Source organism: Lepisosteus platostomus, chromosome 13 (genome assembly GCF_059453375.1).
Source record: "Lepisosteus platostomus isolate fLepPlt1 chromosome 13, fLepPlt1.hap1, whole genome shotgun sequence".
In the NCBI taxonomy this organism is placed as follows: Eukaryota; Metazoa; Chordata; class Actinopteri; order Semionotiformes; family Lepisosteidae; genus Lepisosteus; species Lepisosteus platostomus.
In genome coordinates this window covers 29,287,756-29,359,844 of record NC_142623.1, presented here as the reverse complement: position 1 = coordinate 29,359,844, position 72,089 = coordinate 29,287,756, and the positions used below count along the sequence as shown (strand labels likewise).

Genomic DNA, 72,089 nt, shown 5'->3' with positions numbered 1-72,089 from the left:
CCTACCAATGCATTCTTTTGGGCATGTAATTGATCAGCTAACCTTTTATGTCATTCCTATGCCGAAGACACCCACCATTTTATGAAAATTACCACTGGAAATTACTCTCAAATTTCACAGCTCTCTGCTTGCTTGTAAGACATTGAGGGCTGGACGTCTGCCAGCTGTCCTCAATTAGACACTAATAAGACAAAGCTTCTACTAGTGGGATTTCACTCTCAATTTAAAAAAATCTCAGTCCCTTTTCTCTCACTTTTCAGACAAATTGTTGCCTGCTGTCTTTAGCTTATGTGTGTATTATTGGGTTCCCTTTGAAGGACTTCTGACTTACTTCCTAGACTTCGTTTGTGGTGAAATTACCCTTTTACCACTTTCAAAACATTACTAAAGTCTGTTCCTGTTTCTTGCTTATAGTGACATTCTCTGCCATGCTTTTATAATCTCTCTTTGATTGTTGCAATTCAGTCTGCATTGGCTGTTCATCACATTATCAGAACACTACAACTGTTTTAAAATATTAGTCTTGTTTAGAAGGAAAATCACATTACTTCTCACCTGTCCTTACTGCATGGAAATTAGATTTATGTTTTGCTCATGTATAAATTCCTTCCGAACTTTGGTCTGGATGTTGTCACATTATGTTCCTGTCTGCAAACTGAAGTTTTGTTCTGGCTGTCTTGTTACAGTATATGAGGTCAAAATACATCAGTCCTAGAAACTGAGAAATTTTCTTCTCACTTACGTGTATAATGTGGGAAAAAACCCACTTTATTATTGTCAGTCTTCTCAATATTTGTGTCAATGATAGGCTAATGTACTATTGTGGGATCTGCGGTTGTACAGTTCTTAGTAAATTTTGCATATAGTTCTTAAGACAGATGTTTTTAATATACTCATAACAGCCCTCTTTATGTGAGTACATATTAATTTATACAGTTTCTGTATTGTATATGAATTTATTTTAAAGTATAGCATCTTTTGAAGGGTGTTTTCCTTTGAACAGTGTTATACAAAGCAAACATTGATTGACCTCTTAAATAAAAAAAACACACTTAATAGGCTGAAATGAGCAGTGTCTGTAGCAGAGACTGACAGACCCATGAAGGTCAGGGGACAAAAATGTACTGTAGTACTTAAGGCCATATTTTATTGTCTTATAGTCAGATTTAACCATACTTTCTAAAAATTGCAAACAGTTATGAGTTGAAGGAAAAAGGGGTGAAAATAGCTTTAGTATGACAGCTTAACAATAAGAACATGACAGCAGGAACTGGGTGGCAGTTATTATCAGGTAATCATCTGGAGTCATTGTGACAGCTGTTCCAAATTCATTTTCATGGAAACCGCTTGCAAGCATATAAACACCAAAGCCTGATACTGTAAGTCCAAGGTAAGGATTACTTCTGGATAATAAAAAAAATATGTATGATTGGACAATTTATAATTATTGCAGGGTGCATGGTGGAGTAGTGTACATGTATAACATTTCTGCCTCGTGGCACTGGGGCCCTGGTTCAGTTCCTGGGGTGCTATCTGCATGGAGTTTGTATGTTCTCCCCATGTTTGTGCAGGATTCCTCTGAAAGCTCCAGTTTCCCCAAAGACACACTGGTGGGTAAATGAAATTCTGGGAAAATTGGCCCTGGTGTGAGTGTCTGAGCTTGTGTCTATCTGGCCCGTGAAGGACTAGGGTCCCGTAAGGGGTGTATCCTGCTGTGCGCCCATTGTTTGCTCCTGCGACCCTGAACTGGATGAAGCGTTTAGAAAATAGATGGATGGATGGTTATTGTAAATGTTTAAATGGTGCTTACATTAAATGAAGTAGCATAAGTGCTGGTCACCCTATTTTGAACTGCAATAAAATTATCAACCATTCTTTAACTAACAAATTCTGCCCAATAAAAGCATAGATTAAACAGGAGACAGGACAATGAGTGTTTGGGGCAGCTTCCTTCTGACCCATACTGTAAAAATAGTGTTTCAGAGATAGGACACTTGGATGATTGTATTTTAGATCAGTTTGTAATGACTGATTTGAAGAATTACGCAAGATTGGATTTCAGCCACTTATTTTTCATATCTGATCACAGACATTTTCAAGTCTGAAGGCACAAGGACATTCTTCCTCGGATAATATTTACTTGAGTGGGAAGAAAAATACATTAATGTGAAACATTACCAAGAATTCTCTGGGCAAAAACTCCAGCATCTGAAAGAAAAGGGAAGTTTGAAGCAGATTAAAATGGAAAAAACCTAAGGTTGTGCATTGTTTTCTCCTTTTATGTTAATCTTTCTCTTTAATGAATTTATCACATAATCAAGAAGGAGAGCCCTTTGAAAAGTGGCTGGGCTAAGCTTTTAGGGAGCAATATGTCTCTGTGAGCCTTAATGAGGATTCTGCAGTTGATGTTTGTGTGCTTCCAGGAGATGTCTTTTCACTGTGTCAGCACTTTCCAAGGAGTCTTGATTGCAGAAAAGCACATATACCATATCAAGATGTGGAGGATTCTAGCCTTCAGAAGGGTAACATTGATGTAAAATTTCTGTAGATATACAGCTGATATAGTGGAGGTTAATGGGGATTTTGCACCCCACACATTTTTATCCCGATTGATTTTACAAATATATACAGTAGTACCATTTTAATTAATGACAAATCCCAAGCCATAAACTATAGCCCTGAGCCAGCCTGTCACCAGAGTAAAAATGCTGGTTTGGGTGGTCTATCACTACTGGCTTTCAGAACCCCTCCAGGCCCCTATGAGGAACCAGGGGTCTCTTTTCAGAGACTCCAGCTCAGTCTTAAAAAAAACAGTTCATTACAGACAAATTAGTCAGCAACGGATCTTTCTGTCAAACTCAATTTTTATTCTTTAAAACATATTAACTCTTCCCTTTCCTTCCCTGGAACCACTGCACTCCCAATTGTGCCTTCCCTTCACTGGAAGAAACATGCTCCCTGGCTCTTCAGAGATCTACTGGCACACCTCACATGGCTTAGCCCTCAGTGCCCAGTTTCCAACTATAATCAGCACTGCTCAACAACTCCACAAAGACTATGGAGAATTCAAATTAAATCCAGCAATACATGGTAGAGACAAAATGCTAAATTCACTGTGGCTCTATAAATTATCAGCTAACTCCACTCCAAAACAAACTCTTGTAAATCCTTCAAACTTTAACTGGATTTAGTACTATAGGCCTGATGCAGATGTTAAAACACAGGAATAAAATATCTACTCTAAGCTCTATATATTCACCTTTTTCCTGACTCTCTCTACCTGAACTACAGGAGCTTAGCCGCAGCCCCTGTGTTCTGCACCTGACTGCTATTATATCTTAATTGCCGATCTTGTGGAATTTTCCATTATCCAAAGTGTCAAACAAATGAACCCATTTTCACCCACTTTATTCTAATCAGCCAATTAAGAAAGGTGTGGCATATTTCCTCTTGAAAGAGGAGGCTGCAATCAAGTGTCAGTTCGCTCCATCACAAATACATCTTCCAAAAGTCTTCAGGACTCTAATTGACTTAATCAATAGCATCAAAGTCCCTGTATCTCACCTGGAGTCAATAATGTTCTTACAATATCTGTAACACAGTAACAAAATGTCCTATTTCTATGAAAAAAAACTTAACAAATGCATTTTGCTCAAACTCTTCATTGCTGGTTCTCATTAGCCTCCTTCATGAATTTAATTACCTGTCATTTCAGTCATCCTTGAGTTCACCACTACTGTAGACATTAATGGAGAATGAATCCTGATTCATTGGCATCTTCAAATCTTCCCCAGATCACGGTTCAACAAATGTAAGAATTTGTTGCCTGGACATGCCTGAAAGTTAATTGCCATGCTACAGCCATGATGTAAAGGAGAGTAACCACTACTATGGATCATATCAAGAAAGAACAGATTGACCAAGAGAACTGGATTGAAAAAAGATTCCATGGAGGAAGCAAATCAGGCAAATGTAACTGAATATTTGTGGCTAGATTTTGGATTGTTCCATAATATAAAATAAAGAGTAGGAATCTTTAGAAAACAGAAGGCCATAAGATCATTCAAATAGAAAGTCTCAGCCAAGGCTACAGTCCGAAGCAAAGTTTTCCATCTCCATATGAATTTGTCACGCAGGATGGAGGTGTCCTCATAATCACACTCCAGGGGACATTGTATGAAATTAAATCTTATTCTGTATTTAAGTCTGCTTGGTTCCCATTTTAAGAAAGAAAAAAAAGGTACGTGGGTCAGAAATGTCACACCTTACTATTCATGGCACTGTTTTGGTGACTTCATTATAAACCTGTACAAATATATACAGGTGGGTTGCTGCGTCAGCGTGCATAGTCTGCAAAGGCACAAGTAATAGGTTGAATAGAGAAGAGAGAGAAAATAACGTTTCAGCTGTGAAGCCTTCTTCAGGGCAGGCAGCAAAGATTAAATAGCACAGAAGAACAAAAGCTGGGAGAGGGGAGAGGCTGAGAGACTACTCAGGAAGTGCAAAGTGCAGAGGGGTTAAGAAAGATGTGAAGTCAAAACCTGCATGAGAATATAGAAGATTACATTGAAATAAGTCAGTCATTGAGAGAAGGAGGAAGGTGTGAACCCAGTTTCAGGATGAGTTTAGTTTCTACAGTCTTTCTGCTATGGGAGTTGAGAAACCCTTCTTTGAGAACAGAGACAGAGAGATCAGTGTGATCATGGCCATCTGAGATTAAATGAGAAACTATGTGCTTGGAGAAATCTTTAATCTTCAAAGCCCTAACATGTTCTCTGAAGCGGTCTCCTAGCCTCCTTCTGGTTTCCCAAATGTAGATACAGTAGCTGGGCATTATTTGCAAGAGATACAGTAAATGAGGTTGCTCAAGGTACAGGGTGTCGTCTGGGTGATCCGGAATTGACCTGTGTTGTTAGATATGTATTGGCAGGTGATACAGCGAGTTCTGCTGCAGGGGAAGGTGCCTGGTGGGGATGATTGCCGAGTGGGTGGTCAGAAAAAAGTGAACCGATGGAGGGATCACCCTGTAAAATGGAGTAGTTGTTAATAATGGTCCTGGGGGTAGAAAATGTGTTAGTACTAGTAGGGAAGCACCAAAGGAATGCGGTTGTGAGACCGGGAGTTCCTGATTGAGTTGATGATCCGAGGGCTGTTTTTGGCCTGGATGAGGGCCCTATCGATAACATGGATGGGGTAACCTCTGTTGATGAAAAAAGAATGCTTTTTGAATGCTTGGCTCCAGAAATCCATGTCACCACTGCAAAAATATTGGCATAGCTAGGTCCCATCCTGGTGTCCATGGTGCCCAAATATATACATGTACAGGATCTACATCATTATTGAATGTCTGGATTTATATTTCTTTTTAGATAGAATAAGGAAAACGTAGTTCAAGTAAGTACTACGTCAGCATGCGTTGGCTGCAAAGGAACAACTGACACCCGAAGAAGGCTCCACAGCTGAAACACTGTGTATTCTTTCTTCGCTTTTCAACTTGGAATAAACCTTTACTTGATCCTAAGGAAAAAATAAATTGACAGTGGATTGATAGCACATAATCTGAGTAGTCTTAAGGCGGCTGCACACAATAATGCCTTAAGCAAAGAATCATCAAACTCCATCAATTAACACTGTTGTGTTGAGCTCTTGGATTTTCCATGAACCTGAAGCTGAGTTAATCAGGTTTTAAGAGAGAGAGATAAGATTGAGTTAATCAGGTTTTGTTAATGTGATCACAGAACATGCGATCTGTGATCACAGAACATGCAATTTGCTTTTACCATTCGACTATCGAAACTGTATTTGTAATTAAGACTTAATGATAGTAATACACATAATTGAAACATGAGGCATATACTGTATTTACAGGAATTATGTGGCTTTAATTACGTTTCCTGTTTGAAATCTTTTCACTTTCAAGCATTTTAGTTTTCTATTTTTGTCCCTATGTAATCTGTGGACTCTGTTGTGAATTGATTTTTCATAAAATAAAAGCAATTGTCTGTGACTATTATTATAGATTTTATTCAACAAAAGTATGGTTGACAAAGAAAAAAATCTATTACTCTATAAGACCCCTTTGTATTTTACTTTCCATTAGCTTCAGCTTTAAATTCTTCTGTGTAGCTTTTAATTTCCAACATATGTGTTTACATTTAAGGTTAAATTGTAACCTATTAAAATTGGTTTTGATAGAGAAAACAGACCACTTTAGGTTAAGGAACATAGGTATGCTGCTTCAAAGTAAATCTTACAGATTGCAATATCTGATAGTTTTAACCATTGTGGCTGCTAGTCAACATTAATGAGGAAATTCATTTTCATGTAATTGGCAAGGAATGCTTTGCTCTAATTAAAATCCCAGAAGTGTTATGAGTTAAAAATAACTTAAAACACTGACAAATGACCCCGTTTAGATCTGGAGTCTCATTCATAAGTTTCACAGCATGTCATCAGGCCTGAAAGAGAATATTTAATTATGGATTAATATAAGACTGATCAAGGCATTCGCTACATAAACATTGATAATGTACGTCTATGCTGAGATAAAATACATTAGTGCTTGCCAATTCATTTATTAACATTCATTTCAATGCATTTTTGTAAATATACAGTACAGTATGCATTTCTAATTGCAGTGAAATTAAACTCTACAAACATATCACATTTTCTTTGTGTTCTGCAAATGGAGAAGCTGTCTCTGACTGAGAACCGGTGGATTTATAGACAGGCCTTGACTAACAAGTGCCTAGAACCTGGAAAGAAAAGGTTAATTTGACACTTTTTTCTAAAAAATAAGGTGAAATGACAATTAGGAAACCCAAGAGACCTCAGAAACTGAAACTGCCCAACTCTGGAATAACTGTTAAAGTGAATTCAGATCTCAGCAATTATTCCCCAGCATACAGTATCATTTTCTTGACAAGGCACATATTCACAATAATACTGATGGATCCTTAGTACAAGCCAGCACCTTTAATTGTCTCTCAAGAAAAGTCACTGCAATGAAGCTATAACATTATGATGTTACACTGCTGACACTTTACCAATGATAACAATTTTACTTGTAAGTAAAGTCACATACTGTATACAGTAGGTAGAAGTGATTATACACACATGCAAACCGATGACATACTGGTGCTACTGGACTCTGCTACTGGACAGTGGACAGTCTTGCCTCATCTTTTTACTAAGAAAAAGCCAAATAAAATAAAACAGCTTAAGGAAGTCTTGAGGAAGCTAAACTTGTTATGATAGAAAAGTCATCACATGCTATAGACAGAAACCAGCAATGATCCAAGTCTATTGTGTTTTATAGACTTTTTTATAAAACAAATATGACTTTGAACACATATTATATAATATGACACACCAACTACATGCAGCACAAAATTTGAAGATAATTAATGTACTATAAACTTCTATTTTGTGATCCTACTTTACTGAAAGTTTCATACTGTACTTACAAAACCTATTTTTAGTGGTACTGTAGGTTATTATAGTTCCTGATTCTTCTTAGTGACTCTGTACCTTTTTCTATAGTTCTACAAGATCAATTAAATTCCCATTAGTAAGTGTCTAATGTTTTATGCATGCTTAATGGTTCATTCTGTGAATTGAGAGCTGCATTTGTTCACAAAATCCAGCCAGTATTGCCACAAGGAAAGCATGTTTTCACAAAATGCAAACATAACTACCTTAAAGCATACAGTATGAACATGTATTGGTATAAGAGACTTTGTTTTAAAGCTTTAAAAATTGAACAGTATTTGTGTCATTGAGCACCGGACTGTTATTCACACTAACATGATTAAAATACCTAATGCCATGGCAACACAGGTTTTACCAGCTGAACAGTGAGTATAAAATATTAGCACTATGTTTATGGGCTCAGTATCCCTAATGCATCTAGCCTTTTGATTCTGAAGCATATTTGGATAATAAGAGCACAGAGAAGTGAGTGGGGCTTGAATGATTGGTACTATTAACAATGCATGAAAGGCTAAGAACAATTCACATGACTCATAGTTAGAGCTGTAACATTATTTTCTGGTTTGAAACAAGGCTATCTGACATTTTAAGTAAAAGAGCCTCATTAAAAGCTGATCAACTTATTGATTCCTAAATATAAAGATTTTGTGTGCATTTAGTTATTTTCCAATTGAATAGAGAGCGTTTACAATGCTGGTAACTTTAACTGTGACTTTGTGCCAAGGGTTGAAGTAAAAAAAGGATAGCCACTGTATATAGAGCACTCAACATTTAATATAGGTTACAACAGTTACTATGTTTTTCAGAAACTAACACTGAATCAATTGTTGTGGCTGTGAAAAGACAGTTTTACCAAACATTCTCAAATTTTCAAAGCGTATAAAACATTTTTCAAAATGTTCAAATAAGCTTTTAATGACCAAGTGCTCACCAGAGAATATATTCCCTACACTTTCCTTCACCCCAAAAAGTGCATAACAATGCATCCCTAGAACCAGTAAGTAGAAATTCCTCAGTGGACAGCTCATTTTGAAGAGAAGCAAAGTCTATCTAACAATGCATCTCAAGATAGTCAATGGCACAGAACACTAACTCTAGAACACTAAGGTTGCTGCTGGAAGAGGTGTTAGTGGGGCCAGCAGGGGGCGCTCACCCTGTGGTCCACGTGGGTCCTAATGCCCCAGTATAGTGATGGGGACACTATACTGTAAACAGGCGCCGTCCTTCGGATGAGACGTAAAACCGAGGTCCTGACTCTCTGTGGTCATTAAAAATCCCAGGGCGCTTCTCGAAAAGAGTAGGGGTGTAACCCCGGTGTCCTGGCCAAATTTCCAATTGGCCCTTACCAATCATGGCCTCCTAATACTCCCCCTCTATGAATTGGCTACATTACTCTGCTCTCCTCCCCACTGATAGCTGATGTGTGGTGAGCGTTCTGGCGCACTATGGCTGCCGTCGCATCATCCAGGTGGATGCTACACATTGGTGGTGGTGGAGGAGAGTCCCCATTACCTGTAAAGCGCTTTGAGTGGAGTGTCCAGAAAAGCGCTATATAAGTGTAAGCAATTATTATTATTATTATTAATTAACACTAAATGGAGTACAGTACATTTTAGGGCCAGATTATTGCTCATCTGCAAGAAATCTTCTTGTTAATGATTTCTTGTTCAGATAACTCCAGCAAGGTACTATGTGTCTTTTAAGTCTTGTTTGCTACATTCAATTGTGATACACAGGCAAAACATAACAGGATTTATGCAAGGATTCATGACTGCAGGGGACAGAGCTTTCTTTCAGGTAGAAAAACAAACATATGCTCTGTGATAAACTGTGTCAGCATAGCAAGACAAATCGTGTTCCTGTGATAGACACTGATGATCTAGATCATTTTGTGTTGCATTGCTAAGACTGCTATAAAAAGATTCTGGGAACCATTTATGCTTCTATATTTTAAAGGACCACATCATATCATTCTATATTAAAATGTTGCACTGAGGGGAATAAATGTAACGGAAGTCTTATGTGCAAAAATCAAACGGTTAACATATTTCAAAGGCTTCGCTTGTCAGTTCCATTACGTTACTGTGTGGTTAATAGGGGAAAATAGGTAAAATAATAAAGTGCTTTAGCCTGTCAGCTGGACTCAGGTAAGCAGCTTAAGTCATATGCAAAATATAGTTACAGTATGTGGCTGTGTTCTATAAGTAATCCTCCAAGCATTACATGAAAAAAGCTAAAAGCTTAGATGGGTTCTGGAACCAGTATATGCAGTACCTAAAGAAATGTAACATAAAAGTTTTTTTTCTGCATGAACGCTGCACAAAATAATTTGATGGAGTACTCAGTTGCATTGTGAGAGCGTATATACAGTATACAGTGTCATTTCCCTGTAAATGCCCTGAAAGATCACAAACTCTTTACTTTCTGGACACACAAAAACCCTTTGACTCAATTTCATGTCAATAATGTTTGCATATCTTAAGCTAAAGATTGATGACACCATAAGCAGGCTGGACTGCAACTATGCTGATGAGGATGGGAACTAAAAATCTTGTCTCTGGGGTTTTCAGTAGAAGTTGGAAAGGAGGAGGAAGCAGTTTCTAACAGTCTTGCAAGAATTTGTTGAAGTAGAAGATATGATAGAAGAGGTTAGTGAAAAATTATACATAAAGAAGGTCAGCTCCAGGTAACCATGGAAACATGTAGGAATGTGCCAGAACAGCAATGATAACACATTGAATCTCAGGGAAAGTAAGGTTTAACATATTCTCTTTTCCATCTTTATTTCATTTATTTAACCCACTTTCCTTTTGGCAAATATAGACTTATACAATCACTGATTGTGCAGGGGTTCCTATTATAGTGTTTTATAACATCAGAAGGCTTGGCCTTACTGTCCCTAGTACCACATTTTAACATGGATGGAGTTCAGGATTATAATTAGTCTTTGCCCAATCTGTGTTTTGCAAATGTACCAGACAGGCACTGATCTACAAAAACGTATAATGCTAATACGAATGTTGTGGTTATGTAAAGGTATATTATACAGTATATTATAATACAATACCGTCCAATAAACTCTGTTGAAGCATGCAAACTATGATTTTACCTCACCTGGTGATCACACTGCACAAAGCACTTCACATATTTGATTGATTATTTAATCAACTTTATCAATATCAATTAGAATTATATCATAATCATATCATATATTATGATATCAATATCATAATTAAAAAATCATTTTACAAGACAGTATTAGTTGTTTTGACTTGACTCATTGGATGGGATTTTTTCAAAAGACAAACATCATTTATAACAGCAGAATAAAAATCACTGAATGTTTCACAGTTGCAGTCAGCTGTGATAAATGCCACTATTTAAAAAGGTACCCATAAAATATCTGAGGAGACACTGGATGATGTGAGTAGACAGTGCAGTTTCTACACGAGCATAGCCACAGATCATTCAAACAAATAATACTCCAAACTCAATGCACATGCCTAAAGACATAGCTTTTAAGATCAAACCAATTTTCTGACACCCATTTACCATGTAGTTCATTCCAACTGTAGTGAGCATTAGATATCTTAAAAAAGTTAAGTATTAAATGAGTTTAAACATTTCACAGAAACTCAGAAGTGTCACTGTAGATTGCTCTTGCCAGCTGCAAATAAGCAAATAAACTATCGGTATGTATTGAAGATTTGATAGGAAAAAAAACAATTGTTAAAAGAAAAAAACTTATTTAACTAGTATGTTATCATCTGTTCTCCCCCAGGCTTTCTAACCTGCCTTGTGAAATGTATTGGTGGGAAGGAATACACCCAGATATGAGAAAAAAAAGAAAATTAAAATTAATGATTGTTAATGAAAAAAGATTCCATCCAGGAAAGGGTAATTTCTTGAGTGAAGAAAGGGGCAAATGGGAGTGATTTAGGTACCTAGCCTGTTAGTATCCAGGGAATTAAAGTGCAGACTAAGGTTTTAAGAAAATGCAGTTTCATTTTGATAAGAATAAATGTATTTCAGCATGTGCTATAATTGTTGCATGCAACCTCATTTTCTTGCATTGGGGCATCAGTTTTATTGTAGAAACCAAGATTTCACTTGAAGGTGGAATACAATTGACGTTTAGCAAAGCTCTGTTGGCTTTTAAGGCCAAACAATTACATCTACACTGTTTTCAAGATAAATTTGTAGATGGTCATATTACCCAGAAAACCTTCAAAAGCAATTAAAATGAGAATTTTAGTACAAGCATTTTGAAGTACAGTACATGTGGCATTTGTGAATTTGTGATCAAAAATGAATATCTAAAAATGCATAAACACAGAAGACACACAATGCATGTTTGAACTTTTAACAAATAGCATAACACAATTTGTGGTCATAAATATCATGTACTGTATGACAAATTAAGAACCATCAACTCTACATTTATAGTGTACACATTATCAAAACTTAACCTAGAGTGCAACTGCAACCTAAAGTTATAGAAATAAGGAGGATTTTTACAAGCTTTCCATTAAAACAATATGGCACACCATTGTAATTAAAGTAACACCCACAAGGAGGACTTGGAGGACATAAAGAAATATATGCAAATCAGATATGCTCTACTGCTGTTTAACAGTTCCTGCAAGTACAGGATCTGCCAGTGGTGTTGATTGCAGAGAGAAATTAAGCAACTCATTTTGCCACTATAACTGTAAATTATATATCCGAAGAGATCATGACAACTATATGATGATATAAAATATGCCAGGTGATAAATGCCTAAGTGTCCTTGTCAGAAACTACTTCATCAAATGCAGAGAGACCACAGCAGATATTGATGTAGTATATATTTATACGGTATGTGTGTAACAAACTCTTTAAAGTATCTCAGTATTGAAAATCATCTGCACTGAAAATGGGCACGTACAGTAGACAGTACGGATCACTCCCACCTTGCCTTTCTGCCCAGCGCAAGAGCAATGCCTGCTTCAGGGCATGGCATTTTTGTAACTTCTTTCCCCCATTTACTGACAGAATGGCAAACTTCTCCTTATTTTTCAGGATACAAATACTGTGACTCTTAGTCTCCATTACTGCTGTCAGACTGTCAGACCAGCTAAGAATTTCATATTTTACTTACCTTGCAACTCTCTTTGAATTTGTTATTCATCTTCTTAAATAAAGTGGGGAGAACAATCTGCTATAAGAGGCAAACATATCAATGCAAAGAGATTTACAGTATGGAGTCAGATTGTACAACCTTTGAATCAGTATTCAGAGGCATAAGTGAAATGGCATATGACTGATATTGTAGTTTTAAGGGGAGTACGCATGTGAATGTGACAAGCTTGTGACACGTATGCAAAACATAAAGAAACACTAAAGATAAAAAAACTTTAAGTGAGATTTGAAATTTTTGCATGCTGCTCACATCTCTTATACATTTTTGCAATGATTGCTTTCCCTTTGAAAGACACTGGTAGAATATCAGTCCTTATAATGGACTGTGTCTGCTTGGTAGCCACTCTTCCGCTGGAAAAAAGAAAGCTTTCCTGTGAATTTATAATTATGCCACCCATGTGCTCTTAAAATGGCAACTTTGCACATCAAAAAGATGCATTTGCATCATGTGGAGTTGAGAATAATCAGCATATGCACTTTCCTTTTTCCTATAGAATGGGCTCACTTTATGAAGCTAAAATCAGGCACGCAATGTTTTCTTGATTAATAGAGAATTAATACATGGTGATAGCATACAGAAACCAGATGGCTTTGGAAGAACAATACCTATTGTATTGTTATCATCCATAATAATGGAGATTGACCTGGTTTTGGAACAACATGGTGGAAAAATGTCTCAATTAAAAAATGGATCCGAAAAAAAAATAGAACTATATAAATTCTAAAAATCTTTACTCTCACAAAGAGGTCAAAGACCTTATCTTAGAAAAGTTAATCAGCGCTTTAATTTAATTATGCCCATCTAAGTGTAGTCTTGTCTGGCTGATGAGCAGTACAGCATAAATTCAAAATGTGAACTTTAGTCTATGGAAAGTTATTACAGTAATGCACATACCACAAAAGATAATACAGCACCTAATAATGTGTTTTTTCTGGAAGTTTTCACCCATCATTCATCTACCATTTTAAAAAGATGGGATGCCATGGGAAGGTCATGTCAACCAAGAAATTAGCACGGACTATTTCGTTTTTTATTTAGTTTGTACATTAAAAAGAGAAATCACATGATCAAAGAAATCTGCATTTACAAAAAAGAATAAATTAAGAAACAGATGTTGAATTTATGAAATCTTGATATGGCAAATATGTTAATTTTAAAATACATTTGGTTCCAAATGTATTCTCTTTGGTAAAATATTATTTAAAAGCACTTTTATCATATAACAAGCAAGTGCATTCAGTATTTGTTGCATTAATAAATGAAAATGTGAATGATTGTACAACTATCAATACTGGATTGTGCAAAAAAAATCTCAAATTTCTATTAATATTAAATTTACAATATTATTCAACAAATCCTGAACGTGTACTTGTTTTTTTTGCAGTAAAGGATAGGAATAAGTGTAGTTATAGAACAAAATATCCAGTGAACTTATCAAATAAGTCTTCTACCTTATCTGGAGTTTCATTGATGGAGTATATTTATTGAAAAAAAAAACATTAGGAGGAGACAGAATATACATTTTTAAAATTCAGCAAAACAAAAAAGTGTACTATATTTTGATTAGGCTTTCTACTCTTTATTCACAGCTTTCACTTTCACAAACACATTTGTAAAAAAAGCTAAATTGTTGATTTTCTGCCCTGTGAAATTTCATAGTGTAGCTACTCCTTTTCTGTCTTTTGTATAGCTGTGGGGAAAAATGCTGTTAGTTTCGTTTCCATAAATGTTTGAGTTTTTCTGTCTTTTTAGAACTCTGTAAAGATATCAAGATTTATACTTATCTCCTTTGGGATTTGAGGTATGAAGAATAAACATGCAACCATACTTGTAAAATTACATATTTCTGGGGTACTATTCCCTTAATGGGATTTATTCTCTTGTAGACAGTAAAGGCATTTTTTAACTGATACTATTGTATTCAGGTTCAGGGAACAAAACAATGGAGTGTTTTTTACAGTCATTTTAAAAAATGGTAATTTAAACTAATAATAAAACCTACTAAATTTCAAAGCACACTTTATAACATATTCGATAGTTGTTGTCTATTGTTTTCAAAGGTGTTAAAAGGCAAAAATAAGGAAAAGAAATACTGATAAAATAAAAAATAATGAATTGTGTGACCTTCATTCAGGTTCCTGTTTAGAAAGTCTTAATAAGAAGGCTTAATGGAATTTAGTTAAAGAGAAATTCAGGTTGAGTTTAAATTCTAGTCCTGCACTTACACTTGTCTTTGCATAGAGGCTCCCAGCTGAAGACGGTGTTGTGCATATCTTTAATAGCAGTTGCATTTTGCTTGATTATAGATGGACATTTTGCACTCAGTATTGCTGGGATCTTATCTTCATTGCTTTCATCTCCTACAAGCCAGGACCAGAGTCACTTTCTTGCCTCTTCATCCTCAACCCTCCAACGAAAACAAGCAGCTCTGTTACTGCTTTGCCATCTGCTCTTTTCTTTTAGCTCTCCCAATGTCATCAAGTCTTCCAGAACCTATTGACAACCAGCTTTGTCTCTTCTTTTCCTTTCCCTTTTCTTTCTTCATAATCTAAAAAAAAAAATGCTCTGCTCTCCGTCCTTCCGACTATACTCTCTAGTTCTGGCCAAACATGAACCCTCCGCACCCACAGTCCCCTCTATATCTGATGTTCATCTCTCTCCTCTCCCCCATCCCTCTTTTTGCTATCCCTGCAGTAGCCCCCAGTTGCCTGTGAGTGCCCATGTTTGGTGTCAGTCTACACTAGATCCAGGCCTCCAACTTCACCAATGCCATCTCTGGGCCTGTGCTCCAAGCTGCTAGGGCAATGAAAACATATATTTCTATTTGTGTTGTAAATTTCATTTAAAAAACAAATGCAATACATTTAAATTTGTTTTTTTTTTAAATAGAAAATATCCAAAATATTATCTATATACTCTACCAGTTGATTAGACAGATGGGAATGTTGCACATTAAGACTGCTCTAATCAAACCATTTTGCAGGCTTGTATTCAGTTTTTAGGAAAACATGAATGAATGAAACTATTAAAAAAATTAGAGACAGCTTCTGATGATTCTCCATTGTGATATTGGCATAGCCCAGACACTCCCACATTTTTTTAATATTCACCGTTACATTTCAGGCTTCAGAGCTGCACATGCACTTGCAAAACCCTGAGACATGGGATTTGTTTGCCATTAAAGCCAAACACACTATCCCTAAATACCAAATATACAAAATCCAAGAGGCGGCTAATTGCCTTAGAGCAGTGGTTGTCAATCCTGGTTCCGGGAGACCAAGACTTTAATCACAGTCAAATTGATTTCACTTTTCTATCTGAATTTCTTCCTAAAAATTTTGAGCTCTTACCACAGAGTTTTTTACACGTAATGTCATCTGTTTGACTTAAGGATATACTTACTACCTTCTCTGCAATTAGCGATGTGTTTTGTGTTAAATATGTCCATTCACAAGGAGGCTGGTTGTTCTTTAGCTGCTGTTTGGAAGTCTCCCTAACAATATTTTATAATGTCATAACCTGTATTGTGAATGGATTGGGTTCTACATTACAAACGTACTTGATATTTAGTGAAAAGGCAGACCATAACATTTCCATAAGTTTTCACCTGTCTAGAATAACATTTTTTTGGTGTTAGGTTTTCAGTAGTTTTACCAGAATGGATCTAAAATAAAGGTTTATACTCTTGGCTACAACTTTGATGGCAGTCTCCTGCAAATATTTCAGGATCTGAGGAAGACTTATTCAATGGTACTCCCCAGGTTTTCCTTTTTTATGGATCTCAGTCTCTTTCAGTTCTTTGAGCCTACAGGGAGCAATGGGACAATGCTTTACTCTCACACCCAGAGGGCAATCAAATCATTTTAGCGGTCACGACAAGGCGTCTTCTCTCTTCTTTTTATGAATTTCTTCTCTTATCCAAAATCACTCCTACCCCAGTTACCTTAATGGACTTTAAAATAAAATTTGGAAGGAGATGAAAACCTATTCTCACCCACTTCCTCTTTCACCTATCTACATACAAAAATCACACTTGCGGACTTTTGTTTTTGTCTCCCTCTCCACACCCTTGCCTCTGTTCTGTGACTCATCACCCTCATTTATGGGCGAAAGGTGTACCAACAGCCCTGCTTTTGCAGGGTTGTCATTCTCCTCAGCCCAGGATGAGTTACCCCAATAAAGCTTTGTATTCAAATCATGTCTTTTCCTTGTCTTCATTGCAGTTTGATCGGACTCCTCAAATATGTGGTGGTGGCTTAGATCAGCTGGGCCATAATCCTGATTGGGATGTGGTCTGGTTCAATTTTTTTTAAAGTAGCATATCACATAACAGATTTAAACTTGCACATACAGTAGAAATCATACAATATAAAATCACCAGCTGCGGATGAAGATTTATTCCAACCCACTGTCACTGATGTGCTCAGGGTGTACCAGGTACAGTACATACAGTACTTACACATATTTGCATAGTGTCCTGTGACAGAGTACTTCTGGGTATACAGTATATGACTGACATGCTTTGGGATAAATGGTGTGCTGCTGAACCTCCATCTGCTCCATGTCAATGACAGCTCTCAAGTTACTATTCATCTTTCAGTATAAACTCTATTGCTACTGAGTCTAATGTCAGTCAGAAATCTATCTTACAAAGTTGAGTGAAAGCTGAGATACCCTTAGATCACACTTGGCTGCCTTCATTTGCAAACATTGTTCTTATGGAATGACAACTAGGTTGCATTTGGCTATTGCAAAATCTGAGACAGCATCTGTTGCCTTTTCTTTTCTTCTAAACTCGTTTAGTTTGACCCATCTATTTTAAGTGCTCTTGTCTTTGGTTTTATAAACATAAAATAAAACCAAACACTGTAGCCTTGGCAACCTTCATATTGCTGTAATATAATGTTTAGCATCTTCACAGATCTTTACTGTTCTTGGAGCCGTTTTCTCATTTCACTGCCAAGATAAAACATTGAACCATTGATTGTGACACTTTTTAAAACACCTTTCCAGTGTTTCATTAGTTAGTGACACCATTTGATATACATCTGCACTGTCAGCTATCAGGTTAAACTTTTCATTTTCCTCTCCTTCTTCTTGTAGAATAAGTAGTGGTTTATGCGTAATGAGAAAAGTGCTACAAAATAGAACAATTTTATGGAAAAAAATGTTTTTTTTAAATTAATTCAGATAGAATTAACTCCAAAAGTCAAAAGCCAAAAGTTTCATACTAAAATACAGTACTGTCACCTTCTGTGCTGCATGTAGAGAACAACAAGGGTGTCTGTGTCCTTAACCATAGTTAATTTGAAATAACGTGCATTCATTTGTGCACCTTGTGAGAGCAGAATTGGCTATTTTTAAATGACCTGCGATTCTATATAAATATAGAAGTAGAAATAGAAATATAGAAGGTTGACCCTAGTGATGTTGATGAACATTTGAGATTAATATTCAGAGCTTTGGTTACACTCTTCTTGATACCATCCTGTAAGATAAAAACATTTCCTGTTCACGGGTTTGCACACAATAAAGTAGAAACACCAATAGTTTGTTATTTACTGGCAAGTTAGAACTGCATATTGTTTCACTTTTGCAGCCTAATGGGTGTTGTTTGACAGTTTTCAGCAACTATCCTGTCAAATGTGCGTTGTAGAAAAGAAAATGCCTTCCTTGATGTGGTCAGCCATGCAATAAGCAGCTCTTCTCTCTAATTGGAATCAATATTGCATCATTCCTTATCAGAAAATTAAAAATATCATGAAACTAGCAGTTAAATTAATGTAAACTACTGAACATACTGCATGCGATTTAAACGAAGCTTTATTCCAAGAAAAGAGATTTAAGAGAAAGGGTGAGAACAAGCAGCAGAGCAGATGGTCACCAGTGTTTTAATACTCGAGCCAAACTGTTGCATATTCAGACTTCTCCAGGTCATAATCAGTGTTACGTAAACTGCAGCTTCAGAGCAATGTGCCGCCTCTCCCTGATCTCTTCACATCTAAGCAGAATAAGTGGATTTTTCACATTTGTAGACCCATGGCTTTACATTTTATTTTGAAAAAATATATACTGGATATCAAGAGTTTTCACAATGCTTACATCACTGTATTTTTATCATTACCATCATCCTATTTTATCATTGATGGTTTCTATTAATAATTTGGATGGGTGGATCACCCAGGTGACCTCCTGTACCACCAGCAACCTCACTTACTGTACTGTATCTCTTGCAGGAAATACCCAGCTATCTGCATTGGGGAAACCAGAAGGAGTCTAGGGGGAGTTCCATGCTGCTGATAAGGTAGATGGTGGATATCACTTGTTATGGTAGTCAGTGGAAGGATCCTGTTGGAGAGTGCATAGAGTATCTAACACAACACTCATTCAAGGCCCCTCAGGACAATTCTGGATCAAGATCTTGATCTCTCTTGATCTTGATCTCTTGCAGGAAATGCCCAGCTGTCTGTGTTGGGGACACCAGAAGGAGACTAGGAGACTGCTTCAGAGAACATTTTAGGGCTGTGAAGATTAAAGATTTCTCCAAGCCCATAGTTTCAGGTGTCGGGTTTGTGGATTTAGGGGAGGAGGTAAAATTGGGATACCTGGGGTTCAACGATGAGCCAGTTTGCCTCCCGGGGGAGTTACTTGCTGCTGATAAGAAGGTAGATGTCCACTTGTTATGGTAGTCAGTGGTAGGATCCTGTTGAATAGTGCATACAGTATCTAACACAACACTCATTCAAGGCTCCTAAGGACAATTCTGGATCACCCAGGTGACCTCTTGTACCTCCAGCAACCTCATTTACTGTATCTCTTGCAGGAAATGACCAGCTACAGTATCTACATTGGGGAAACTAGGAGATCATATCAGAGAACATGTTAGGGCTGTGAAGATTAAAGATTTCTCCAAGACCATAGTTTCTCATTTCCCCTCAGACTGATCAGACATGATCACACTGATCACTCCATTTGTGTTCTCAAAGAAGGGTTTCTTAACTCCCATAGCAGAAAGACATCAGAAAAATTTTTTATCCTGAAACTTGGTTCACACCTTCCCTCTTCTCTCAATGACAGACTTGTTTTCGTGGAATCTGCTCTATTCACATGCAAGTTTTGACTTCACACCTCTCTCCACTTCGCACCACCTGAGTGGCCTCTCTGCCTCTCCCCTGCTCCCACCTCCTCCACTCTCCCAGCTTTTGTCCTCCTTTGCTATTTAATCTTTGCTGTCTACCCTGTCTTTCTCACACCAGAAGAAGGCTCCACAGCCGAAATGTTGTGTTTTCTTTCTTCTCTTTTCAGCATGGAATAAACCTATTAAATGTTCTGATTTAGTTAGAAATGCAGTTAAACTAGGGAATAGTTCAATTCACATTATGGTTTCACAAAAAAGCTGGTTAGAATGATAACAGGATCATAATACTTTCTATTTTTCATAAAAAAGCAGGATTGTTTGCATTTACACAATTTTAGTTTAATTTTTGTAGCTAATATTTAGGTTTGATTATTCACATTTGCATATCTTTGCATTTAGGGTCATCATTGTAGTTAGGAATGTATAAAATACAAGTACAGATGTGCCTAAATTAAAATAATGTAAATGCAGATCAATGAACTGGAAACTTCCCTGTATGAACTGGATGAAGACAATCAGTATCTTAAACAAATACAGTCAAACATAATAAATTATTGAAGGCAGAATCTTCAATGTACTGTTAACTGTGTAGTGATCATATTAAAAATCTGTCTTCCTTCAGTCTCCATGCAAATAATCTGTTATTAATAACAGAATAAACTTAATTAACAGTTTACCACCATACACATCACTAAAAATCTTGCTTGCAATGAACTGAAAAAAAAAACACATAAACAAATAATCCACTGATTAAAGGTTAGCTGCTGTAATTTTCCCTATGATTCATTTTGGGTTTAAAACAATTCTGCAGTCTATTTTTATTGTATGTCTATTGGATCAGGTGTTAGTGTTCCATTTGTACATGTATGTACCTGTAATTCATTGATATCCATATAACTGAAGGATGCAATGAATCTATTTTGCAATCCCAAAGCTCCCCACTCCTCCTGAAAGATGCATAATTCAAAAGAGAATGCTGGATACAAGGGCTACTATGTAATTCCACACTGTTATATGGGAACACTTGCTATAAAAATAAGTAACTAATTGTATTAAAAGAAGTTATCTTTGGCAAATAGGGAAGAGGAAGATGTGCATGGTCGAACTGATTCACACAGGGAAGTGTGATAGATAGACAAATTGTAAGGACCATTCTAATTTTATCACTTTAAGAAAAAAACACTGAGCATCTGTGTTTCGCTCCCATGTGCAAGAAACAAAAACACTTTTTTAACTTCTGAGACGGACTTCTGACTGTCTTTTAAGGGGTAACAAAAACAATTCTGCAACACTGTGATCAATGGAAACTGAAATTCTGTGAAGTATTACCTATTAACTATCTGGCATGTCAGAAATCTTGTGGCAATTTCTTTGGGGCTAAAGTTCATGCATGAAGCAAGACTAACCAGCTTCTAACATTTAAAAGTTCATCATATTGAAACATTTGGAGGATTACCCTGATTTTCTCAATAGATGTGTTGATATCAAATACAAATGTTCACATACAGACCCTGGGTTTAGGGGAATTTGCACTAATTCCATTTTCTAGCAACATTATTCATAAACAAACCTACAGTACATTCATTGTGAAGATGAAAATGCTGAAATTGGTTCTATTATAGTTTTCAACATTCCCTTGTAAAGAACTCTACAGTTCTATAAATAGCTTAAAACATTGTCTCTTTGGAATGCTTTGCACATACAGTAACATCACATTGCACAGAATGTGCTGTATCAGAGGATGAATGAAATGTACCCAAAAAACATTCACAAACATGAATCATCTACTGTACATATTTGTTTTCCAAATCTGAATGAAAGAATTGATATCTTATTACCTTCTTACATTGCTACACACATTTGTGTCATGCTGAGGAATTTGTAGAAATGATATTTTAAACTGAAATTGTAATGGACATACATATTTTTTCAGGTTATTTCATGGGACTAACTTGAAAGTGAGTGAGTGTAAAAGATTATCCAAATGTGCAAGAATGTTTGGCAGAGATGTTGGTCCGCTGATTCACAATATTATGAGCACATACTGTAGAAAAAAATAATAGGATGCCAATTAATATGTTTACTCCAATGAATCAGAAATGAATGACAGAGAATAATTCCAAATTTAGTGTTTAACTAAGATATACAAGATGTAAAAGGAAGAAGAAATAAACAGTATAATATATATTATACAGTATGTATAACTTAAACTCTGAAATTCTGGAAAAAAACATCTAGTTCTATTTCAGTCAAAGTGCAGTTATTACCTCATTGTTGCACTTACCAATTGGACTCTGCCACATCATCAATCCTCACCGTTCTTTTCTCTCAATTCCATGCTAACATGTTAGCTCACTGCCATTCATTGCTGCTCTGACAGACATGGGAATATATGCTTGAGATGTCTGTCTTCTGGAAACTGTGCTCAGACCCTCCAGTTCACAGACATACCCTAATTGCAGTTGGCATGGGCATAAGGGACTGGTAGTGTATCATGTGTATGACTGGCTCGAACTATATGCAGAGGATGACATAAAAATGAGAAGCTGGTGGGAAGCCCAACATGGTCCAGTCCCACTAGACAGAGAAAGCTCCAGGGTCTTTTCTCATTCCTGGCCTTGATCTCTGCCCTGCTTCCCTAATAGATCTGTTTCTCTTTAACCTTGGTCACTACTGTTGTAGCCTTGTCATGGGGTTGTAGACCACTGACAGAAGGCCAGGAAGCACCAGAGCTCTTCACTATCATATCCTCAGATTCCTTTACCTCAGGGTCCACTTTCTTAAGGTCGGTTGCCTGACACAGAAACCAAATACAACCTCAATTACACTTGCTGCACTACCCAGCAATGCAATTTCTGCATGTAGTTATTGGACTTTACCCACCATACAGGTATCTAGGCAAAATGGGACTTCTCTGTCACCCTGGATGCACTGTCATAGCCTCTCATTCTGTCTCGTTAAAGAATCCCTTCCTCCTGGGCATTACATTAATCCAATGAATGGGAGAACCTCACCAGGCCAGTGGCTTGAGGGATCACTAGGCTAGGACCATGTCATCATTCTGGTCCTATATGACAGGACATCTGTCTCACTGTGGCAGTGACACAGGCTTCATTTCCAATGTTTCTGCAATTCTACAGGCCGAAATATTCATGTTCTGATAATGGCATGGTGCTGTGTGTTCTACCAGTCTTTGTGGTCTTCCTCATGAAAGTCCTTTCCTTTCCTGAACCTCCATCACTTTGACCTCTGGCTGCAAGGGATTGGTGGACCTGTTATGATCATTATTAAATAGCCTTATACTGTACATGAAGACCTGCTAAACAGATTTCATATAATAATGTATGATGCATAAGCCAATGGAAATAAGCCATGTATAAACTGCAAAAGAACAAGTTAAGGTTTATTCCATTAAGAAAAGAAACAGAACATTTCAGCTGTGGAGCCTTCTTCAGGTGTCCACAGCATGGAATAAACCTTTACTTGTTCCTTTGCAGTTTATGCATACTGACACAGCTACCTACTTGAATTTGTATAAACTGGAAGTGTAAAACGGAAGTGCTAATCTAACAAAGAATAAATAGCAATATTTAAATTGGTATGCAAATGTTTTGGATACCAAGCAATAATTAAAACTTTTAAGATTAAGATTAAGATTAATTAAGATTGTGTGAATTCCATATCTCTGTTTGTGAGAAATATTGCAGAGATTATGAAGATTTAAAGAATATCTTTATAATAACACTAGCAAGACATACCAAGCATCATATAATAAGATATTAAAAGTAATAGGTTTATTCCATGCTGAAAAAAATAAGAAAGAAAACACAACGTTTCAGCCGTGGGGCCTTCTTCACGGTCGAAACGTTGTGCTTTCTTTCGTCTTTTTTTCAGCATGGAATAAACCTATTACTTGTTCCTTTGCAGCCTACGCATGCTGACGCAGCTACCCACCTGAACTACTATAAGATATGTAGTTCAGGTGGGTAGCTGCGTCAGCATGCGTAGGCTGCAAAGGAACAAGTAATAGGTTTATTCCATGCTGAAAAAAAGGAGAAAGAGAACACAACGTTTCGGCCGTGGAGCCTTCTTCAGGTGTGAGAGAGACAGGGCAGTAGGCAAAGGTAAAGTAGCGGGAGAACAAAGGTTGGGAGGGAGGAGGAGTGAGAGGCGGGAGCAGGGGACAGAAAGAGAGGCCAATCAAGAGGTGTGAAGTCAGAATGGGTGCAGAGAGGTGTGAAATTAAACTTCCAATGAATGGAGAAAATTTAAAAGAACAGTAGTCTGTCGTAAAGGGAAGGGAGAATGTGTGATCCTAGCTGCAGAATAATTTTAGTTTCGGTGGTCTTTCTGATGTATGAGTTCGGAAAACCGTCTTTGAGAACACAGACGGAGAGATTAGAGTGGTCGTGGCCGTCAGAGGTGAAATGAGAAACAATAGGCTAGGAGAGATCTTTAATCTTCACAGCCCTGACGTGTTCTCTGAAGCGGTCTCCGAGTCTCCTTCCTGTTTCTCCAATGTAGATGGCTGGGCATTTACTGCAAGAGATACAGTAAATGAGGTTGCTGGAGGTACAAGATGCTGTCTGGGTGATCCGGAATTGTCCTGAGGGGCCGTGAATGAGTGTGGTGGTGGCTGTGTACTTGCAGGTGATACAGCGAGCTCTGTTGCAAGGGAACGTGCCTGGTGTGGATGGTTGTTGAGGGCGGTCAAGGGAGCTGTGAACAAGGAGGTTACGCAGATTAGGTGGTCGGCGATATGAGATGATAGGGCGATCAGAAAAGAGGGCCCCAATGGAGGGATCATCCTGTAGGATGGAAAAGGTCTGGTTAATGGTCCTGGGGATAGGAAGTGTGTTAGGGTGGTAAGGAAGCACCAAAGGAATGCGGTTGTTACGGCGGGAGTTCCTGATCGGGTTGATGGTCCGGGGGGTGTTTTTGGCTCGGGCAAGGGCCCTGTCAAGGGTGAAATGAGCTGTACAGGAGGTAGCTGTGTGAATCCGTGGGTTTGTAATAAAATAAAATAACTTTGAGTTATCAGCTTGAGTTCTTCCTGCACTATTTCACCAACTTCCACCCGTCCCTCAAATATACGGTTAACATATCTTCCACCACTCTTCCGTTTCTAGACATCCACTTGTCTATCAACTACCCCCGACTGTCCACTTCAGTTTATTACAAACCCACGGATTCACACAGCTACCTCCTGTACAGCTCATTTCACCCCAACCACACTAAAAACTCTCTTCCTTTTTCACAGTTCCTTAGGTTACGACGATTATGCAGCGACGACATCGACTTCGAGAACCAAGCCCTCGAAATGTACTCATTTTTCATCAACAGAGGATACCCCAGCAGTGTGATTGACAGGGCCCTTGCCCGAGCCAAAAACACCCCCCGGACCATCAACCCGATCAGGAACTCCCGCCGTAACAACCGCATTCCATTGGTGCTTCCTTACCACCCTAACACACTTCCTATCCCCAGGACCATTAACCAGACCTTTTCCATCCTATCGCTGTATCACCTGCAAGTACACAGCCACCACCACACTCATTCAAGGCCCCTCAGGACAATTCCGGATCACCCAGACAGCATCTTGTACCTCCAGCAACCTCATTTACTGTATCTCTTGCAGTAAATGCCCAGCCATCTACATTGGAGAAACAGGAAGGAGACTCGGAGACCGCTTCAGAGAACACGTCAGGGCTGTGAAGATTAAAGATCTCTCCTAGCCTATTGTTTCTCATTTCACCTCTGACGGCCACGACCACTCTAATCTCTCCGTCTGTGTTCTCAAAGACGGTTTTCCGAACTCATACATCAGAAAGACCACCGAAACTAAAATTATTCTGCAGCTAGGATCACACATTCTTCCTTCCCTTAACGACAGACTACTGTTCTTTTAAATTTTCTCCATTCATTGGAAGTTTAATTTCACACCTCTCTGCACCCATTCTGACTTCACACCTCTTGATTGGCCTCTCTTTCTGTCCCCTGCTCCCGCCTCTCACTCCTCCTCCCTCCCAACCTTTGTTCTCCCGCTACTTTACCTTTGCCTACTGCCCTGTCTCTCTCACACCTGAAGAAGGCTCCACGGCCGAAACGTTGTGTTCTCTTTCTCCTTTTTTTCAGCATGGAATAAACCTATTACTTGTTACTATAAGATATTATATGCACATTACCCTTTGAAATACAGCTAGGCACCTTACTTATGCCATTGCTGAACTATTTCTTTCTTAATCACACTAGTTTTCATTATTATAAGGCTAAGAAAGGCACACTGCTTAGTATCATTTCATTTACACTGACCACAGAGATGTACCATGATAACATGTTCATTATTTTTTCTTTATGGCTAAAATCATAATTCTATCTGTAATAACATCTAATAATGTATGAAGCCAGAAGTCAGACATATTTAAAATCACTGTGACTTATAATTAAAGACATTGCTAGAAACATGAAGTAAAGAGACAGTGAAAATGATGCAGCATAATAACAGAAGATGAAAATTGTGAATTACCTTTACCATTATGTGATGAAGAAAAAGAATACATTCAAATGTTACTGGGTAGAATTAAACCTTTCAACTCATACAATTACATAGGGGGTTCACTATGGACATTAGTGAACCATTTTGTTTCTATATAGAATACAGTGAGTTGTTGATTTGCATTTCTTCAAATTGTTTATGAATCATTATTATTCATATCTTATTCTTATGTAGTTGTCTTTACCTTTTGAAAAAAAAATAATATAAAAGCTCATTGACTGTGCTGGTAGTTCAGTGCTCAAAAGACACGCCTTGTTTCTGAGAGCACTAAAATCTAATGTCCTAAAAATCTTAAATAAATTATTTCTCATTTATTGACCAAAATGTTAGGCCAAAAATGGGTTGGACCTCTGTAAGTAGCGGGTACAGCTAAAATAAAAAATGGTGTGCAGTCTACAATGGTTTTAAATATTTGCAGCACAATTCCATCTCATTTGTCTAGCAGGATTGCTTTCACCTGAGATTGTGATGAGGGTAATGATGTGTGTGATTGAACTGCACATTTCACTGGATGAACCGGTTTTTAATAGGACTGAGGATTGTTCTGGTCAGTGAAGGTGATAGAAGTCTGTCTGAATGTCCTCAAGACAACCACTCATTGCCTTTCACTGGTGTACCTAGTCTTTTGTCTAGGTTCCTAATATTGAGACCATTGAATGTATTAGTCCTTATAATGGTTAACCTAAGAATTCTCTCTCATAAAAATAGAGATTCTTTTGGCTGTAGGCTGTGTGCTGAATTTCTGAATACTGTTTAAGCAACTGCTTTAAAAGAAAAGCAAGATTTTTATATGTATTTCTTTCTGATTTAAAAATTATCTTATGTTTTATTATTGCCAGGTATAGGTAAAGTGTTCAAGTGCTGTTTTTGCTGCTGTTTTTATAATTTTCATATTTTTATTTTGTTTGTACAGTATACAGTTTCTCACTCAAGACTAAGTCAATGGTTATAATTGCTACCACATTGATATGAAACAGACCTCTTTTTCCAGAGTGGAAGACAATGTACAGTACATTCTATCAACATACTGTATGTATTTGCAACAGAGCACAACAGCACTAGAACTTTTCTAGTCTCCTGAGAACTATTTTGGAACCATACAAAGCCACCTACTGTAGATGAAAAGTTTCAATGATGTGAACCCTTAACATAGATTTTGGATTCTATTGCAGAGTTTAGGAACAATATACAGTACTGTGTTGTTGCATGTTCCTTAATGTCTAATTTATAAAGCATTCCTGATTCTTGAGTGTGATTGTTCACACTCTGTCTTTTGAGAAGTACTGTATGATAATGTGCATCTCAAACAGACACAATAGTAGGATTGTATTTTCTATTTCTTCTTTATCTATTTGGCAGCTGAAGTCCTGGTAAAATAACTGGCTGTGCCATTTTTTGTTCAAATAAGCACAGTGTATACAGGAGTTCAAGTATAACAAAGAAGAATCTAAATAAGTAGTTGTATTGTTTGATGATAAGCATGTATATTTTTATAAAGTCTGTGTTAGATTAGGTGGTTTCATAAATATTACAAATATGTCCTGAACAAAAGAGGCACTGGATACATATTGAGATTATTATAACAAATAGTACTACCTTAGAATACAACACATTTCTTAAGCTTTTTTGTCAATGTCAGAAGCAAAAGTGAGTTATATTTCTAAAGAGCCTGCTTCTAGCTTTTTTTTTCTTTTTGGAAACTATAAATGCACATCTCCATGAGCAAGTAAAGCACAAACACATATTAGTTAACAAGATGAACTACTGTATATGTGTTTAAAGTAACTGAAACTTTGTATTTTGGGTTGTTTATCAACACAAACATCCATGAAACACTCATCATTGCGTGTCTTTTTGTAAAGATTTTATTACTGTGAAATACAGGCTTGAATTTAAAAAACACACATTTAAATCCTAAAAAAATAAAAACAAAATTACTATGTGCACATTAAAACATTCTTTGCATATAATATTGACAACTTTGTTGGGTAAACTGTGACACAAAAACTTTTTGGAGCACAATGATTTCCATTTAAGGTTGTCTCAAAATGGCTGTTTAATTCTAAATAATTTGCTATCTAGGTTATATTAATGAACCCCTATGATTTGATGTGAATGAAGTTGCTTAAAAGAGCTAAGGACTGTGACAGTACCCAGTCACAATGCAACTCTTCTTACATTAATATTGTTTTTTTTAACACCATTGTACAACAATTAAAATAGATTTGAAAGTGCATGATATTAGTCTGCCTATGAAGCAGTTTGTTAAACATTTCTTAGTGATGATAGTCCATTTTGAAACATGATGCTATGACAGAGCCCCTATGAATCTACAGTATCTCTGCTGGTTGACTACAGAATGTTCCAGCAATTATTTCACTTACAAATCTTAAAATTAATAAAGACAGTAAAATACATGTAGTTTTACTCATGAGCTGGCATTCAATACCCAAAGTACGTACAAGCCTTTTCTTCTAAAAAATACCCCAAGAGAAAGAATGCCTTAGGAATCCATTTCTTTCAAAGGCATAACTAGATTTGGCAGCAGTGAGTGCACTCTAGCTCACTTGAGATGTAAGAAAAGACAGCATTGTCTGAAACTGAGAACACATGTTAAAGCCTGGGTCTGGTCGTCAACAGATTTACCTAGACTTCATAATAAAGCACTTCCCAGACACCTTCCAGATAAACAGATTATATGTCCATTACCTACTTTCATTTTAAACCTAATTCACCACGTTAATACTGTATATCCTATAATATACCCTTACCCTTCCCTCACAATGCTTTTTTCAGTGAATCTAACAAGGAAGTACATTAATAATAATCATAATTACTTACACTTATATAGCGCTTTTCTGGACAATCCCCTCAAAGTGCTTTACTGGTAATGGGGACTCTCCACCACCACCAATGTGCAGCATCCACCTGGATGATGCGACAGCAGCCAAAGTACGCCAGAACACTCACCACACATCAGGAGGAGAGCAGAGTAATGAAGCCAGTTCATAGATGGGGATTATTAGTAGGCCATGATTGGTAAGGGCCAATGGGAAATTTGGCCAGGACACCGGGGTTACATCCCTATTCTTTTCGAGAAACACCCTGGGATTTTTAATTATCAGAGAGAGTCAGGACCTTGGTTTTACGTCTCATCCAAAGGACGGCATTTGATTACGGTATAGTGTCCCCGTCACTATACTGGGGCATTAGGACGCACATAGACCACAGGGTGAGTGCCCCCTGCTGGCCCCACTAACACCTCTTCCAGCAGCAACGTTAGTTTTTCCCAGGAGATCTCCCGTCCAGATACTGACCAGGCTCACACCTGCTTAGCTTCAGTGGGTTGCCAGTTGTGAGTTGCGGGATGATATAACTGCTGGTGCTATATGGCTGGTATATAAAATGTTAATGAAAAAAATAGTATTTACTTCAAGCTTTTGTTTACAAATGCCAGAACTTAAATGTATCTTGAATCTGTAATTGTTTTCAAATGCAAACCTTACTTTACAATAAGTTTCTTCCTATGATATTAATTCACAATCAATAGTGGATTAAAGGCTGAAGTTTGCAAAGTTATTTTGTCAGCTGAGGGCAATGGAGTTTGTTGGAGACTAAGGCTGCATTTCTGGTTAAATTGAGATTTTGAGAAACTAAGAATGAGTGATGAACTAACTCATTAGTGTAGCTAGTTTTTAGTTGCAATTCTGGCCATATTTGTTTCATTGTCTGTATTGAAACTCTTTTGACTGCTGTCTCAAAATAGAATAACTTCTTAATGGGTATCACTGTAATGAGACAGTCTGTTAGCACTGTCCATGGTGCTGAAGCATGTACAGTAGCTTTATACTGTATGTTCTTTCAATTTATGTTGTTCCAGACCTTGCAAAATGTCACATGCACAACATGGAAATATTTGTTGAAATGTAATGTCATGGAAGAGAGAAATAAGATCTAAAAATTAAATACCACTCCACTACAAAATTTACTTAAACGTCTGCACGTTGTGTTAATCTAACATCCACTCTGTCTTGTATTGTTTTGGTGAGATGTTTGTTATAGAATAGTAACATTCTTGTATTGCGTCACTGAGTTTACTTCAAGCCTTGTAAGAGTAATAGTTTGTGGACTACTATAGTTGTAAAAAAGCATCATGCGACGTTTACAGAATAGACGTTTGTTCTTCATACAGTACTTTTGTCTCTTTTTTGGCTGTTTGAAATTTCTGATTTTATTACCTGTATACGTGCAAACTAAACTACGCCTGAATATACACGTGTGAGTGGACAGATTGCATACTCTTTAAGTACTGTAATATTATAAGAACACGGATGTTTTTTTTTTCAATTGCAAACGAGATGCATAATGTAATAGATTTCGTGGGTTTCCTGTTTGAGGTCTCGTGTTTCAGCATGTTATATCCCACTAAATATGCACACCAAATCTCTAACGCATGGACCAAAATCTGTCTCCTCCCCTGTTTTTGAACCGCAGTGTACGCAGCATCAGGTCTAACCAGCGGGACATTCGGTGTTACTTTTTCTGTTTGAGCAGCTGTTAGACCAGGTGAAAGGTGAATGAGGCACCGACTGCGTTATTTATCATAATCTCATCAAATATACTGCATATGTGATGAAATTGTACGACCCCCCAAAACACAACACGAAACAAACCAATGCATGCACAGTTAACTGATAACACGAAGAAACCTTTCAGCCTGTTTGCCATGTGATGGGTTATGATTTGCCTGTGAAGGACGTGTGTATTTCAGTCGTCTGTGTCAAATGCATTTTGAAGCAATTATTGCGATCGGTGGGTGTTCTACCTCGTAAAAAGTTATTTAGATACGGAGTGATATTGCTCCAATTCCTTCAATATCGAAGCAATCGTTCGGAATGTAGTTTAACTTTAAAACCTAAACGACTATAATGCCACGCTGTTTCATCGAACCGTTCTGCAGAGGTACGGTATACAGTAGCTCAGTCTATAAAGGTCCTTGCTCAATCCTAGCCTACACAAAATACCAACACTTCATTTCAGTGTGGATACAGATGCAGTCTTGTTGCTTAGCTGAAAATAAATAAATAAAACCGTGGGTTCACAGCGTACAGTGAGCAATTTGGGATGATTTTCGGAGAGGTTCGTCACAACGTCTTCAGTGTGAAGAATATGGATTTCATAATGTTGGGAAGAATGTCTCCTTGAAAAAGATGCCGTTTCTTGAAATATGCATAAGGCATATTCATAAATATTTCTATGACTATTAAATATTTGATTAAAGATTTTATTTTAGTTTCAAAGGAAGCTCAGGGTTCTTAATATATTTATTTTATAAATGTAAAACAGTATTTTTTTCCGATTGCAAAACATCAAAGATCAGTCTAGTGCAGGGGAAAAAACGAGAGAAAAAAAAACAAGAGATCCGGTTGAAAATGTAAGAGGATTTCATTTTGCAGCCAGTGAAAAGAGATTAAGCCGACAGCAGTGGAAGTTAAATTGTGCTGCATATAAAAAATGGGCGGATTGGTCTTTAGATGAGAGATTGGTACCACCTTCCATTCTAAAATAAAATCTCCCTGGCATGAAGTCACAGCCTATTTCACATCCGGTTTACCCAGGGACATATTACTATTGTCTAGGTAAAGAAAATCTTTATTTAGCTGCAATCTCTGTATTTAGAGTAGATTTTGCAGTTAGATTACCAATTTACAGGGACCGGTAAGAGTTTAACTCCCCAGACCCAGGAATAGTGAGAGAGACCTGCGCAAGCTCACCATCATCAGCCGCCGCTTCACGAGCCTCAAGCTAAAATTCAGCAGATCTGAGATCTATAAGGATTTTTCACATCGAAACCGTGTAGAAAAGGTATCTATAAAAGTTTTAGGATACCATACAGTTGAGTATCTCTTGCACATTGCCGTAAGTGATTTCCTGTTTTATTTTCCATTTTCCTGTGCTTTTACCAGTTGCAAATACGAGAATGAATTGGAATACTAGCTATTCGAACTGCAGTGAGTTGGGTTTTGTGTAGAGAAAGGTTATCAAATTGGTTTTAAAGGAGTTTTCGTGGAAAGTAAAAATAATAAGTTGGTATTTTAAATGGTTGAGCTACTGTTCGAAAATGGTTATGTGCTAACTGTATTGTCATTTTGTGTAGGTTTATTGTACTTGGACTGCTGTTATCCTGCTATAGTATAATCAGTTGCTTAGTTACTTAACACGTTCGAATTAAAATACTAATAGTGTTTAGGAAGAACGATGAGTACATGCCAGTTGCATGCCTAATTTTGTCAAACAACTTTACATATTGTAAAACGGCGTTTGCCTTCAAAATTAGTTAGAAAGTCTGGCAGAATGTGATACAGTCGTAAACTGCATTATCCCCGAATTTTCCAAAACCTTGTCAAGTACAGGAATTTGAACCTATCGTTCCATATGGTTGTGTTAGCATTCTTTCTTTTCAGCATTACTGAGTTTTATCTTGCAAGGCAAAAAGCTAACTGCAGCCGCAGTTTGTTCAGTATATTTTTCATCAACATGTTAATCATATTTACTGCCAGTGCTCTGTGGCATAATGGTTTTTCTATTGATTAAACCGTCTTTCGGTGAGAAATTAATTGCTTTATATCCTTACGGCACCTTTACAGTGTTTTGTAAATATAAGGACCTAAGTGTGATTGAGCCAAATGGCATCTTTAGGAAACGGTTATTCGATACGCACCGTTGTCTTTGTTTAATGCATTAACGAGGTAGTTTTCAGCCTCGAAAATAAGATGGTAAAATTATATAATAATGGACGGAGATGCAAACGACAGCATTTAAGAAGCTGTGATTGCTATTTGCTGTCTCATTGTGTTTTCAACTCTATTCGTGGTATCTACGTATAAGTGCCATGGTAACAAACGATGTGACATTTTAAAACAGTTATTTATCAGATGTATAGGTGGTGGTGCGTGGTGTTTGGCAATGTGGTTCTGTTTATTTTTGGGGAGATCGTCCGCTAAAAATGTATTATTTACCATCAATTGCATGAAGCATTCGAAGGATGCATTATGAAAATGCTATTCCCTCCAATATATGCGTCTTAATGTCTTAGCTGAAAATCCTTTTATGTTCCTTGACAAACCAAAGTCCCCAATAGCTGCACAGGGTACAGTGTCACACACCACTATAGAACAGTATATTTACAGCAAACATTTCGAATGATGAATTCATTTATGACACCATTTACACTAAATGATAACAGATTTTGTGTCAGATGGTGTGTATGTAAGAGGCACATGGTTTGCTTATAAAGTGTGTCCTTTGGAATGCAACTGTGACACTGTTGTGAATCAAAGGAGCTTGTTAAAAGCCACATCAGCTATGCGTTTCACAACTGGATACATTCGCATTCTTTTGTTAAAAACAATATACCTGTTTTAAAAGTGAGAGACATCAACAGAGTTTATCAGTAAAATGAAAGTTTACATGCTGATTGGTTAATAACATGGTGTTTAAAGGAGTACATTTAGGAAACTAAATTTACTCCCATATGGTATTATGTGACACTTGATTGTTTCCTTTATTTTGTTCCTTTAAATTAAAAAAAAATGTTTATGGTATGCCTTATTATGAAATGCACTTTTTTTCTTACAGTTTAATTTTCAGTTAACAGAACCAGCGATGGGACAAACTGGCATATTGATTAAATGCACATGGGCCCTCCTTCTAATAGTACATGTGCTATGGGGAAAAAGGTAATGATTCTTTTAAAAATATATAGGCATACAGTCTAGTGCACTCAGCTGATGAACATGGAATGGGAGTGTATTGGGATGTAGCAAAATTAAACACTGCACAGACTGCTCTGGTTACAAAGAGGATATTAATCCCCCCTAAGTCCCAGATAAAGCAAAATTAAAGTAGATTTAGTGAACAGCACAATCATTTTCCAGAGAGCTCATTCTTTTTCTGACAAGCTTGTAAACAAAATATTTATTGTGCAGATCGATACTGAATGTTGATAGCATTTCTTCACTTTTTCACATAATCATCATCAAAATGATGTGTTTGCATGCATTAATAGCGATGTAAGTAAAGGAAACTTTGCTAAAAAAACAATAAAAATCAGTGTCAGTGATGTCAAAATCATTTCAACACTTGTTAGAAAATCACAATAATCATAACTCAGAAATGAAAACTACCATTCGGCCATCTTTCTAGTAGAGACCTCTATTTTGGAACTTGTGACCACTGAAGTAAACATGAGCCACTACAGGGATAACCTTTTATCGCTGGATTAGAATACACTTTGTTGGACACAGACAAGATTCAGTATGCATTGAATGCATTCAGTTTTACATCAGCTCATGGAAGGGTTATTTTTTCTCTTCAATTCACTTTTAATTTCTATTAAAATTCAAAAAAGCAAAGCACAAAGAAAAAATCTGATATACCATATAAACAGTTATCATGTGACAGCATTTTGATAACCTAGCAAACAACTTTAAGCTTTCCTTTAAGATTTGAATTAAAATGTATCAAGGCTGCAGCTTGTGCAGGCCTAAATATTTCAATGACACTGCCAGTGAAATGATTTTGCTGTTTGTAAAACGTGTCTTTTAATTAAGATTCTGCTTTTCTTTTTGTCTGTAGCTGCTATTATTTTTTTAAATCTGAATATGTACTATTAAATATTTCAAAATGAAAAGAATAAACCATCCCCCAACCGCAGGATCATGAATGCTTGAATGCGATTTTACATCATCATTACATTCAGTAAATGTTTGTTTTAATATGTAATTTTATGAAGACTAACTTTATATTAGCTCCGTACTATTTTCTACATAGTGCAGCCTGTGTTAAAATATTTCACCTGTTGTGGTTTCTTCTGGACAGTGCAGTTTGTGTTTAGTTTAATAGCTGTAAAAGTGTTTATATGGAGGTAGATTTTCCTTCATCATTTTGTCCAAGAGATTAACCATAAGTTTTTCATTGAATTAGTTGGTCAAAAATATGATTGTTAACAGGAATTCACCAAAAAATCTGCACAATACAGTTCTATGCAGTGTTGCTGTTCAGATGACCTGTAGATGGAGTTGGTGTACAATGTTTTATAAGGTAGTGGCCTCAGTTGATAAACATTTGTATGACTTATCTGCGCTAATTTTCTCAGATACAGTATGTTTTTTCTTTAATGTAAATTAATTTTTTTGTATTTGGGGCACTATAAAGCTATGTCTTGATGAAGGGATGAGGGTAGCAAATTTATAAAATATTATTGAGCTAATTAAAGAATTAAAGTACATTCTGCTTAGTTTTGATGTGTGCATAACACAAATATTATTGAGTAAATATTTCTTCAAAGTACATTGTGAGGTTATGCACAGATCCTCCTTGTCTGATATTTTTTTTACTTTTCTTTGACTTTGAATATATCAGTTAACATAACACATTGATGCTTTTATCATCTGTATAGTTACTGTATGACATATTCATTTATTGTGCTTTTTTGCTGTTTATCAGTTATAAATAATGAGAACATTTATAAATGTTTTAATTCTTTCTTTTGAAAGTTTGGAAGTTCTTTTTAGCTGGGGTTGAGATTGAGATTATCTTTTCCTAAAATAACAAATAGTTTTCAAGATGTTAACCCCTTTAACATTTGAAAGTAACACTTTTTTGGTGCAATCTTATCTGTTTGTGGCAATTCGTATTAGTTTCTCTTAATAAAGTGCGTTGAGTCACATCTTTGTGTACATGCTCTGAGGTGTATGTGTACACAAAGAACAGTTACAGTATACTGTTATTCTGTACTATACTCTTTTTATTATTTAAATTATTAAAGTTAGCACATTATTGCTGCTCCCTACATTTTGCAGGTCTTGGTTTGGTACTAAAATAGCCAGTTTCACATGAGGTTATTATGTTTTTTCATATTTCCTTCATCCACAGCATATGTATATTGCAATACATAATACTGTTGTTTCTTGGAGTAGTAAACTTGATGTAGTATTTAATACATCATCAAAGCTGTTACTGAAAAGAGAAATGACTGACAATATTTTATGTTAATATAGAAAAATTATCTGGGGATAAATAGTAGACCTGCTTATCCTTATGATAGGATGCCTACTGACAGTATTTCTGATTGAGAAGATTATTTAGAGCAAATACTTACTTAAGGAGTATTATGTAATTAAATTAAAGTTAAGAGATTTCAGGATGCATATGTATTTTGCATTGAGCAGTGCATCAGGACCTTATAGTTACAATGTTTTATTTTACGTTAAAAACTACAGTAGATTGTCAAGTTGTTGTTTTTTTCTTTTGGATTGCACAGAGTGTTAATATTCAAAAAGCCTTTCAGTTTTTCCCCTCAGGATTAGAAAGCAGTACTACATGAGTGTGAAGCACATTAACATTTGTATTAAATGCACATAATTCCTTTCCTTTAAAGCATGCTTACTATTAAATGATTAACATGATCTCTCCCCCAGTTGTTTTCTTCTTCTACTATAACTAATATTTTCTAACAACCCTGCTGTCCCATTACTCTGTTAGTTATGGACAGAGCTCATCAGATGATCAGAAGGACAACACCACTGTGTTTACCAGGATCCTGGATAGTCTATTGGATGGATATGACAATCGTCTGAGACCAGGGCTGGGAGGTATACTCAGTTCACATTCTGACCAAATATTTGATAGACCTTCATATAGATCAACACCATGATGGCTCATTTTGCAATGTGAACCCCATCGCTAATCAGGTAGATGTTTATTTTTGCAGAGCAGGTTTTTTCCATGAGGGGTGCCTTGATTGATGAAAAACTTGACAGCATAGATGACGAGAAAACATCAACTAATACTTTATTATAGATGCACTTTAATATATTATTAGATAAAAAAGAGAATGTTCGATCTAATACTGTATGCCCAAAGATTCGTTCTTCTTTTAGTAACAGCAACCCATACCTTTAAAGATATACTCTACGAGAAATGCAGTTTGTAGTGTTACCATTTACTGTACATTAGATTAAATATTATTAATCAATAAGAAAACATGCACATTTTTAATGACCTCACAAAAAGGTGATAAACATTTATTATTGTTTTCCCAGTGTAATAGCTAGCAAGATATTATTAAGTTATACAGGAATTATTTCTTGCTTTTAGAAATAATTGCCTGAAGAAGTCTTTAAATAGTGATATGGTATCTAGAATCAGTGACTGAAGGCATTATTTTGCCATTGAACTTGCTCCCATCAAAGAGCAACCATTTTACAGGAGTGCTGCTTCATGGAAAGCTTTAGCCAACAGAAGTGTTTTTACATACAAAAATGTATTTTTAAAACAGACATTTACCATTATAATGGTACAGTAGGTTGAGGACCAACAAGATATAAAATTGAAGAATCGAGAAATTAAAAAAAAACATCCAATGGTTACCTGGAGCAGTAAAAAGTGTGTATGTGTTTTATTTTAACAATAGGAAGTTTCATATATAAACGCAATACTCCTGTTCCAGTTTTACACCAGATGTTTCATATCGATCATTTCTTGGCACAGCTTTATGGCATGTAGAAGGGATTTGGATTGTAAACACTGCTACTGGAGCTTTATTGAATTTACAACAAGGGAAGTATACATAATTGAAGGGCAAGGGAATTCAACAAGAGACACCTTGGCATCAAAGCACTATTTTAATTTGTATTAACTGTTGTATTAATTACAAGGGGAATACTTTAACAAGGAAAAAACTTAATTAAGCAACCTGTACAAGATATTTAGGTAGAGTACTCTATATAATGTACTCTGGTTTAATAATTTATTACTAGACCCTGCTTAAGCTCTTTGATTTGACTCGGTGAGGATCCAAGGAGCCATATGTACATTCTTTATCTTGCCAAAATGTAATATTTCATATGTAACAAGATGCCATCAAATAGTTAACCAAATACATCCATTTCATTAAAAAACTAAACCACATTTGCTTCTATTGATCTTCAATCATAATAGATATTATTATAGTCTAATATACAGTATACTGTATATGAAATGAAATTTATTAACATTATCATTACATTATCATTATCATGTGTTCCATAGCAACAGTATAAAATGCTATAGATGTATGATGAAAAGGTGATTTTCTCTATGATTTTTCATATTCATTGTGAATTGTATTTAGAAAATGTTTGATGTAAAAAATGAATAATACAGATACTGACAAAATGAAGATTGATTAGGAAAAAAAATTCAGAATCATTCGATCACACCACAGAAATTCTATTATGGAATGAATAGTAGTTATTCCTAATGAAGAATGTTGATAGAGTCCTAATTTACTGCTTCAACAGAGCGTGTAACTGAAGTCAAGACTGACATTTTTGTGACGAGTTTTGGACCTGTCTCGGACCATGACATGGTATGCGTTTATTCATTTCTTTTACATTTCATTACTTTTTATACATATTTTCTCCTTCTTAATGCAAGATTTACTGACATGCTTAGAGAGTCTTTGAAATGAGTATTCATTTTCTGGAAATGGTGAAATACATTATTCTGATTTGTCAATCAAATAATAATAGTTATTTGAAACCAAGGCCATTTAAGAGCCAAAGAAGGTTAGAAAAACGTGATATAGCCTTGATTTTCATAATTTATTTTTTTCCAAATATAGAATCATGATGAATCATACATTTTAGGGCTTTATTTAAAATCTTTAAAATAAGTTAATTTTGATTTTGTTTTACTTTTAGCTCAATAGAAATTGGAATGAGTATAATTCGCATAACCTAACCTCTTTGCTCTGCCTCCATTTCTAGTAATTCCAATAGAAAAAGTTTACTACTAATCTTGTTCTCTGTCAGTGATTGTACAATTTTAATAGCACTTCAACAAATTCAACATTGTACTCTTTGACAGGCATTGTTAACAAGTACTATTAACACATTATTGAATAGTTCTTTCTGTGCTAAAATGTGTTGCTAATTTCAGTGGCAGTTTATTTGTTTAGGTTATTTGGGATTAATGGAATCCAAGAGAACCAGAATTATGATGCTTGATGATTAATGCAAGACAAAATGTTTGTAATTCAATTTTGTTTTGTGAAGACCTTTACCCATATTTTGGTCAACATAACCTTCTAAGAAGCTCATTTTTTTTAGATCTCTGCCTACATGCCTTGCTGGGTTCTATTTTCTATTATGATCCTAAGTCCCTGATTCTAGAAAACTGCAAACCTTTAAGCACTTCGAGAAATTATGTCTACACAATTTTAATGTCAAATTAGTTGTTCCTTGCACTGCACTATTATTTTATCCAAATTCAGCTCTGTTTTGATGATTAAATTCATGTTTGAAGACTAGGTTTATTCTTGTCAGTGAATGTCTTCTCTATTAAATACTATTAAATTGAATGGTACAGTAACACTCGTGCAACAACAGCATAACTACCTTGTAGCCTGATCACATCAGATCTCAGAAGATAAGCACGGTTGTCAGTACAGGAATGTAAGACCTCTAAAGAAATCCAGGTCGCTGCTGTAAATGTTGTAAAGTTGGTGAACCAACATTAAATTGAAACTTCCGGACTACAAAGTCGAGAGCAAAGCCCCAGTCGGATGATGGTCAACACTGTGTTGTCAAAGGTACTGTGCTTGGAAATATTAGATTTAGGTCCTGACTAGTTGGTCATTAAAAATCTCATGACACCCTAGCTTTCTGGCTAAATTCCACTTTGTGCTTACACAGTCTAGCCTGCCTTATTTACCTCATTAATTAGATTGGTGAAGCACTTTCTCACTTCTCTCCTTGATCTGCTGTGGTGTGTAGTGATGGTGTTGTTATTTAATTTATGCTACATGTTGTTTAGGTAGGTGCTGTACATCATTGGTACAGTAGGAAAAGTGGATTCTCTTCAATATGTAGGGCACTTTTGGGTGAACAGCATTGTACAAAAGCAAGTAATGAATTACTATTGCATGGCATGATAACAGAAGGCATTATTCTCTGTGTCCTATTTAAAGATTCACTGGCTTTTAATTCAGTTAACACATGGGTTGAAAGCTCATATGGGAGTTGAAACAGCCAGGTACAGTAGATAGCCTATGCATTTGATTTATTTTACAAAGAAAGACTCAGTGAAGCTCCTGATCTGTAATAGCCAATTGTCAATTATTTCATCTGAAGTAATTGTGGTACACAACATACAGTATGGGCCTAGCCCCATCCTCATGATCAATTTGTCACCAGAAGGTAAAACTCTTACATGCAGGAAAATTCTCTTTGCCTTTCAGCTTTGTTACTGGGTCACCTAATTAGTTCAATGAAGAAAAACCATATTGTAATTTATATGCATGGCTCAATCAGGCAGTGTAAGAAATTAAAAAATGTTCAGCAATTACAGTCAGATTAGTTTAGCATGATGTGTCCTGCAAATGTTTTTGGGCCAAATATTACAAATGTGGACTAACAGCATTGAGGACTTCAAGATAAATATGTTTCAGAACGTGGTAGTAAAGTCCAAATACAACACTATTCTCTTAATTAAGTATATTAAGCTTTACAAAAGTCAGTTTTCTCTTCCTTACTTTTATTGTATTGATTTGCAAACTGTACTGTGTAAAACTGGCAATCTAAGGCGAAGAAGCATGATGGTGTTACAGCTTAATATGTGCTATTGCCCACTAAACATTAAAATAGTCTAACGGTTACAATGATGGGACTCTTTCGCAAAAACGTCAGGAAATGTGTGTGTAGTTGAAGGGACAGATTTGGATGGCATGAGACACAGCACAAGCATAAAGATACAAAACAGATGGTTAAGCAAGCTGATTTATACAGAATACAAGATGTGTAGCAGAATTGTATGTAGAAGCTTCAGGTAGTGTTTCAGGATTATATACGTACTGTATACTGTATGTGTAACAGTTTGCCTGGTTTAGGTGCACACAGACAGATGTCACGGACATGGGCAGATGGTTTGACTCAGTGTTGCATAAATTAACAGATGAATCTTACACCTCAATACTGTGACTCAAATGTTATGTGTTATGTGTTGTGATAAAGATTTCTCAAGTAAAAAAGGCAATTTTGAGGGTTTTCTATGTCTTTAATTTTTCAGGAATACACAATTGATGTATTTTTTCGACAAAGCTGGAAGGATGAGCGATTAAAGTTCAAGGGTCCTATGACAGTCCTCCGTCTAAATAATCTGATGGCAAGCAAAATCTGGACACCAGACACATTCTTCCACAATGGGAAGAAATCAGTGGCACATAACATGACGATGCCAAATAAACTACTACGCATTAAAGAAGATGGTACACTTCTATATACTATGAGGTAAGATAAAATATTTCCATACCAAAAATATAGGAGATGCATGCAGTTCTACAGTATACTGTATATGGTATCTGTGTCCGTTTTTAAAGATACAGAAATCTTTATCAGATTATCCTTCTTAAAAACTTCATATTCACAAATTTCATAACCAGTTCTTGATGGCAGCTTTCTGTTGAGTGAATATACATCAAGTGACATGTGTAACTGTGCGATTAGTGAGTTTATCTAAATCTAGGTCTGAATAGTTCAGAAAAAATATAATTAAAATCAGCTATGATTAACCCATCCCATATTTAAAGTATTCTCTACAATTTACAATATTTTTTGCAGTACTAAAATTTGATGTGACTAATTTAGGAAAGTGCATGTTTAAAAATGCATACAGTAAATATGTGCAAGAGAAACTTAACGATAAAAGTGATTCCATTGTCATTGAATTAGAATGTCAGACATTATTTGGCTAGGGCCCTCATGAATTACAACTGGGAACATCAGCTTTTGCTACCTTGAAAGAGAGTGCTAATGTGTAGGTCACAGTAGGCCTCCATAATGCATCTTTTAACATGTTTATGAGAAGATTAAATATCAGTGTGAGTACATATTTATGTCAAATGAATCACAAATATAAAACGAGTGGACAGTATAAAAGATATATTGATATTACATTCTTCATCCTATTGACTTAAAGCTGGAGGAGTTACATAGCTTGTGTCATGCTAACAGTGGTTCCGTGTTACAGTTGTTGTGTCTCTGAATAGTGCAGCTTAAATGAAAGGTAACAAAGGGTTCTAAGAGGCATATAAACATTATCTTCTCTCCCCCTCTCTCTTTTATTCTGCTCCCAGGCTAACTGTAAGGGCAGAGTGCCCAATGCATTTAGAGGACTTCCCAATGGATGCTCATGCTTGTCCTTTGAAGTTTGGCAGTTGTAAGTTTATCTCGGATAATATATCATTGCAATTTCATAAGCTGTACTCTTAAATAAAATACAAGCTAAAAACTTATCCTACATTAAACTTCACTGATTCTAGGCGTGTTAATCCTCTGCAGCACAAAGTAATGTCGCAGTGTGTTAGATTCTGGTGAAAGTAAATCCTCAGAAGGAACTGGAGACTGTTTTTATCAATGATAGTACAACTGTGCCAGAGAACTGAAGGGAGTGCAGATGAGACTCTCTAACAAAGGCTGGACCACTCTATCAAATATGAAATCATATTTCAAAAGCACCTTATGTGCACTTGTGGTTGCTGTCCTCTGCATAAGACCTTTTATACATTTCTGAAATTGTGCAAAATGTAAATTTTTGAGTAAATTGTAGTTTATATTTTCTAACTCATTTAAACTTCAAAACATCACCATTAATAAAAAGGAGGTCTGTGAGGTATATACACTATATATACTGTAGGAGGGTCCTAATGTGTCCTGAATGATGACAGACAAGCAAAAGTGGTGCAGATATACAGTATAAGTGTATTTTCAAAATCCTGTTTCCCTGATTTTTAAACAGACGCCTACACTCGAGCAGAGGTGGTATATGTGTGGACACGAGGTGCAGCGAAGTCTGTAGTCGTGGCAGAAGATGGCTCAAGACTCAACCAATATGACTTACTGGGTCAAACAGTTGACTCAGGTATTGTTCAGTCCAGCACAGGTATTTATTAATAGTTTTTTGGAAATAGTCAATTCTTCAAATGTTAAGGTATATAGAAAGAAAGGTTTAAAAGGTCACAAATTCAAGTTTATTTTTACTGAGCTACACTAGGGGAAAGATAATTCCTGCTGTACTTTAGATTGTAGTCTGTGCCTGAAGAGGTCTCACCTTAAATAAATTCAGAACTCTCTATGGGTTTTTGCTGAAATATGTTTGCTGAAAGCACAAAGTAACAGCAGATATAATCTGGCAGTTAACAGTTGACTGTTACAATAAGTGTGTTAAGTAATGTCCATTAATCGTTTTCATAACACATATAATATAATATTTCCTTTTATATTATTTTTAATGAAATGTCAAAGAAACAAAGATGCAACTTTGTTGTCATGATGTAATGTCATTTTCACTCAAGTGTGTTTTCCAAAAAAAATGACTTACGTATTAAAACACAAACTCACTATTTTAACATGATTATTGATTACACCCTTGTGGGTATGCTGGAAATGCCAGTAATGTTAGGAAAACAAGAACTTTGCAATTAATAATAAAGACAGTAAGTCAGGACAGTTGCTGCCTCACAGGTTTTAAAACCTGGGTTCAGTTCCAGACTGGGCTATGCTTTGGGTGTTTTTAGAGTTTTTTTCTGTGTTTAATGGATTTTCACAGAATGCTATGGTTTCCTTCCACCTTCCACTAGGTTAATTTATGTTTTTAAATGGTCCCCGTGTGTTTTTGTGTGCGTATGCCCTTCAATAGACTGGTCTCTCATCCAGGATGTAGTTGTGCTTTGTCTCTGCCTGCCCTGCCTCTACTTCCCGAATATGCTCCATTGGGTCCATGCAGTGGATAGTTATCTGATAATGGATGAATAAATGGAAGAAGAATTGTACAATACTTAAATTACTCTAGTAACTTCCATTTTAGCAAGTACAGTTCTCATGGTCATTATGATCTAATTTTCCATTTTCTTTTCTGTTTTGTATGACAATGCAACTCTTTGAATCAAAAAACTTGGTCAGAAATGATTTCTTTAAAAAAAAGATGTACTCTCTAGAGAGCTTTCATAAGTGATAAAATTCTCCTTCAAAAGCTAAAAAAGAAATTGATATTCAGAATGATAAAGGGTGTTTCTTTCTCTTTGTTCAACAGGAGAGAAAGTTGTCATGACAACACTGTTGACAGGCAGCCACTGCAGAAAAGACTTAAGATTTACCTAAAGCTGAATTAAATGTTTGGAAATTTTCCTGTTACATATTGTACTTTCTACTGCCACACAGAAGATGTTTCTTTTTTATTTACAGGAGAGTATGTTGTTATGACTACACATTTTCATTTAAAGAGGAAGATTGGTTACTTTGTCATCCAGACATATTTACCATGTATAATGACAGTGATCCTGTCCCAGGTGTCATTCTGGCTCAACAGAGAATCAGTCCCTGCTAGAACTGTATTTGGTAAGTATTCTTCAGGATAAATTGATGTGGTTAACATTGAAATTATATGAGGAGGAAACATAAAACTTCCTTTTCACAAACCATGTAAAACAGATGGAAACAGACATGCTGTATTCTGATGTTTGTCTTTGTTGACTGATTTTTTAAATCAGTGTCTGTTTTTTGAAGAACTTGAATGTCATTTCTTTTACATGCTAAACCACAGTTAATACATGTGAACTGTGCCAAATGAAAGAATAAAAATGGTTTAAAAATTTGGGTTTCACAATAAGCAAACCCTTAAAATTTTGAAAAATCAGTTTAGAAAAAGCGTATTTAAAGCTAGTGTTAGATAAAAAGGAGGCTTTTTTGTGCATCTTGTGGAAAAACTGCTACTGCATTTCCTTTCTTCTCTTCCATTATCAGACTTAACATTGTTTGGTGACGCTATAATGTTTCCTAGATTGTGCATTATGAACCGAAAGCTGGAAATCTTGAATTATCTAAGGTGAATTTTCTTTTACTGGTACTTCGGAATTAAAGAGAGCTGGTCCATATTTTCATCTGCTTAATATTGTGTGTCCTGCAGTGATCGGCTTTTCTTGTGCTTAGTCCTTTATTCCGGCATTGTGGCTGTTTTATCTTTGACTGCACATGGTAGCTTGAATTGCCACTTGATTGTGTACAGTTGTGCTCGGGACATGAGGCAGGAGGGGTGTTCACAACCAAACATGCCCAAATTTCAGTCACATTGATGCCTCTTATAAACCATCTTGTGACAAAAATGTGGTTTTATAGTTAGTCTTTGTGACAGACATCCCATTCTGTTAATGGTGAGGAAGATGTAACTTAAGCTAGGAGATGGAAAAAGAAACTCCCTTTTGGTTGTCCAATATCAAACCTTATATCAACCAAATGGCAATATTTTAGGTCGCTATAAACAGCTCTTTAAGAAATCTTACAGACACGTATGGTGTGAACTTTAGAATGGTGATGCAAATGATTGCAAATGAATCCTACTGCCCCTCAATCAAAATTGACTGAGCAAAAGTTAGACAAATGGGATTTGGATTCTGAATTTTTATCTGCACCACTGCAGGTCAGAGAAGACATTTTGGATAAGTTTGTCTCTTCTGACAGCGCAAGCAAAGGAATTCTTTTAACTGTGTAGTATCCTCACTGGGCTTGTGCAGAAAACATTTGAACCAAAATATTTTTTTCTGCATTTGCTTACATGTTGTTTGACTTTGTTGTGTCCAGTTTTATGACATAAATCTTATGTGCATAATCTACACAACAGTATCAACCTTTCAGTGCATGGAGAGAAATTCACTGAAAGAGCTGATACAGTTGAGTTTTACATTCAACTTTCCTAATTAGTGATGTTCATTAAAGGTCTGTAATTACTCTTTACCAGTCATTGGAACTCTCTGTCAAATATCATTATTAAGATTAGCACAAGATACTGTACATACTGTACATTATTCATATATATACTGTATAACTTTGGAACGTTGAGAAAAGACTAAAGGTACTGTATATGTTATCATACGGTAAATCTACAGTATTTAAATATTTTTAGTTTTCACCATGCTTTTCAGTGATTCTGTTTCTTAAAAAATAAATCTGTGGAGATTTGTTTCCAAAAGAACATCAAGAACTTACAGTTGTATATTTCTCAATTGATGATTTATACTGTAGTATAGGTGACCTGTGCTAAATACAGTGCACATTTGACAGAGTAAAATTTTAAACTTAGCAGGAATTTCTGTTCCAACACACAACATACTGTATTTTAAATCATTTGAAGGCTGGTGGCTTTAAAGCAGCCCACATTGATTCTACCTGCTTTGGATTTTGCCATGACACCCAAGTAATACCCCAGCTCCAGAGAAAAGTCATTTATTTTTGTACCTATGAAATGAAGTTACTGCTGTGAAGATGTTGCCATAGCAACTCAGACTATGTGTCTTTATGTGTAAGATGGTGGAACTATTAGGCTTACTTACAGAAATGTATCCCTGCAAATGGACATTGCAACAGGCTGAAACCCCTAAAGTCAATACCAAGGAAAAAAAAACAAATTACTTGTCTCATGTTAGCATTTCCATCAGACAAGGAGGTGAGTGTAATGCATTTGTTTCTGTATCTGACAGAGAGAGCTGTGTATATTGCAACCCAGCTGCTGGATAATACTGTATATTTACGCTGTCTTTTTGTCTTGTCTTTTTTATTTACGCTGGCTCTAGCAAAATGGTAGCTTATGCGTTTTAATTCAGCACACTCTGCAGATCTTTTGGCATGATGAAGCAACAAAGAATTACTGACAAGGCAGGAGACATGATTTTCAGTGCCAAGAGGACAGAATGCCAAGTGGATGAGCATGATCTCCCATATCTGATTAGATTGAAACAGTACATTATCATACTATGGAGTTCCACACCTTAGAAGAAAAGCCAGCTAAATAGAAGGCAAAAAGACACATGAGTCTGGGCCATAATTCCTTTTTAAATACAAGCATTATCCATTTATATTATTCTTCAGATAGATACAGTAGACAGACAGACATTAATGTATTTTAAAGGAACAAGTCATAGGTTTATTCCGTGCTGAGAAGAGAAGAAAGAAAACACGACAGCAGCCTACGCATGCTGACGCAGCTACCCACCTGAACTATTGATGTATTTTGTCAACATTTAGTCAGAAAGCATACTACAAGTGGGGTTTATAACAGGTTGGGGAGTAAGGTTAGATCCTATTCTCTCATCCAGGTCTGTCCTTTGCTTATCTGAGTCGCATCCCCCCTGCCTCCCCATCTACACCCTTGTAGCCTTCTCCTTATAGCTAGGCTTCCATTCTCTCAGCTAGGTGAGTCACACCATATTTTGTCCCTCTATTGCATTAATTAGGATCTAACCCAACTACTGAGAATCCTTTTATTCTTTCGTGAAGTAGAAAATGTTAGTTTAAAGAGCGAAGATATGTATTGGCTTTGAAGCTTTTGTAAATTGCTGGTTGTCAAAAAAAACGACCTTACAGATATGTCTTTAATAAAAATACAGGATGTAAACTTGTTCATTATAGGAAGCTGAATAAAGTGACAGTTTTAATTTAGCAACGTTTTAGCAATTACTATTATACTATTATCAGCAGGTGACATTTCACAGACTCTGAAAATACAAATATTGATTTTAATAGTAAAAATGAGCACTAGAGTGAATGTATTAGCTCTAAATGTTTTGTAAAATCCTGTTTCTCAAAAAAAACTGACCTTATGTCTTCAATTAAAAAGACAAGATGTGTGGAACAACTTGTTCAGTATAGGAAGCTGTATAAAGTGACAGTTTCTAACCGTCAACCCTTTAGCAATTACTATTATACTACTATCAGCAGGTGACATTAACAGATCCTGAAAATACAAATGTTGATTTTCATAGTAAAAATGAGCACTGACTCTTTGGATAGCACTTTAGTTTTAAAATACTATGAAGAATTTATCCTTATTCAAGTGAGTTCTGGTGGGTTCAAAGACCAGGGGAAATGAAATTGCAAGATATACAATACTACTGTATGTGAAAAGATCTTGCTGTAAGGTGAGATCGAAGGAAACCTACTGTATACTTCTTCATTCCATTTGGCTTATTCTGTATGAATGTACTGTATGAACTCCGCTGTGACAATATTTTGGTGGAAAAGATTAGAAAAATGACAAGTGATAGCAGAGCCCTTTTCAACAGAATGAAGAATTATGATGCAAACAAATCGGGTTAAAATGGGGCTATTATTGTTTGAATAAGCTGTGTCTGGTACTTTGTTAACTATCTTTAGTATTTTATATGCAATGTGGAATCACTTATTAGTTTACAGTACTGTATATGTACAGACACCAGTCCTAAACACACTGGGAGTGGAGGACTGGGCTTAATAGCAGAGTTGCAGGGAGGCCTCCTAATCAATGGGCCTTGAACAAAGATTAAATAAATTAAAACCTTAATTTTCAATACTCATTTCTGAAGTAAATGTAATTATACAGTATATGATGTGCAGGTATTACTACATATGACCGATATTACTACACATTCATTCCCATTTCTGCTTAGTCTATATTGACCTTATCATGTTATAATGCTTGACATGTGGCACAATATACTTTTTCAAATTATTTTTAATATGAATCGTTGTGTTAACTCTCTTGTGTCAGTGGTGTTATATGACTAATAGAGCTGTTCTGCTCTAGGAATATACAGTAGGCAGTACAGTGTTAACATAAATATCTGAAAGTAACAGTTTTGTTTCAGTTAGGAATTGAAATACTATATACTGTACTCTAGGTGAAAAATGGGAACCATAAAACATTATTCATACCACTTATTGATGTAAATCTTCTATCTAATTAATGTAAGAGGTAATATATAACTTTTTTCCACTGTCTACACAGTAAATGAATGTTAGTGAGGAGACGGCTGTCACTCTTTATGAGTGAGTAGGGAATTCATGTTTTCTGGTGGGTACAAACTGCTGTCAACAGAAGTCCAAACCAGAATGGTGAGGAAGGACAGCTTTGGGTTATCTTCCAGTATAGTACTTCAGTGTTTGCCAGTGCAAACTGCTGAGACCTCACTCTTAGCCCTTACTACTGTATATACTATGTACAGTATGCTGGTATGAGCAAGACACCGTAACCTATCACCTTGTGGTCTTGACATTTTGCCAAAGAATTCTGGGTCCTGTTTCGTGGTTCAATACAAACCTTTTCACCTAACTTTTATTTGATTCATTATACACGGCATGTCTCCTGTTGAATCTCCATTTGATGGATTTGTGGGCCATAGTAAATTGTGGAAAAATTGTGTACCCTCAGGAGTGTGAGGATTAAAGGAAGTGTTCCAAGAAGTTAAGTTTTCAGTCGAGATTACAGTTTGTCCATTTTTAAAGAAAAGTACTACTGTAGAGGTTAGGGAAAGAGAAAGCAGCAGAAAACATAGGGTAGAGAAGTTTGAGTTTTATTATAAACTCATAGAAAGTGTCTTTTTTGAAAAGGAAAAAATGTGTTGTGACAGAATTTAATTTTCTGGTTCATTTTTTTAGTCTTTATTAAGACTATTTTTTAATCTTTTAAGCAATTGAAGTTCTAATGGATCAAAGTGAAATGCGCATTTCCGTTGTTATGCGTGCATTTTGCGTATATTAGGTTTTGCTGTTTTCCTTTTTATTTTGTAATGTATCTATAAAGTTATTAAAATCTGAAATTGTAAGACAGAGCTACAAGTGAAATACAGAGCCTATCTGCAATAAAAGGGTTTTGTGCAATGCATTCCATTTACTCATTCTTCTTAACCTACATATTAGGCACATTGTATAACCTATTTATAACCTACATATTGTATTATTAGCACATTATTATTATTATTACTATTATTATGTGCCAATGTATAGTATATGAAAAATTCAGATGTGAGTACAGTAAGAACAGGAATAACAACTATGTTAAAAGCAATGAGGCCAGAATTTGCTTCGCTTTGTCAAATTCATTTTGTATAGTAAGTGACCTAAATAACTAGTTTGACATGATTTAAATATAGCTAACACAAATAACAGAGTCACACAAAAACAGATAAGCACAATGACTTATGTGCAGCATATACAGTATATGAAGAGAACATAAAAAAGAAAACAGATGATTGTCTCTTTAACAGCTTTGGTGTGACTGAATTCTTGTATACAGTATCTACATTGAATGAGAGCTGAAGCCCAAATATCAAAACAGTGATTGAGTGGTTCTGACAAGTTCACCTTGAAAATACTGAAATACACAATGTTCTATCTGTGAAGCTGTTCCAACAGCTGATGTTGGAGAAAATATTTTTTGTTGTCCTTCAAAGATACCTATCAATAAAAGTGTAATCAAAGCATGCATGTTCTGCAGACATGTACAGTAAATAAGTATGATGTTCTGAAATATGATATACCTATGGTATAGATTAGGGGTATAGATTCCTTTGATAGGTTTGTGTCTTCAACTTCAGCTTTGCTCAAGGACATTGAACAGTGAAAGTAGAGCTCTGTGCATAGAGTGAATGAAGTTGGGGACACGTGTACGTCTTAGCTGCCCACTATTTAGAACAGGGTGTCCAATCCTAAAGTGCTTCAAGACTGGGAGAGGCTGCTAAACTGGTTCAAGTAAGCCTGCAACAAACTACTTTATCTCATTAAGAGCAGAGTTGGAACACTGGCCCTCCAGAACCAGGATTGGACACACCTGATTTACATCCATTCATTGTTTGACACTCTGCAAGCTTCACAGTGCCTTACACTCACATCAAATTCCGCACTGACTGGAGCCTGGGAAGATGCAGGTGTTAGAAAGCTCAGAGACATAAGCTAACTAATCGTGATACCTGTGACTAATATCTGTAGCAGTGCTCTGCCAAGTGTGCCCCAGTGCTTCAGGATTCCTGCAGATTTTGGATTTAAACTGCAGATACAGAATTCCAGATTGGATGGCTCTTGGTGCTGTCTGAACTAAATATACTGTAAGTCAGCTTCACTGTAGTCTTGTATATAACTCCAGGACTTACCTGAAGCTTTTTACAGGAAATAATTCATTATTTGTTTTAGCTTGATGAAAATGACAAAACAGTTTTAAAGAGATTCTAAGGGCTTTTAAAAAACTCAGTGACCCAGCTGTCCATATTATTGTTATTTGTTGTGCCCATTGAGAATGAACATATTAAAAATACTTAGACCCATGTGGCTATACTGATGATAAAATTGTATACAATTCTCAGATATTCATACAACATGGGTCAGGATTAAACTGCAGTAGACAGGTGTTAAAGGTTTAGATCTATAACTAAAACATATTTATTTGCCAATTCTGTAAACATAATTATTCCCCAAAGGGCACTAAAGATAACAGTGCAGTAAAAGAATAGTGACAGAAAGAATTTGCCTCTTTATTTAATGAAAATGTGAGACATTATTAATGGCTTTAATGAGAATTTCACAAATTTATGTCAGTCTTCCCCACAATGAAAATAATCTCTGGGAGTCCTATGGCCCTGTAGATACTTTCCTCCAACATTAGCATGAGCTGAATGTCTTTTTCTGGTGAGAACATCTGTGCTGCAGTCTGCAGGGAGAACTGGACATGCTGATAAACATGTCATGTGCTTTTTCATCCTTGACCGGTTTTAATTTCGCCCAAGGCCGCTTGTTTCTTCCCACTATGCCAAGCTGCTAAGGGGGACACTTTTACCTGCTCCTTTGGCTGTTTGATTGAGTTCTTGTTGGTATTATTTTTCTTTTCTTTTTGTCTCATTTTTCCCTTTACAATCCAGAGTTTCTCGAGACTGACAGTGCCCTTGCTCAGTAGCCTTTGTAAAGCTCAACCTCTGACTGGGAAACGCCAGTTGAGCAAGCAAAAGATTTTGATATATCGTAACGGCAAAAACTGTATTACGATAAAGTGGGACAAAAACATTGTCTGTGAAATAGAGAAGGTGGTCGTTCATGGATTCATTCAGAATGTTGGCAAGCTAATTAAGAAAGATGTAAAGCTTAAGCAGCTACAGTACAGTGATAACTGTAGCTTAAGTAGCTACAATGATAATACTGTATATCCTTAATATTCAATGATAATAGTATGCTTTATCCATGTAAGCATTTTTCTCCATGATCAAATGCTTTGGTTGCAATTTCAAAGTTTGCTGATATTACAAGTCATAATCAACATTTTGGTTTTAAACTATTATGCTAATTTCTGAAAATGAGAAAGCAGAGCTTGCACGTCCTTACTTGAATTGCAAATAATGTGAAGAAACAGACAATATTTTCTTAAACTCCACTGACATTTATTTTCAATAGACTTCAAATAAATTGTTCATCTACAAGCATGCAGATGCTGTATCTTGAATACACGGTTTTAATACAGTATGTAGGAGGGAACATAGAAAACGTCTGGGCGTTTGTTCTGTCCACATTTGGGAAGAGTTTGTTCTCGACAAATGGCTTCACTTTGTTAGATTACAATATGTTACATAACCCCATCTTAAAAAAAAAATATATATATAACATTTTACATAATGTAAAAAGATAAAAACTTTTGAATAGGCTATCTGGTGTTTGTACATTTACAGTACTGTAGGTCTTCCACTAAGTATTTTTCATGTTTTTTGTTTTCTGTAGGTGTAACAACCGTACTGACAATGACAACCCTGAGTATTAGTGCCAGGAATTCTCTTCCAAAGGTGGCATATGCAACAGCCATGGACTGGTTTATCGCAGTTTGCTACGCATTTGTCTTCTCAGCCCTCATTGAGTTCGCCACAGTGAATTATTTCACAAAGAGGAGCTACGCCTGGGATGGCAAAAGTGTTGTGCCTGAGAAGGTATTCTGTCTTTTCTTCTCTTAGTGGACATATTCATACTAGACTGTTATTTTTTTGTATAAAAACACTATATAATGTATTGTAAAATGGTATTTTTCCAAAAAACAAAACACGAAGCATCATAAAATGGAAAATGGTCTAAAAGCAAACTGTGCCAGCCAGGTTACTTGAGGTTCATTGTATTGCTAATTGGTTATCATTTGTTGTGGCAGCTACTGTTACTGCACTCTTAGACAAGTATAAAGTCTTAATGTGCTAAGTAGTAGGTAAAAACAAGGGGGTTCAGCCATTTTCTTTTAAATTACAGGAATGTCAGAATTTTTGCCGCTGTGGTATTTGTGCCACATGAATAAATGAATATCCGTCGTTTTTATTTGAAATTTTGAACACAAACAACATGAAGAAAAATAGGTTCCCTTTGTCTTCCGATATTATTTTCCTTGTTAGTTTCTTCGCTGCTCTGCTTTTTTCACATTACCCCATGTCACTGAACTCAAATGCATTTCATGTCATATTTACCTACTCCGACAGTTACGAGTCAAGCTTGTATGCTTTTTATTATATACGGCATTATGTTAATAATATGTATCACTTTATCTGCCCAGATGACATGCTTCCTTTCTTTTTTTTTTCTCTGTTCATGGCAGTCCAGATACAGAAATAACACCATATTTGTGAATATTTAAAACGGGTTGTGCAAACATTGCTTAGAGTCATTCATCTATCTTAGCATTAATGAGATTTACCCACCATGGCAAGAAAACATATGGGATCCTGTTCCTCAGATGTTTCATGTGCATCTAAGTTACAGCAACAGATATATTTGAGCAGTTAATGTAGAATACTTTGCCAAAACTCTGGAGTGAGAATTACTGATCCTACAGTATTAAAGGCATGCTTGACTTATTACAGTGTTAATATAAATCCGAAGGCAGCACCACAACATACATGAAAATACACACATATATATAAAGTAATCTTGACATTAAATATTATGTACTGGCTAATGTACTATTTTATACTTCATCACATTTTACATTTTTCATTAGAATCATTATCAGTGATTAAGCTTTCTATCTGTCTTCTCTCTTCATCATCATATTAATTGTAATGACACCAGGGTCATATGTCCGTTATAGACATGATATCATTTTCTATCATTATTCTATCATTGTTGCACGCATAGGGGTGCTTACAGAAAAAAACTCTTGTGTTTACAGAAGTGGGGAGTAAGTTATCTTGCAGATTTTCTGGCCAATATGTTTGTTACCCCTGTGGGGCCAGCCATGAGGTTTTGCTTTCCTTCATGCAACCGACATCTTAAAACAACACCATTTTTTTTTTCAGTTTTTGGAAAAATGTCAAGTCTGAAAAATCTGGTGATGTGAACTTTATGGATTTATGGCAACGTTGAGGCTGGAAAGTTTTACTATAGTTTTTTTTTCAGTTGGCTTGGTTTGTTTATAAAACGGAAACAACATATCTAATGTCCGCCAAAAACGGTATCTTCCGAACAATGCTCACTGCTGCCTTTGGTTCCCTCTCATCGCAACACTGTTATTTATTTCAGCAAAAGAAGAAGAAAGAATCCCTCATCAAGAAAAACAACACCTACACTGCAACAGCAACAAACTATGCCCCAAACATTGCCAGGGATCCAGGCTTGGCTACCATTGCCAAAAGTGCTGCCCCTCCCACTGAAGCTAAAGAAGACCCAAAACCCAAACCTCCAGAAGCTAAGAAAACCTTTAACAGTGTGAGCAAAATTGACAGGATGTCCAGAATAGCTTTCCCTCTACTTTTTGGAACCTTTAATTTAGTTTACTGGGCAACCTACTTGAATAGAGAGCCACAAATCAAAGGGTTATTTCAACCTCACTAAAAAGCTTTTTTCGAATGTTTATTTTCAGAACAGGTGTCCAAGGGGTCTAGTTCCCAGTTACTGCATTGCTTCTGTGTCATTAAAAAAAAAGATATTACCTTCAAAATGTACAAAAGGAGGAATCAAACCCAAGGATCTTTGCAATGTGGTTAGAGTTGAATGGAAAGTGTTAGAGGGGATGTGTACTATTCTAAAATTATGCTACAATAATATATATGCGAGAGAATGCTATTCTACAAATGCACATAGCCTAACAAAAGTTAAGGATCTCTCATTTTAGTTTTGTTTTTCCTTTTTTGTTTTCTCTGTTTTTATTTACATTAGACCATTACATTTTGATTACATTTCCTTGAAAATGCACAACCGTTACATTAGCATGAACAGAATATTTAAGGATCTGTCTACATCTGACAAAATGGCTTAGTTTATTTGATTTATATCCCAAAATGTTTCCTTAAAAATTAAGTCAGATACTCTTCCATGTCTTGTAGAAATGTTTTGTATTTATTTTGTTAACAAAAGGTAGGGTTTCAGCAATAGCAATAAATACATGTCTCAGTGGATACATCTTATTTGCATAAATGGATTTTTTTAAATCCCTTTATTATATAATACATTAAGCATAATATCCATTTTATTTTATTGTAAATACTATCACAGTGTTACAGATGTTAATATCAAGTTTCAGCTTTGCGAAATGTACCTATGAAGTATAAATATTCTTAATATGAGAACAAAGGAGTTTTAAGATGTCTTTTGAAGCTCTATGTATGAAATATGACATTGAAAGTAATACATAATTTGTAAAGAGAGGGTATTTATTGGTTCACTTTCAAGTGACTGTTTTTCAACCAAGTTAGTGTTCCTTTAAATGCTGATTTATAATATTACCAATGATGATAGAAGCATATATATGTATATGTATATGTATATGTATATATGTTGTGTGTATGTTTGCACACAAAATATATTTTGAGAATGGAGCAGTGGTGGGTAAGAATGTAAATGTACTATTTAATGTCGGAATGCATTTTATATTTAGAATTAAATCACTATTATTCTTTATATTGGTTTCTGGTTTCTGTGTGCTAGACACATGCATATAAATCCAAAAACCTAAAAGTCACTCACATATTTTTCAAATTTACTGCTGCTAGTTGTGTGTATTGCATAGGGCTTAATGCAAAGAGAATGGTCACTGAAGAGCTGTGCCTTGTCAGTTTCCATGGTTGAACTAAGAAAGATGTTTCCCTTTATCATGAGACTTCCATCTAGTTTACTTTAAAGCCTTTTAATTCTTCCTTTCCTCTGCTAACCTACCAGATAGCATCCAGTAAATACCAGCTACACTGCCTTCACTTTGAGATGCCCTTGTAAGACAAAGACAGATTTTAGGACAGCAACTATTGCTAGTTGGCAATGAAAAACAAAAAAATCTAACCAGTAGGTGAGTGCTGCATACTGTAGACAGTATTGTATTCTCTCTTTATGTAGCATGATATCTGAACCGTTTTTTTAAAAAGCACCAACAGAAACCAAACACAGACAGCAGTCGGAAAAAAAATTTTTTTTTACTTTAACAAAAGTTTTGGGGGTTTCAGTGAAGTAGGTTATTACATTTCCTTTTCAAATTAAGTTGATGTAGCAATATATAACAAGTAAGGGCTTTTTGCTGATAAGGAATTTTAAAAAAATAAACTGGGGTATTTTCCATGGTAGCTTTATGTTGACCTCAGAGAATAATTGATTAATACATCGCTTAACACGTAGAATTGAGGAAAACCAAGGATTCTGACATTAAAGAAAGTATAAAGATAGTGTTTGATTTCCCTCCTCGGTTATGAAAGATTTGAAACTTAGATCTAAGTTGAGAAGGGGTCAGTGTGAAATTCTGTGTCTTGAAACTGGTTGTTTTCCAAGTGAAGAATCAGTAGAACTACAGTATGTGAGTAACATTACCAGGACCCCTGTAACCAGCTGTAAATGAAAGGATGCCCTGGGGGTGTCAAGATGTCCCAGAGTGGGATTGTACTTGTTTTTTTTCAGCTGTTTTATGCAAGTCAACAGTAACAGAGTCCATATAAAGCTGCTCTAGGGATGTAGACCCTTGAAATATTATGTATAAATATAAATGTATAGATATTTAAATTCTAACCTATTGTATGGACATTTATTATCATGCGTAAAATATATATATAATAAAAAAGATTGTTTGTATCAACCTATTGCATTTTGCACATTAGCTGCATAAGTTACATATAATGTAGTCTGCTTTGTGCTATGCAAGAACAGCTTCAAACCACTTTTTCTGTTTTTTTTTATCATTGTACTTAAATAATATACTGTATAAAGCTGAATTCTATTAGATATAATGTATCCTACTTAGCTTTTATACATTGTTTTGCTATGTATTTACTAGCCAAATTAGTAGTCCTTTCAATAAGGTATATTTAAATAGAGAGGTTAATGTTGCTCATGGGTTGATTGGGATAATGTATTGAATGTCAATTGCACATTTATTCAGATACATGGCAATAAAAACGAAAAATATTACATACATATAGCCTTGGCCAAAGGTTTGAGGGATCCCCCATATACAGTATGTGACCTCCAGGTTGTAAACTTAGAATATTTTAATGTAATCATTTTTTAGATGTTCTAAAACATGTTTTAACATTTTGCAGGACAAGGAAACTTCTACAAACATTTACTTTCACAAAACCTTAAATATTTTTCCACTTTCTTATATCTATAGTACTATACTTAAATTCATGTTTTCTTACTTTGATTTTAATCCACAGAATAAACTGCATATGCAACAGGGTTAGGGGATGCCTCATTCTTATGTCCAATAAATGTATATAATAAGGACAGTTTCTTGCATTATAATGTAGAGATATACAGTACAAAGACTAGGCATGAGTCATTTGGATCGGAACAACACGTTTATTCTGGAATCATATAAAGTAGCAGTAAATTAACTAGGGCAGATAGTTCATGGTTCTGCCCTTTGCACTTACACATTTTATGTGCAACTTGTGTACAATAAAGTCCCGAGAAAGATATAGGATGCTTCAACCAGGACTGACAGAGGATTGCAAGCATGTGTACAATATGGTCACAATATGGCTTATTAGACATTGAGCACCAAGAAAGATCCTTTTGAAACTCCTATCACTTCTACTTTTGAAAGTCTAAAACCCACTGTACATCTGTACTCATATACAGTACATTCTGAACCAGGACTGGTCTTTAATTCCAAAGTCCAATATTGCTTATCTCATTCATACAGTTAACTGTGTTTCATTCCTGTAAAATGATGAGTGCCACACTCCACTCATCAACCCCACTTATATTTTGTTAATACTGCATATGATTCCAGAATAAATAGGTGGTCTTTAAAAACCTCAGTGTATATCCACTTATATCTAGTCTTCATTAATCCTTGTTGAAAAGAAAAAAGAATACCTTTTTTAAAAAAGCAACTGAATTCTTGAAGCACAAAAAATAATCATATCAGATCAGAATTTGTGCAGTATTTTTGTGCCAGCCAATCTCTTTGTTTCCTGCTCATGACTGGCGGAAATATGGTACATTTGACAGTAGCTATATTTCAAGGTAATAGCTAGTTAGCCTTCACCATTCTTGATTACTCTAATATTTCTGATCTGTCAGTGTTCATGCTACAAAGGGTATGGTAGCCCTTTGAAACTGATGCAATGAAAGCAATTTCCGTAACTCCAGAAAGAGTAATGTCATATATTATCAGTTTGAGGATGAGGATCATACACATTATGTAATTGTTTGGTTTTGTTACAGAATGCCCCTTTAGACTCTTTGCATTAGATTAAAAAAGTAATGTTCAAATTTTTATCAATGTTTAATAAATACTCAAAATATGATGGTAATTGTTGTTTTTATTTTTTAATGTGTGGTATGTGGACACTAAAATGTCCAGTCTTACATTGTCTAACAACATTTTCCCAGCAAAAAGAAACTACAATCACCCTTTTAGGCATTTTGGCTTTACTAAAATCATTCTAAACACATATATTTAAATTATTGTAGATAAAACATAAGGCTGAAAAAATAATATTACATTTTACAATAACAATTAAGATGTTAGTGTATTGGACTGCCAATGGAATGATCTCTTACACCAGCATCGATCTCTATCTTCAGCAGCAAAATCAACTACTGTAGGCACATGTTCTCTAAACCAAAATAATTCATCATCACTCATCAATATAGACTAGCCTTCTTTGGAACATACACCTTTGGCTAAACAAAGATCTCATATACTGTAGATAAATATTCCTCAATTTCTGGTATTCCACATGAGAGGAACCCCTTTTTTCTTTAAAAGAAGTAAAGCTGGAATAAATAGATTAATCTGGATTTACTGTAGATGTAATTAGGAATTGTATGATTAACACACATCAAATCATAAAAAAATCAAATAAAAAGCATCTCAGTATATTTGAGGTGTGCATTCTTTTTCTTTCTTTTAAGAATTAATCTTCAGTTTCAAATTCTGATAAACTCTGTTCTTAAGGGGACAGGGCAAAAGAGCAAAACAATGCCTGACACAGAGAAAAAGAAAAATAGACAGAGCAAACTACTGTAAATAATCATGGTATCACCTTGGTATCACAGATTCAGTCTTAAAGTGGAAATATCAGTAAGTCTGTTCCTTGTAATTAAAAATTCGTAACTCTCATAAATTATGTTTTTTTATCCTTCTTATAGAATGCATTAAGGTGCTTTTTTCAATACAGAGATTATATGAACAAATAAGACTTGGAATTATTGGTGGAAGAAGCTTTCAGGTATAGTTTTCTCATATGGGCTCTTATGGGTATGAGAATATATTATCCTTAAGAAATAGGCTTCTTCCCAATTCAGTCTCCCATAATCAGACATCATTGCTATTATGAATGTATAAGGACCTCATTCAATAAAGATACTGCTCTGTATGACTTTTTTATCCATGCACAAGATATGCTCTGCTGAGCACCAGTTCCATCAACCACGATAAGACGCATGATTCTCGTTAACACACCCCCTCTAAAAATAAGACAATGAGTTTATTAGCAATTCCTGAATTTTCCATACACATGCTAATGTTTTCAAATGATGTGGGAAAACAGCACTAATGAGAGCAATGAGATGCACTTAGTATTCATTTAACCATACTAACCATAAACCTTAAATTGTGTGCTATTTAGCTGGAAAGTAGGTAGTGTATTATGAGATGAGACCCTTCTATTAAAGCCCTAGGGTTTTTTCTGGTCATGAAGGTACTTCTTGCTTACAGAAAAAAGGTACCATTATCCAAGGAGAGAGGAAAAAGAAAGGTTAACAAAGAAGAAAGGTTCAGAGCCCAAAGCACAGTGATACCCAGAAATTTCAGGGAAAGGCAAATTTTACATAGGTTTAGTCAGAGAAAGAAATTCTCCCTAGATACAGATTGAGCAAATATAGTACCGGCTCTGAATCTTTTATTTTCAGGCTTATCTGCCTGCTTTAGCCTGCAAAGACTAAACAGATTCAGATATTTCAGAGTACTTTGAAACAGGCACCATATTTTTGCTGACCTTCAAGATACATTTTTGCAGCAACAACTGTATGAGCCTTTTTTAATATATAGTACACATTTTATGACTGATACTGTACATATCATAGCACAAAAATTTTCAGGATTGTGCATGAACCTGAAATCATTTAATATACTGTATATGTTGTTCATGAAACTTCTTTTACAATGTTTTTAATTCTCCAGAACATGACTCCTTCACAATGCTGTCTCTCCAACAGTACTTCAACCTCTGGTCTTTCCTTTTAAGTGGTCACTTTGTACTTCACTATTGCTTATCTTGAGCCTTATCTTCAAGAGATGTGTCATGCTTTATCATAAGAGCAGTACTGATTTTTGACTTGCACCTTAAGATAAAATGTATGTTACTATGCTAATGATTTCCATAACACAGATCGTAGTACTGTAAGCGATATTCATCAAAGTGAATATTACCTTACTTAAAGTTGCAAGATGCGTAGAATGGGATGTTTTAATACGCATTGTAAATCTATGTTTAAGACTCTGTAGTAAATGACGCCTAAGTATTTCTTGTCTGTGGTTTTCTTTCACAAAGATTATCAATACCCCTTTAATCTCTTAATATCAAAGGGGAAGAATACAAAATGTCTTCCTTTTGAGGGTTTTTTTATCTCTGTTTGCTAGCACAACCATCTAAACATTTCTGTTTGCAAAAGAGACACGTATTCCACTGCAGGGGTGAAAATACCAATTAGGAATATGGTAATGAGAAGGTTGTCACTGCTAAATAACAATTTAATGAAACTTAAATTAAAATACAAAATGCATATTCATTTTTGATAAGCAACCGTGGCAGGGTCAGTGCTGCTCTACCTTATAATATAGATATAGCCTTGCTGGAATGTGAGTGCAGTCACATGGCACTCAATCAATCACCATCCCAGAAGCCTCACACTCACTGTCTAGTTAGTCTTGCCATAGCAATAAACACAGGTGTAAAATACAGTAGTCATGATTAAACACCCATTTATCAGGTGACATTAGCACTATATTAGTGTACTTAAAAACATACAGTAAATATTCTCAAGTGGTTGTATTTCAGTCCTAAAATCCAACCATTTAAATACTGTGTATAAATATGAGTGTACAGAACATATATTTTAGTAGAGCTTGTTTAATGTATCATAGTGAGTTTGCAACTGACAAATATTTCTGTGGAGCCTTATCATAATTTCTTTAAACTTCAAATGTCAGAATTTTCACACTTCCAAGATGCCATCAATTTTCTGTGCTCTTTCTTTTCACATACAGTATCACATATCTCAGGTTCATTGATACCTTTTCAATAGCCAAGCACAGTTCTCAAAATAATGATTTCAGCATTACATTCAGTAGGCTGAAGAACCACAGGGAAAAAAAACAAGCACAATAGCTCTTTGATTTTTTTTTGCATTTTTTGATTGAAGAGCTGTAGGGCTTTTTAAAAGATGTTTACGTCAAATTTCATACTCATGGCATGCATGTTTCTGAGGTTCCTGTGACAAAGAAGTGGAATAATTTCACTTTAAAGAGCCTTCAAAAGACAGCCCAGGGGGACAGGGTGCTGAGGAGACCTTGGTGCATCATAAAATGTGCAATGAACCCAAACTCAGTATATTAGATATTCAGGGAATAACTCTTGAACTTTGTTTGGTTTCCATTTACATAAGTTATTAGTCACGAAAAGATTAATGTGTCTATTTGAACTTAATGTGTGTTTTGAAGCCATATAAATTCAAGGAACTTTAAGCAACAAAAGTGTGAAAGTAGTGTGAATGTAGAGTGGACACTACTGTGGGTCAAAGCGTCTTCATAAACTCCATTTTGACTGTAGGATAGTGAAGAAATTGGGACCAAACCAAAATCATTTGTAGCTGGATGTTCTTTCAGCATGAGGTATGGAGACAGGAGAGGTAAAGTATGGAAAAGCATGTGGCAAATGGGACTAGTGTAATGCACATATAGTACAGTAGTGTAGGATAGGGTTTGAAAAAAAATGTGAAGGATTTGAACAGATTACTGTAGATGGAGGTCAGGGTAGTATTTTAGCTTCAGCATTCATCAATAACACTATTGGCACTAAACATTGGCTTGGTATTTACAGTGTAGTGATTCATAGCCGTTCAGGGACGCCAAATATGTAAGAAAACTGGCTCTCTGAAGGCACCAGTTCTGTAGGGTTTGGGCATTTACTGAGACAATTATTAATTGTAGCAGTAAATCACAAAGTTGATTCTTTTGATGGCTTTAGAGTCCAACCATGCGACATAACTCAAACAACGCACACACACAGGTACTAATACACGAGGATACATTTATTAATACATAGAATATGCCTTAAACTAACAGATCTTATCGAGAGGGTTATCAGAATACAAAAGATATATATTCAATCAGTTACGAAGTGTTACATATATCAAGAGGACATACGTTCAGTATATCATTCATTAAGACCGTTTCGTAAAGTGAACTTGGTTACAACTTCTACATTAGATACTCAAACAAGTACATAACTCTTAGGAATTAAATTGATATCAACTGGTTGGGATAACAATTGAATTCTCGAGCTGTAATGCATTGAAGTTGAATACTCATCCAATCTTTGGGGATTCAGATCTCCTGCGGGCACAAAGAAACAGTTGCAGGCTGTTGCTGTCCAATCCGCGCTCTCTGGCTCCGTGCCAGGCTGTGCTGTGCGGCTTGCGACGGTGCGCTGCTGATGCTCATTGTTGGCATTAACTAGCAAAGTTTGTGCACAGGAGAAAAGATGACTGTGGGTCCCAGCAAGTCAGGAAGAGGACCGGTTCGTTCCTAATGAAGAGCTAGTTCTGAATAGTGATTCAGCTGTCCACAGTTCCGACCTGTTCACGAGGCCTGCTGCTGGTTACTCTCTGGCAACCTCCACTCTAGACTCTTAGAACAAAGGAAAGTTCTGGCACTCGGACACACTGGCCGTTCCGTGGTTGTCCGGGCTGAGTCTCAGGATGGTCAGGAGGCGCGCTGCGAGGATGTCCTGCCCTTGGGAGCCTTCTGCTCCTGGGCCGTCCTGCCCTGGAATTCTCCTTTGAATTCCCTTTAGAACAGTCCACAGAATCCTCTCCAGAATCCCTTCTGAATCTTGTTTGAATCTCACAGGCTCTCTGTGTTGCCTGTTTTTACCTGGAGGAACTTCAGCTCATTGATTGGCTGAAAGTTCCATGGGCATCAGAGTCCCACGTGGGTTACTCGGCCCTACCAGTCCCTGATTGGTTGATCAAGGTGAGATATGAGTCACTTACTCCTGACACTTAGTAATGCAGTCCAGATGTCCAACTGGCACTCCCTAGACAGATAGGCGCCAATGGGTGACCATTGATCATGATAGCCAGGCTTAGCTAAGTGCATCCCCCTTTGGGAGCTGTCCTTGGACCTTAAATCACCTTGCATGAATGGTTTCTCTGTGGCTGCACCACAGAGATGAACAGAGAAATGAGGCCTAATTTGGGAAAGCTCAGAAACACTTAATTCTGCCTTATTATTAAGCCTCGCCGCTACATATCCCCCCTTTTTGAAGGTCACGAGGTCCCGAGGCATTGTTGCCTTCAAAACAAAACAGAGTTAAGTGATGTCCCTTGCCATTAGAACATTAACCTTAAATGTCCACATTACTCCTCGAGAATTCATACCGGAACCAGCATTGGATACAAACAGGATGAATAACATCTGGAGTATGTATAAACACGGTAGGAGACATTATCTAAGTCTAGGAATTACACATCAGGAAGTTCACTGTCAATATCTGATACCTCTGTAGTAGATATTTGGGGAGAAGTCACTTCCTTTCTTTTGACATGCTACCGTTGACTCATTCGTGCTACCCAGAGTACATCTTGATGTGAGAGTACATCATTCAGAGTACACTGTCAGTCATGATCCAGCTACCTGGCAGTAGTGTTACAATAACAACAGTTCCTGTTCCCAGCCCCCCCGATAAACCACAACACCTGTGTTGGGTATCTGCTAGGGTGGTTTGGAGGTTTGTTCCATTAAAGCAAACTAACTACCTGTACCTCTTCAGGGCTTACTGTTTCTTGGATTTCTATCCAATTGAATAGTGTGGCACCTGAAGGCATCTTAGACCTCAAGTTTGGTCTTATATTGTCTGGTTCCAGACCGTACAGTGTTAAGTTACCATGCTGTACTATGGCCTCCTCGGGAACTTACAGGAAAACTATTGGTTAGGTAGCTGCATTGTGGTAGCTATATCATGCCTGTCACAAGTCATAGTGTCAGTTAAATGTGGTGTGCTGACCAGCCATTTACTTCCCACCTGCTCTTCATGGGGTCCATTAACCTCCCTCTGCTCGTTAGTAGCTTTACACCCTTCATTGGTGAATCGTTTAGACACAGCCAATGGATAGCTTTGGTAGCCATACCCATCTCAAGACTTGGAACCGAATTCAATCTTGGATTGCCTTCTGGGTGAGCTATGAGCGATGGGGTTAATGTCACATACTCCTCTACTGAGAAGAGTGGAATCAAGTGGGTTGGGAATTGTGCCATGGCTAGACTGGCCACAGTGGCACTAAACTCCCTTAACAGGTCTTGTGTCAACATTCTGGCCTGTTGCACACAAGCATAAACCCACTGTATAACACCAACAATCATGTCCACTGTTTGGGGAATAAGGTTTAACCCTGTTGCATAGGAAGTTGCCTGTAGGGTTTTCCCTAAGCTTTCCAACTTTTGCTGCTGTCGATACAGTCTGTCACTACCCTCTGGCCTCTCTGACACCTGCCTTCTTGGGGCAGTCAGGGTGAGAGTGCCAGTAGCACACAAACCTACCAGAAAAAGCAAACGTGCAACAGTGGCGGCAGCAATCAGTCCTCCCAAAAGTCTTTTCGGGTGGCTGATCCCAGTCATCTCCTTCTGAGTGACTGTTGCCTTTCTAAGCCGGTGCAGCGTGTTCATGGTGTCTTTCTCAGTATGCCATGTGGCATCTTGGGCACCAACATCCTGGAAATCTGGGGAGATCTGACGCAGCTGCTGATGCTGCTCCTCCTTTTCCAGGGCATTTGCTTTTTCGATTTGTTCATGCCTGTGCTCTAGGAACCCTGCAGGGGGTGGTGCAGTGGTGGAGCATGCCTGACCCTCGGCTGAGTGGTCATCTGGAGCACCTGAGTGATCTGGGATTGTTATCCTATTCTCACTGTTCAGGTCCACCCTGCACACTTCCTGATTGAGGAATCCCTCTATCGGCATGTTTCCAATTGTTTGCTGGGGGTAGGTGTAGGACACCTGCTCGCTCCCCCCTTCCCTCGCTAGGGGTTCAGGGAGCTGCCCCAGCACTGGGATAGCTAGTTCACTGTCTTTGAACTTACTATCACTCACCAGGCCCATGTCAGTGCAGGCAGGGATTCTGACACCCCTCTTTGCGATGTTCTGCACTGGCAGGTGGGTGGCTTGACCATCCAGCTCCAGTCTGGCTGAACCACTGTTGGTCAGACTCAGACTGACAGACTGAGCTGGTGGCTGTGAGAAAACCGGCTCGGCTTTCATTCCCCGTCCCTTCTGGGGGACTGGGTGTGTAGGCAACCCTGCCGTTGAGGCAGGAACAATCAGGTCAGTCTCACTCACTACCTGGTAGTTGTGAGAAATAATGTTACCTGACTGCAGGTTCCCTGGGTCACAGCAGAGGGAATCAGCATCTGGGATCAGGTGTGTCCACAGCGCAGTAGTCTCAGCGTCCAGCTGGACCTCCTGTCTAACCTGTGAATGTTGCACTAGGGGCACCTGGCGGTGGCCCTGCGACAGCTGCTCAAGCAGATCCTCACTAATAGAGGAACTCTCAGGGCTAAGGGTGAGGGCTACATCACCAGCCTGCTCTCCTGCCATCTGGATCCCTTCCACCACTGCAGGGTGGTGGTCCTGACCCCTCTTGGGTGCCAGGGTGTACAGGGAAAGCTCCTTTTCATCGCCAGGTGGGGAGATCTGCTCCTCTTTAGGGATGTAAAAGGTGTGTGCTTTACCTGGTGGATCAGGCGGCTGCTCGGAGCAGCGCTCCTGTGGCAGGGAGGCTGTTGGGACCTCAGCCGGGACAGGACTTCCCTGTATATCTGGGGAACAAGGAAATATTTTTATTTCTTGTCCAGAGGGAACAGAAGGAATCTCCGCATAGGCTTCTGTGTTCGGTGGGCACTGTGTGAGCACAGTCGGCCTCTTGGCCCCCCTTTCCTTCTGTACAGAAGGCTTAGGAGCCTTGACCTGTTTCCACACTTTGCCTTTCTGGTGATCCACCAAAGGTTCCTCTCTGAGTCGCATGCCCTTTTCTTTTTCTACCCGTTTGAGCTTGCCGTGTGACATCAAACACCTTTCAACCTCAGTGTCAATCAGTGTCTCACTGGGTAAGACATCTCCCATGGCAGCCTTGAGGTAAAAGCTTCTTGCTTTTCCTCTGCGTTTTACTGCCTGCTCTGTGACTTCAGGGGTGGAGTCAGCACTCACTTGGCAGTGGCTGACCTTATCCAGGCAGGAACCCTTCCGCTCAATCAGATAGACTGAGGGAGGGAGAGGGGGCGGGTCTCCGCCTCCTCCAGTGGAGAGTATCAGCTCATTCACGCTTCCGGCAGCCTTGGGGAGCGGTTGTCCCTGTCCTAATAAAGCTTGTTCAAGCCTGGCCAGGCGGGCGGCTACTGAATCCTTTTGTTCAGCTTTATCTAGCCCTTTCCCTCCCCCGGTGTTCTCATGGCACTTAGGACGCTGGGTGCGGTCCTGTGTGAGTGCTTTGGAACGGGGCTTAGCCAGCTCAGGAGCCTGTGCTCCTTCGAGCAGGGGGGAATTAACCCTCCTGGCTCTGACGGCGAACACAGTCGCTTTAACAGCTTTTTGCTCAGAGCGACTTTGGACATCATACTCCCAGGCTTTCTGCACGAATCTCTTGATATCAGTCATTTTCATGGTCTGTGCATCTGTATGCATTAAGATCATCTTTCTGACTGACGGGTGGAGATTCGCAATGAATAAACCCTTGAAATGTGTGTTCTCTTCGCAACCCTCATCATTTCGCCCTGCAAAATAAGTTCGTCTAAGTCTCTCGTAATATTCGCGAGGGGACTCTGCTCTCTCGTGCTTAATGTTAAGAGCGGCGGCTATCGCAGCAGTCGGGTCAATAAACGCACTGTATTCTTCGATAAGTGCTTGACATAGCTGCTCAAAATCATTACAGACTTCTTTCATCTGCCTAGCCATCCACTCATGTACAGCTCTGCTGGTAGTTTTCCTGACCAGAAACACTTTCTCCTGTTCTGTGGCGTTTGGCAGGTACTGCAGGTTATACCTGAGGTCCTGAATATAACTATCGATATTATTCTCTGACACTGCCGGGTCAAATCTCTCTATGTCCTTCGCTAGCTCTCTCAGAGAATGGAGATTTATCCTAGCTTCTCCGCTGACGGAGATATGGAAGAGATCGTGGTCAGACCTGTCGCTGCTAGAGAGAGTGCTTAATAGCGACTCGAATTCAGACCTTTTAGCAACAATCGTTAAACTTAAAGAGTATTACTTTTAAGTACGAAATCACAGTTTTACCACAGAAAACCACAAGATCAAGTATGCAATCAACCCGGTAGATCGCAAAAGATCACAAAACAATCAAGCACTGCTTAAAGAGCAAGGGGAACTTTTTTTCTTTCGGCTTTCAGCACACTGTATTGTCGTGTATGAAACCCGCGGCGTTTTATATTGAATTATTCCGCTTGGTTGACTCATTTCAGTCTTGCCACGCCCACCCAGGGACGCCAAATAATGTAGTGATTCATAGCCGTTCAGGGACGCCAAATATGTAAGAAAACTGGCTCTCTGAAGGCACCAGTTCTGTAGGGTTTGGGCATTTACTGAGACAATTATTAATTGTAGCAGTAAATCACAAAGTTGATTCTTTTGATGGCTTTAGAGTCCAACCATGCGACATAACTCAAACAACGCACACACACAGGTACTAATACACGAGGATACATTTATTAATACATAGAATATGCCTTAAACTAACAGATCTTATCGAGAGGGTTATCAGAATACAAAAGATATATATTCAATCAGTTACGAAGTGTTACATATATCAAGAGGACATACGTTCAGTATATCATTCATTAAGACCGTTTCGTAAAGTGAACTTGGTTACAACTTCTACATTAGATACTCAAACAAGTACATAACTCTTAGGAATTAAATTGATATCAACTGGTTGGGATAACAATTGAATTCTCGAGCTGTAATGCATTGAAGTTGAATACTCATCCAATCTTTGGGGATTCAGATCTCCTGCGGGCACAAAGAAACAGTTGCAGGCTGTTGCTGTCCAATCCGCGCTCTCTGGCTCCGTGCCAGGCTGTGCTGTGCGGCTGGCGACGGTGCGCTGCTGATGCTCATTGTTGGCATTAACTAGCAAAGTTTGTGCACAGGAGAAAAGATGACTGTGGGTCCCAGCAAGTCAGGAAGAGGACCGGTTCGTTCCTAATGAAGAGCTAGTTCTGAATAGTGATTCAGCTGTCCACAGTTCCGACCTGTTCACGAGGCCTGCTGCTGGTTACTCTCTGGCAACCTCCACTCTAGACTCTTAGAACAAAGGAAAGTTCTGGCACTCGGACACACTGGCCGTTCCGTGGTTGTCCGGACTGAGTCTCAGGATGGTCAGGAGGCGCGCTGCGAGGATGTCCTGCCCTTGGGAGCCTTCTGCTCCTGGGCCGTCCTGCCCTGGAATTCTCCTTTGAATTCCCTTTAGAACAGTCCACAGAATCCTCTCCAGAATCCCTTCTGAATCTTGTTTGAATCTCACAGGCTCTCTGTGTTGCCTGTTTTTACCTGGAGGAACTTCAGCTCATTGATTGGCTGAAAGTTCCATGGGCATCAGAGTCCCACGTGGGTTACTCGGCCCTACCAGTCCCTGATTGGTTGATCAAGGTGAGATATGAGTCACTTACTCCTGACACTTAGTAATGCAGTCCAGATGTCCAACTGGCACTCCCTAGACAGATAGGCGCCAATGGGTGACCATTGATCATGATAGCCAGGCTTAGCTAAGTGCATCCCCCTTTGGGAGCTGTCCTTGGACCTTAAATCACCTTGCATGAATGGTTTCTCTGTGGCTGCACCACAGAGATGAACAGAGAAATGAGGCCTAATTTGGGAAAGCTCAGAAACACTTAATTCTGCCTTATTATTAAGCCTCGCCGCTACAACAGTTACTGTAAGCCATATTATTTGATGTTTTAACTCAGTTCTTGCGAACAAATAAGTCCTCATGCCTGCATCTGGGAATAATGGGGGATTTGATATTCGTTGTGGCTCCACCAGGGCTACGAGGACTGTGAACCACTCTCTCCAGGAGAGATAAGAGTTGCACAGAAACAGCCATAAAACCATTCGGCCATGAACAAAGTAGGCCTGGGGATTCAAGAGAAGGGATTCGCCAACACCAGAGACAAGGCCATAATTCTGGGGTCGCTACTTAGCAAGGAATACATGGAAGGACTTTTGTAAGCTGCAGTCTCAAGAAACTGAGCAAACATACCTTAAAATCATCCATACTGTATACATTATCTAGGAGCCATATCACTCTGCAACTCACAACTGGCAACCCACTGAAGCTAAGCAGGTGTGAGCCTGGTCAGTACCTGGATGGAGACCTCCTGGGAAAAACTAAGGCTGCTGCTGGAAGAGTTGTTAGGGGGGCCAGCAATCCATGTGGGTCCTAATGCCCCAGTATAGGGGACACTATACTGTAAACAGGCGCCATCCTTCGGATGAGATGTAAAACCGAGGTCCTGACTCTCTGTGATCATTAAAAATCCCAGGGCGTTTCTCGAAAAGAGTAGGGGTGTTACCCCGACATCCTAGCCAAATTTCCCATTGGCCCTTACCAATCATGGTAATAATCCCCATCTATGAATTGGCTTCATTACTCTGCTCTTCTCCCCATTGATAGCTGATGTGTGGTGAGTGTTCTGGCGCACTATGGCTGCCGTCACATCATCCAGGTGGATGCTGCACATTGGTGGTGGTGGAGGGGAGTGCCCATTACCTGTGAAGCGCTTGAATGGGTCCAGAAAAAGCGTTATATAAGTGTAAACAATTATCATTACATATATATCTTACTGTTTGTACCATAAACACCCTGTTCTGCCATTCTACTGATATTAAATGAAGAAGTCACTTGGTTTTACCAAAAAGACATGTAACCAACCACATTAAACCTCAAGAAACAAGGGATGTCCGAGCAAATGCCCGTAGATATATTTGGTCTTAAATTAAAGAGCAATTTATAATAAAACAGAAGAAACAGTCAGAATTCTGATTACAACAAGCATTATCGAAAGGATTTAGGATTTAGAAAACAGATTATTCTGACTCGTCCACATCGATTGAGTAAGGAAAACCGAGTCACCCCTCTAGTGGTGAAATTAGATACAACCCCCTCCTATTGCTCTGGCTGCAGAGGGCGTGACATAAATAGAGCAAGCCAAGAACCACACCTTGGAAGTTAGTCCTGTGAATACCGGGAAGTTAGTTCCTGGAAGTGAAGTCCGGGAAGTTAGGCTCAAGAGGACGGGACGTCAGACCCAAGGAAGCCAGCATACAAAGGAGAAGAATTAGCAAAGAGCTCAACTTCAGCCAGCAGCCCCTCAACTTGCGCCCCACAGCAATGCTGGATCAGCTCCTGAGCAGGGTCACAGCACCACAAAAATAAATCTCCATGGATCAGATATTGCCTCCTTCCCCGCTATTCAGAATTTAAACAATAGGAACATACCGAGCTCTCTCATTTGGACACCTCTTAAAGGAATAGGTTGCATTCACCTTGTGCTTGAGTTCAATGCTTGATAGTGTAAAATAGTTATCAATGAGAGTGTATTGAGAGCCTTTGTTTGTATTCATGTTATTTATGTAATGTAATAAACTCACCTAATTCAATAAACTGAAGCAGTCCTGATTTGAATTTACACAGATCAACCCCACCGCTATCTTGAATTCGGGTTGTGAAGCATTTTTTAATTATCACATCAATCTGGCATGTTTTCAGAGGACATGGTCATATAAGGGCTGGTGTGGTGATTATCAGGTATAAGACCTGTTTTATACCTGCTCTTGGTGTTTCGGAAGTACGGGACACGTGGTTTGGGTGTTGTGATCAAAAGTGCTTACAACAGGATCTAAGGTTTAGTCACATTTGCTACTCTCTCAGTACTGTACATGATCGACTGGGGGTTCAGGTAACCCTCTAAAACCATATGATCCACATAACCAAACCTGGTCAGGAACTGGGTTTCTCTAGTGAAAATCAGGTACATGAGAAATAAATAATGGATGCCTCTAATGTCCACTAATGTCCTATAACTTTAAGCAATCAATTGTTCTGCTGAGAGTTAACCTCATGGGGGGCTCCAACCATTGCAGTTTGTATA

At 37.2% G+C, this 72,089-nt stretch overlaps 1 protein-coding gene across 6 annotated transcripts; it reads left to right on the top strand.

Moving 5' to 3' along the window:
- The first annotated feature begins 31,160 nt into the window (after positions 1 to 31,160).
- gabra1 (gamma-aminobutyric acid type A receptor subunit alpha1) lies at positions 31,161 to 58,957 on the top strand. Of its 6 annotated transcripts, none has more exons than XM_088604046.1 (10): positions 31,161 to 31,179; positions 34,006 to 34,106; positions 36,913 to 37,022; positions 38,712 to 38,779; positions 41,479 to 41,699; positions 42,545 to 42,627; positions 43,207 to 43,350; positions 44,652 to 44,804; positions 52,971 to 53,173; positions 54,744 to 58,957. In XM_088604046.1, the coding sequence occupies exons 2-10, from the start codon at positions 34,033 to 34,035 to the stop codon at positions 55,053 to 55,055; spliced, it is 1,368 nt and encodes a 455-aa protein (XP_088460172.1). In that variant the 5' UTR covers positions 31,161 to 31,179; positions 34,006 to 34,032; the 3' UTR covers positions 55,056 to 58,957. The 6 variants fall into 6 exon arrangements, with proteins under 6 accessions (XP_088460172.1, XP_088460177.1, XP_088460176.1 ...); XM_088604051.1 differs by lacking the exon at positions 31,161 to 31,179 and adding an exon at positions 31,256 to 31,329; XM_088604050.1 differs by lacking the exon at positions 31,161 to 31,179 and adding an exon at positions 31,406 to 32,006.
- Positions 58,958 to 72,089: the final 13,132 nt, after the last annotated feature.

Coding starts and splice junctions, on each gene's coding strand:
- gabra1 (XM_088604046.1), top strand. CDS start 34,033: ATGGGACAAACTGGCATATTGATTAAATGCACATGGGCCCTCCTTCTA. Junction 38,780..41,478: donor CTGTCTCGGACCATGACATG/GTATGCGTTTAT, acceptor TTAATTTTTCAG/GAATACACAATTGATGTATT. Junction 41,700..42,544: donor ACACTTCTATATACTATGAG/GTAAGATAAAAT, acceptor TTCTGCTCCCAG/GCTAACTGTAAGGGCAGAGT.